The sequence below is a fragment of the Trichosurus vulpecula genome, chromosome 2, assembly GCF_011100635.1.
Source record: "Trichosurus vulpecula isolate mTriVul1 chromosome 2, mTriVul1.pri, whole genome shotgun sequence".
Classification (NCBI taxonomy): Eukaryota; Metazoa; Chordata; class Mammalia; order Diprotodontia; family Phalangeridae; genus Trichosurus; species Trichosurus vulpecula.
In genome coordinates this window covers 65419717-65483484 of record NC_050574.1, presented here as the reverse complement: position 1 = coordinate 65483484, position 63768 = coordinate 65419717, and the positions used below count along the sequence as shown (strand labels likewise).

The 63768-nt window shown below is 44.9% G+C and overlaps 1 protein-coding gene across 1 annotated transcript; it reads left to right on the top strand.

Annotated features, from left to right (window-relative positions):
- Positions 1-18159: 18159 nt before the first annotated feature.
- MATN1 (matrilin 1) lies at positions 18160-49814 on the top strand. Its single transcript, XM_036747243.1, has 8 exons — positions 18160-18253; positions 24295-24641; positions 38091-38313; positions 41858-41983; positions 43624-44040; positions 47079-47231; positions 48138-48218; positions 49765-49814. The coding sequence occupies exons 1-8, from the start codon at positions 18160-18162 to the stop codon at positions 49812-49814; spliced, it is 1491 nt and encodes a 496-aa protein (XP_036603138.1).
- Positions 49815-63768: the final 13954 nt, after the last annotated feature.

Here is a 63768-nt window from a genome sequence, read left to right as displayed (position 1 = left end):
TCTAGAAGAATGGCACACAAGCCCAGAGCCACACAGCTAGGAAGTGTCTGAGGCAAGATTCAAACTCAGGAAGATGAGTCTTGCTAACTTCAGGCCCGGCTCTCAGTGCACTATGGCGCCACCTAACTGCCCTCAGATAATATTAATACACAGTAACGTGGTAGGTGCATCCGAGAGACATAATACACACTCCTCACACCAGAGAAGGAAGCTTGTTTTCAACTGAGGTCATCAGAGAAGGTTTCAGAGTTGTACTTAGATCGTTTAACGTGCCCTCCCTCTCCCGTGCAGGAATCCCCTTTCCAGCACCTCTGGAGGGGGTCTTCCAGAACACTGCTGATTACTTAATTTTTGTAATTTCCCTTCTTAGACTGTAAGCTCCCTGAGGGCAGGAACTGTGTTGTTCTTTATCTTTGTAGACTCGGTGCTCAACACAAGGTCTTGAAGATAGAAGAAACATAATAAAAGTTCCCCCATCATCATCTCGGGCAGGAAATGCCACCCGGAGGTGGTGGGGAGTACTTTTGGTTAGGGTGGTTTATTGTAAGGAGTCACAGAATCCATAGACGGCTGCCTGAGCCACCAACAGAAGTACAGGCAGAGCCTGAAGCCTGGAGTACAGAGCTGGCTGAGAGATCGTCTGGCAGTCTGCTCAGTATCACGAAAGAAGGTAGTGCTCCACCCTTCTTGAGGGCTGAGGAAACAAGCAGGTGCTGAGGCAAAGCTATAGCCTGGACATTCTTTGACTTGGGTTGGAATTATCCTGCTGACTTATTTTCTCCCCTATCTCCACCTTCCACATCCTTAGTACTGTTCTGGTCCATCACTCCATTAGAGGTAACTGGGTGGCACAGTGAATGAAGTGATGTACTTGGAGTCAGGAAGATCTGAGTTCAAATCCAGCCTCAGACACTAACTGGCTGTGTGACCCTGGGTGAGTCACTTAACCTTTGTCTGCCTCAGTTTCCCCTTCTGGCAGATGAAATGAGGGGAATAATAAATAAAATGGAGTTAATAATAGCACTTCCCTTCCACACTTGTGAAGATCAGGGGAGGTGTTTGTTAATTGTTTTGTAAACCTTAAAACACTATAGAAATATAACACCATTATCATCATTTCATGGGAGGTGTATAGGAAAGTCACTCAGAGCAGCAATGGTGTCGGTATAGACCTTTCAGCTTTCTGAGATGCCAACAACCAACTCTCCAGAAAAAAATGCATCCATAAAACATTTTAAAAGTTTAATCTTCCTTATTAACATTTCCCCCATCACTTTCTTAAGTCTAGAAATCAACAAAACAATAAACCAAGTCTTTATTTGTAGTAGTCGCTCATTTCCAATGTATAAATGCTCACACTCAAAATTTTACAGTCGGCTCTCCTTAGCCAATAAGAGACAGCTTTGGCACACTCCTGTAATTGGCCTTTTCATACACTGCTGTCCACCCTGGTTGAGTTGTTGGTCAGTTGTGCCCACCTCTTCATGATTCTGTGGACCATACTTTCTATGGGGTTTTCTTGGCAAAGATGCTGGAGTGGTTTGCCATTTCCTTTTTCAGCGCATTAAGGCACACAGAGATTAAGTAACTTGCCCAAGGTCACACAGCTAGTTAAGTGTCTGAGGCTGGATTTGAACTCAGGTCTTCCTGACTCCAGGCCTATCTACTGAGCCATCTAGTTGCCCTGTGCTGCTGCATATCGACTGTAATTGGATTGGAAAGATCTCATCATTAGGACTTTTTTCTTTATATTGAGCCCAGCTCTTTCCTGGAACTTCTGGCAGGGGCTCCTTGTTCAGCCCCTGGGGCCAAGCAGAACAAAGTCCACAATGACCTTTCACAGGACGGCCCTTCAAATAATGGAAGATGACTGCACTGCCATGGGTTAAGACTGAATATAGAATTATGATCCATAGATTGAGAGCTCAAAGAAACATTGGGCATCATTTAGGTTAGGGGATCTTATTTTTAAGTGAACTTATTTTAAAAAAAAATTTTGGTAATTGTATTTCAGTGTATGTAATTGACTTCCTTTGCAATTCTATATATTTAATGTTATGTATTTAAAAACCTTATTTTTAAAAGGTGTTCACAGGGCTTCACAAGACTGCCCGAGGGGGTCATGATGCAGAAAAAGTTAAGAACTTCTCATTACCCCCTTTTATGGATAAGGACACTGAGGCATGGATAGGTTGTGACTAGTCTAAGTCACACAGGGAGTAAAGGGTGGATTCAGGATTTGAATTCAGTTCCCTCAGTTCTAAGCTCTAAGTGGTTGTCACTGGGCCAACGATACTTCTTTGATTTCTAGTCCTCTCATCATCCTGGTCATCCTCCTCTTTGGGCATTCCAGCTTATCAGTGTCCTTCTTAAAATGCCCACAAGAGCACACAATGCCCACATGGGGTCTGACCAGCACCCAGCTCAGGCAGACTGGCTGCAGCTATAGGAATCTTTTCCCTTCTCTCTGCTGAATCAATCAGTCAACAAACTTTTATCCAGCAGAGACTGTGTCAGATGCTGTGCTAGGCACTGGGAACTCAAAGATAAAAATGAAGAAATCCCTGCCCTCAAGGAGCTTATATTCTACTTAACCTCTCATGATTTAGACTGGTGATCTTAATGCGGTATAACCACAGTGGGAAGCACTGGCTAGTGAGCCCAGGGGCGACAGACCAGACGGGTGATTGATTAGGGATAGAGCACTGGAAGTGGGGCTAGGAAGACCTGAGTTCAAATTCTGCTTCAGATACTTACTAGCTGTGTGACCCTGGGTGTGTCACTTAACCCTTGTCTCCTTCAATTTCCTCAACTGTAAAATGTGGCCAGTAATAGCACCCACCTCTTAGGGTTGTTGTGAGGGTCCAATGAGGTAATATTTGTAAAGTGCTCTATAAATACTATATTATTTATATATAACTATGAATAACAAACTCTACTTGGGGCCATGGGTAGTTAGGTGGTACAGGGGAGAGAGTTTCAGGCCTGGAATCAGGAAGACTCCTCTTCTTGAGTTCAAATCTGGCCTCAGACATTTACTAGCTGTGTGACCCTGGGCAAGTCACTTAACCCTCTTTGCCTCAGTTTCCTCATGTGTGAAGTGAGCTGAAGAAGGGAATGGCAAACCACTCCAGTGTCTTTGCCAAGAAAATCCCAAAGGGGGTTATGAAGCATTGGATATGAAATGACTGAACAGTGAAACAACAGCTCGAGGACGGGGTATTGAACAAGCTAATCTCTGGAGATCCCTCCCAGAGCTTGTCCTAGAAACAAAACTTTTCATATTTTCCAGAAATTTGAGAGTTACAAAGGATTTTCCTCATGATGACCCCGGGAGGGAGGATTACTGCCCCCATTTTGCAGGTAAGCAAACCAAGGGAGATTAAGTGACTTCGTTATAATCACAGAGCTAGTGAGTGGCTGAAGTAGATCGAGAAGTCTGAGTACTGCCAGCCCACTGAGATACCACCAACAAGAATGTCTCCAGTCTTCAGGATATCAAGGCACATTAAACACTTCGACTGCCTTTATTTAGAATGAAATAGCACCAGGCCTTGGCCTGGCCTCTTTCCTCCTCAGTTTCTCTCCAGAGCTGAACTACTTTGGTGGCCAATTAGTCCCAGGCTGAGTTTCCTGTTGGGGTCCCTGGGAGACCATTTGGAATGTTAATTTTCCCAATCACAGCAGAGGGACCTGACTGTGGGTTTGGCTCTGTGGTTGCAGGGACACCGGGGTGGCTCTGCTGGCCTCTGGGAAGCCTGGACCATGGTCAGGCTGTGGGTTTGGCCATCCACACTCACAGTGGAGGCCTGCTGGGGTGGCCGGTGGTCTGATGTTGAAAAAGCTGTGAAATGTTGATTCAGAAGGTGCAGGGCTGTCACTTCTTAGGGCTCCATAAGGTCCTGTTGGGACCCAAGAAGATGGGGTCTGAGGAGGATCATGGTTGGGTAAGGTCCACAGGGGCTGACTGAAACTTCCCTGCTTAGATGGATAGGGAAAGCATTTATTATAAGCTTACTGTGTACCTGGAACTGTGCTTAAAAAGTAGGTATTAGAGATCCTAAGCACAGGTGGAAACCAGGAATGAGAGTCCCCAAGCCAATATCGGTAGCTGGGTATACAAATTGGTGAGTGAGAGAAAGAGGAAGGAAGCAGGATCAGAGAAATCAATCAATGGATAAATCAATAAATTAATCAATCAATAAACATTAAGTGCCTACTATGTGCTAGGCACTGTGCTCAGCACTAGGGGTACAAAAAGAGGCAAAGGTAAATTCCTGCCTTCAAGGACCTTATAATCTAATGGAATGAGCCCTGCTACATGGCCAGTCAAGGCCTTCTTTTTCTCCAAGAGATATCGGTATCAATGACCTTGGCCTCTAATGCTAATGCTGGGAGTTCTTTGCGTCCTGCCCCTGGTCAGGGCTGCTAACATTGATGCAGGTCAGTACTTTGTCTATGATTTTAAGAGGCCAAGCAACTTTCTTGGGGTCTCAGAGATAATATTTGTCAGAAGGTATTGAATCTAGGTCTTCTTGACACCAGAGCTGGCGGCAATATTTCTACCCACTACACTACATTGCCTCTTTGTCAACTATTAGAATCCTGCCTCCAAATAACTGGTGCACAGCAGTAGAAGGGACTCATTCTAAAGCATTAGTAACTATGTGCCAGGATACAGAGACAAGAACGAGATAAACCTGCCCTCAGGGAGCTTCCACTCTATCCTTAAAAATTGGCTGTCCTCCTCACTCAGTCAGCAGGGGTGGTTTGAATGCATTGTTCACATCCCAATTCAGAACAGTCTGGGAGTCTGCAGAAAGCATGGTATTGACCTTTCCCTTGTTTTCCCACACCATCCATGGAAGAGTGGTACAGTCTTATACAGTGCCACAGGTCCAGGTGAAAGTCACAGCTGTGTTCATATATGAAGTTATACAGATTAGATAAAAAAAGCCTTTTAAAAAAGTTTGCCAAAGGTCACTGCTTGTTTACTAACTCATCAAGGACCTATCTTGGAGCTCAGATGGATGGTCTCCTTCAAACCAAATGGGAAAAAAAATGGCAAAGAAAAGTGGCTTCCTGTCTTCAAAGGAAATCTGGGCCCTCTAGATCTTCTCAGGCCATTTGTAGCTTTCCCCACAGGAATCTAGGACCTGGGTTTGACTTACTCTCAGGTGAGAGGCTAGCTCTCCTGTGTGAAAATTCTTCCATAATTCCTGCAGCACAAAGGGTCATCCAGCTGGGGAATGGACAAAATGTCCCTTTCTCCACATGGCACACCAAAATTTCTACTGGGTTTCCTGGACCATAGGCAGATTTCCTCTGGGTTCTTATTCCATAGGGCACCCCAGACTTCCCCCAGCAGTTCCCTGCCACTGGAAGGGCAATGCAGTGAGAGGGCCAAACTTGCCTATGAATAGGACAAGTAAGTTTAGTTAGAGAAAACAGCAAACAAGAACAGCTAAGCACCAAAGAATGGTGAGTCTCCTTGGAGAAGAAGCTAAGCACTAAGGGTTGATTCCTTACGGTTTCATGTGTTGTTGTTCAGCATGTCTGACTCTTTGTGACCCCATTTGAGGTTTTCTTGGCAAAGACCCTGGAGTGGTTTGCCATGTCCTTCTCCAGCTCATTTTACAGATGCATAAACTGAGGCAAACAAGGTTAAGTGATTTGCCCAGGGTCATACAGCTAGTAAGTGTCTGAGGCTGGATTTGAACTCTTGAAGATGAATCTTCCTGATTCTAAGCCTAGCACTCTATCCATTGTGCCACTTTGATGCCTCCAAGGGTTTCCAGGCACACAGACGAACCTTCCCCTGTGGACTTGAAGGGCATAAGGGTCTTACAACACGAGGAGCCATCTAAGTCTATTTAAATACAACAAGAAAATATGAGCATTTCTCAGCTAAGCTGCCAGCATTTTAATCATGCAAAGTCCATAGTTCTCATGTTAGACTATATATCAATATGGATTCAGTAATATGGCAAGTATCATTATTGGAAATTTGAATAAATCGATAAATGCTCTAGCCTGCAAAATCATCTCAGATGGAACTGGCTCGTAAGGGAAAACAAACACTGGAGAAGCCAACTGGACAATTATAGTCCAAAGCAAAGAGAGGAAAACAATTGTCCATCAATAAAACAATTCGATCAAGCTATGATTAGTAGAATTTATGGTTTCTGAGGTGTCAATGCTCGTACTGAAAATTAAGCAATCAGCTCTGGAGAGCCAGTGAGGATGGTGGGAAGAGAAGAAACTCTAGGCAGAAAACAAGGACAGGATTTTTACTATCAGCTGGGTCTTTCCCCTGGAAGAGCCATAGGAATCACCCAACCCTGATAATTTGGCCTGGCTGCTAGCCTTTGCTTTGAGTGGGGGCTTATTCATGTTGGTTAGAATAAATCTTGTGCTTCCTTTGAAGTTATCACAGAAACATAACACAGAGATCTCTCAGCCTTCAGTGCCAGGATGCCACCTCCTTTGCCTCATTTATGAAGGGGGGGTGGTGTCCCCCCTCAAGCTGTTCTTTCAGGTCTGGGTCCAAGGAGCCATGCTGTGTTTGTGTGGTCCTGGGAGACACCACAGTAGTGTTGTGTTTATTTGCAGGGAGTAGGAGGGAACCACGGTGCTGGTCAAAGTATGAGAGGAAGTCAGAATGGATGAAACCTGGCTTTGGACTGGGTCTAGTTCACTTTTGTTGGAAAGAATCGATGGAGGGCACCTCCAATTTTTCTTTGCTACATTCCACATCCTTTCATAACCTGCCCCCATCCTTAAGGGAATTCATGGTTCCTAGGTCAGCCCCATGGTCTGTTTGATCCTTGGGGCAGCTTCTTGCCTACAGGTTCAGATTGGACATGGATCTCAGTGCATTACATCGTAAATGAGTTTGCTTTCAGTTAATGAACTCTTAATTTTCTGGAAATCCCAATTTTGTGAAAATGGGGAGGAGGAACAGCCAGGGGCCTGTCAAGGGGGTTTGAATCCCTTAATACACTACCTGTCTAGCATAGAAACAGGACTTGAAAAGAAACCCTAAGTTCATTTCCCCCTCTGTCAATACTGAACATGCTGTTCTAATTTCTGGAGTGCAAGGGGTGAAAGTTTTCATATTTTGAATTCACAGATGTTTATTTATTTTTTGCAACATATAGGCTTAATTTCTAAGTTGGTCTGTTCCTCCTCCATCCCCTTCCCCCTTCTTGGATTGCAGAATTCTGATGCTGTTTTTCTGCCTTCTAGGACCCACCTCTGTTCCTAAAAATTTACCTGCACCATATTTATCTTTCTATACTAATTAGAAGAAAAATGACACAGAGAAACATTATATTTTCCTTCTTGAGAACTGCTATAGAGCCTCCATTTATGGGCAGAGTTGAATGCTCCATTTCATAGGCGGCAATCCTGCCATGTCAGCCAATAGATCTTTGTCTGTGGACTGCCCACGGCAGAAAATAAATCTCCTTTAATACCTGTGTTGGAGGAGGGAAGGGGCAGAAATCACTCAGATTGGCTCACATTAATTCTGCTTGTCCTCTTTCAGGATTTCCTTGGGGAAAACACTAAAGGCCTTTGACCGATCTCGATTACTAACCCTAACTTGCACCTCACTGGTGCAGCCAAGGATTGTCCTGGGTCCCACTGTAGACCCCCAGCTTAGAGAATAATTGAAGAGTAGGAGGGGGTTGGGGACCCTGTCTCCTTCAGAAGCACTTTGTCAAAGTGAACACCATTTATCAGTGGGAGCAAGATAAAACAGTACTTATCTGGACTTAGATTGCTGAGCTGGAAGGTCCATTAAAGATTACCAAATTATCTTGCATTTACTTATCTGTTTGTAGTATTCCCTCTGGGCTCACTCTCCCAACCACCTTGGGCATTAGCAGGTTGGGTCCCCAGAAGGCAGTGACTAATGATCCCCTTGGGGTTTTAGAATTAACTCCTTAGTTGTTTTAGGTTTCCTGGGCCCTAATCTGGTATGCTTTCAAAGATCCCCAATATCAGTTGACTAGTCCAGGGGTTGGGGGCACAGGTTCCCCATCTCTGGACTCTGTTAGCTGAGGGCAGCTAGGTGGCATAGAATTCTGGGCCTGAAGTCAGGAAGATGTCTTCCTCAGTTCAAACTGACACTTATTAGTTGTGTGATCCTAGGCAAATCATTTAACCTTGTTTGCCTCAGTTTCCTCATCTATGAAACAAGCTGGAGAGGGAAATGGCAAACCACTCTAGTATCTTTGCTAAGAAAACCCCAAATGGGGTCATGAAGAGGACAAACACACTGAAATGACTAAACAGCAACATTAATTTCTGGAAAAAAAAGATATTTACCAAGAAGTCACAACGAGAACAATTGTTATAAACCAATCCTTCTAAACCAGAGGGTACGCTATCATCTTGTGCATGCATGTGTGCGAGTGTGTACACACACACACACACACACACACACACAAACATACACACACTGTCCTTTGTAGAGGAGTTTCAAACTTAACGTACATAGGTGGTCAAGCATGCAGGACAAAGGGATACCTCTAAACTCTTGGCCCACTTAATTCTCTTGGCTTTGTATAATGTCCTAATGAAGTGCCTACACTTGAGTGTGGTTCTCTGCTGGGATCTGGGTATCATTGCCTTCTTAAAGTTATATTCAGTTTCCATTTCCATCTGAAGTACTTCCCTTATTGTCCATAAATCAGTAAACATTTGTTAAGTGCCTACAAAGTGCCAAGCATTCAAACTCTACTTCAGAGAGGGCAATTCCAATGGGCTGGCCACGTTGTTCGAATGCAACATGTACACTTCCCATAAAGATCATTTTATGGAGAACTCACACAGGGAAGTGTTCACATGGTGGTCAGAAGGAGCGATACAAGGACACTCTCAAGGTCTCTCTCGAGAACTTTGAACTTGATTGTGTGACATGGGAGATACTGGCACAGGACTGCTCAGTGTGGTGTGCCCATATCAAAACAGCTCAAAGGGAACGCAGGATGAGCAAGTTAGGAGTATCCACCCCAAATGTTCACATGGACTATTTGTGCCCGATCTATGGTAGAGCATTCCAAGATCATACTGGCCTGATCAGCCACAGTCAGACACGTTGAATCTTGACTCAAACATAGTGTTGTCATTTTGGTCCTCTTCAAGAATGAAGGACAACAACCACCAACCAACAATGTGCCAGGCACTGTGCTAAATGCTGGGGATACAAAAAGACAAAAGGTAGTGCCTGTCCTCAAGGAGTTTATAATCTAAACAAGTGTATACAAACAAACTATATATAGGATAAATGAGAAATAATTAAAAGAGGGAAGGCACTAGAATTAAGGGAGGTTGGGAAAGCCTTTCTAGAGAAGATGGGGTTTTAGTTGAGACTAAAGGAAGGCAGAGAAATGTGTAGGTGAAGATGAGGAGGGAGAGCATTTCATGCTTGGGGGACAGTAGAGAAAATGCTTGGAGCTAAGAGATGGAGTGTGTTGTTTTAGGAACATCAAGGAAGTCAGTGTCACTGGATTGAACAGTATATGCTAGGAAGTAAGGGAGTCTTAGGAAGACTGGAAAGGCAGGAAGGAACTAGGTCATAAAGGGCTTTGTATTTGTTCCTGGAGTTGATAGGGAGCCACTGGAATATACTGAGTGTGTGTGTATGTGGGGTGGGAGGCTAACATGATCAAACCTTCGTTTTAGGAAAATTACTTTAGTGACTGAATGGAGGATGGATTGGAATAGAAAGAAATCTGAGGCAGGCAGACTCATCAGTAGGTCATTGTAGTAATCAAGAAGTGAGGTGATGAGGGCCTGTACCAGAGTGGTGGCAGTGCCAAAGGAGAGAAGCGGGTGTATTAGAGAGAGATTATAAAGGTGAAATTGACAGGCCTCATCAATAGAATAAATATGGAGGATGAAAGAGAGTTAGGGGTCCAGGATGACTCCTAGGTTGTGAGCCTAAGGGACTGGGAGGTTGGTGTTGCCCTCCACAGTACTAAGGAAGGTGGGGTAAGGGGGAAGGTTTGTAGAAAAGATAATGGGCTCTGTTTTGGACATATTGAATTTAAGATATCTATTGGACATCCAGTTTGAGATGTCTGAAAGGCAGTTGGAGATGTGTGATTGGAGGTCATTAGAGAGATTGGGGTAGGAAAGATAGATTTGAGAATCATTAGCATTGAGATGATAATTAAATCCATGTTTGTAAAGGAAAGAGGCAGAGATCGAAAATAAGTGACAAAGTTGGGATGACAGAGGGGCAATCTGTTGGAGGAGATGGGATGGAATGGGATCATGTGAACAGATAGAGAACTTGGCTTTTGTAAGGAGTAAGGCCACTTCATCATGTGATATGGAGGTGAAGGAGGATAGAGTGGCAGAAGGTATGTAAGTGATATGAGATTAAAAAGAGGGAGTTCACAGTGAATGGCCATAAGGAGAGAGTGGCCAGTATAGGGGAGATGGCCTGGGAGAGAATTTAGGGATTGGAGGTCAAGATGTGGATGAAGTATAGGGCTTTATAAGGTAAGGCAGAAGGAGCAATGAAGAGCCATTAGATTATGATCAGATAAAGGGATTTCAGAATTCTTGAATGCACAGTGGTATAAGATCAAGAGTATGACTATTTTTGTGTGTGGCTGAGGTGGGTTGGAGGAGTAGATCATGAGAAGTGAGCAGGTTGAGGAACTGAATGGTTAGGGTGTTTGAGGAAGAGTCAATAGGAGTGTGTTGAAGTCCCCTAGTATGAGTTGAGGAGGGAGAAAAATTGTGAGCCAGGTACCGAACTCATTGAGGAAGGAAGGAGAATGACCTCAAGGTCTATAGACCAAGCTACCAGTTTTTGATTGAGTGGTAGATATGAATAACATGAATCTCAAAGGAGGAGAGGCTACTAAATGATGTAAGTAGGAGGAAAATCTGGAAGTGACAAAGGGAGCAAGGAGTATTCTAACTCCCGTGCCTTGACCAGTGAGCCAAGGGGAATGCAGCCAGGACTGGAATGGGTGGCCAGGGAGGCTATGTCATCAGGGGGAGCAAGGTTCCAGTAATAGCTAATAGAAAGAGTGGGAATGGAAAAAATTTAGGATGAAAGGAAATTTGTTGCTTATGAAACAGGCATTCCATAGGGCACAGTGGAAGGGCTTTGTTGTGTTTGGTTGAAACATTTTGTCTTTAAAAATTAGTATGGTAGCACTCTCTGGGAGAGGGAGTGGGAGGGATACCCTGGATAACTATGATGTATAAAAAATAGAAGACATCTATGAAAACTTATTGAAAAATAAAAACAAACAAAAAACAAGCTCCTTGAGTGTGGAGACTTTTGTTTTTGTCTTTGAATCCTTAATGTTGTAGAATAGTAAATGCTTGTTGATTGATTTTTCATTCTGCCAGTCAATAAGCATTTATTAAGCACCTGCTATGTGCCAGGCACTGTGCTAAGGAAGGAAGGAAACAAACATTATATTAAGTCCTTGCTACATACAGGCCTGGTACTGGACTAAAAACTAGAGATATAAAGAAAGGCAAATAACAGTTCCTGCACTCTAGGAGCTCATAGTCTAGGAGAGGAGGAGGGTATTCTTTCTCCTCCCCTCCCCCATTTCTGGTCAGATATTTTTGAAAGTATCACAGTCATTTTCTGATATACTTCCTCTCTTCCCCAATATACACCCCTTTTCACTGAAGTCTCTTTTTGCAGCAAAGAAAAACAGCTAAGAAAGAAGGACTGACAGAGTAACCAAATCAGACAGTATATATAACTTCCTTCGCTTGTGCTCCCCCTCGTCTCTGCTGAAAGAAGGTACATATGTGTCATGCTCTGTCGTTTGTGACCAAGATTGCTCATTGCAGTAAATCTGGTTTTAGCTGACTTCTGGTGTTATTTTCACTTCTACTATTGTAGTTGCTGTGTACATTATTATCTGAGTCCGACTTTCTTTGCTTTGTAAGACTTCTGTAATTATAAAGGTGGCCTAAAATCCCATTTTGAGGGCTTCCTCCAAAAAATATCAAAACTCTAACTCTCTGCTTGGTTATGTTTCTACCTGGGGTTTACTCTAGGAAAATCTCCAAATAGAGCCTGTACCCACAGATGAAGGCAAAAGACTCCTGCTAGAGTCAATGGAAATACTCAGTGTAACAAGGCAAATATATCAGTTATGGGGATGGATGGGTTATTTTACCCCACAGAAAATGCAGAAAACACAAAGGACTCACAGGAGCTCAAAAATAAATGTAGAAAACAAATAAAAGACTTAGTCCTCTATAAATAATCAACATAATTTTCCCTGTCTGGGAATCCCTATTTTATACCAGGGTCTTAGAGTTCTCCAAACTCAACAAAATTCTGTGTTTTGAACCTCCCTCCCTGTCTTCAAAAGGGAAACAAACTAGGAGCTGCTAGATAGTTAACACTTCGATATTCTAGTGGGTTCCTCTTTTACCCGGCAAACATTCAGCCTTATGATACTCTTCTTAGGGCCTGGACCCCTCTGAAAAGGAAGTTGCTTCTGCTAGAAAGGCAGTTCCTCTTCCCACCAGACTCATACCATTTCAAGGCTCAGATTGACAATAGAGGTCAAGGTCCAAATCCCCTGCTTCTCTCTGTTGCGGTTTTAGTCTCTTATGATAGATAGCTCCTCCCAGCACCAGAGGCCCCAAGCATGACATTCTTCTGTCTCCAAAAGACTTGCCACATAGGCAATCCCCCTTCTCTTGAAAAAAAAAGTCAGATCCCCAAACTTTTGAATTTGGAGTTCCATGTAAGGTGTTCTTCAATACTGGCATTTTCATGACATTCTTCCTTTGGCCAGAAGGCTAAATTCTGGGGTTCTCAAATCTGGGGGCTGTTAGAGAGGAAACCCTGAACACCTTTTACTGCTTGGCCAAATGATTCCCCTCTTCATGGCTTCCATGTAGGATTAGGAGCTTCTAGCATTATCAAGGAACCCTTCTATTCACCGTACGGATGAGGGCACAGCTTTTTCTGCCATGTGCTTATGTTCTAAGATATCCATTGACATTTCCCGGTAGTAGCTCTCAGCTCCCACCCCACACCCTTTGACCTACTGTATTGTTAGGATCTCATTGGAAGAAATGTAGGAGAAAAAAGGGTCATTATTTAGATTTGTTTTACTTGACTATACTTATTTGTTTCTTTTAAAATTTTTAACATTTATTTTTAAAAACATTTTGAATTTCAAATTCCCTCCTTCCTTCCCATCCCTCCTCCTCCCACTGAGAAGAAAAGCTCTATGATATCAATTATACTTGTGAAGTCATGCAAAAATATTTTCATATTAGTCGTGTTTTAAAACAACAACAGAAATAATAAAAAGCAAGAAACATAAAGGAAGTGAAAAAAGTATGATTCAATCTGCACTTAGAGTTCATCTCATACTGAGTGCTTTGAAATTGTCTTTCATCATTGACTGTACTTTTTTGTTAAAAGGAAGGGGAGGAGTAGGTTCGATTGGTGTGGAGAGAGTTACTGGGAATTGTCAATGCTACAGAAAAAGAAAGTTGCATCAACAAAATCATCTTTAAAAATGTGAAATCACTCTTGACCTCAGTTTCCTTATCTGTAAAATGAGAAGGTTGGAATAGATGATTCCTGAGGGCTTTTTAAGTTCTAAAGCTGGAGAAAGCCATTGCATCTGACCAAAGCTATGCAGAAGAAGTCTGCCCTGGAGACAATACAATTTTAAAGTGCTCAGAGATTAATCTTTAAGAAATCTCAAAGAAGGGACAGTCTCCAAAGAATGCAAGGTATCATAGATAATATCATTGCAAATAAGAAAGGACAAAGAAGATGACATCAACTATTGGATCATAAACCTATGTTACCTATGCTTTGAAACCTTTATACTAATGGTCTAGGAATAGGTCAAGGGAGTCCTTGATGAAAGCATGAGAAGCAAATATAGGTAGTGATGGATAGTTATGGACAATAAGATACTCTACAAACTCTTATTTTTAAGTGACTTTGTACTGAGTTAGAACCTGTTTTCCTGTAACTTCCCTGCCCCCACCCATGACAATTATTCTACATTGTAGTAGAAAGATCACTGGGTTCAAATCCACTCAGTACCTGCAAAGAGGCTTTCATGGGTAATTTTTTTTATACTAGGCTCTATCTTCAAAGTCTCACAATTGCTTGAGAGGTATAGAAAATATAAGATTCTTTTGTTTATTATTTGCTTGTTGCAAAAAGACATGGTAGGGAAATGTGTAGAGCACCAGCTCTGAGAAAGTACATTCTGGGATAAGATACAGGCCAGAGGGCTAGTTCTTGCCCTTGGGTTGATAACTCGCCTCGGCATGCACATGCTGCTCAGGATGAAGGCTCTTCAAGTCTCCTCAGTACACACATGCTCTCTCCAAAACCTCCACGGCACACATGTGCTAAATATCACCTCTGGGCTTTTAACACAATATTGTTTATGGCAAAAGGGGAAGAAAGGCATGAGGAAGTCATGCATTATGCAAATGTCTCGCACATGGATTTGTTGATTCTTCTTGCCTAAAAGGTATATAAGCCCTGTCCCTCAGTTAAATAAACAGAGCTGTTCTTTACTCTTCCGCCTAGCTGGTGTTTTGTGTTTTTCTTTTCACTCTCCTGGCATTCGGCCATCTCCAGCCATTTCGGCACCATAGGCGCTGGCGGCAGAAATGATCCCTTGAATGATGAAATCATAAAGATAAACTGGTTTGAAAATCCTCTGATTATAAATGGCAATTGGACATAAAACAAGAAATTGCCTGTTCATCAAAAATAGTTGCTTATGACATGAAGGATGACCTAAATAAATAAGGGAGATTTCCTATGGATAGTAAATGCCTCTAGAAGCTCCAATTTGCAGATGACTTTGTGCTGATTGTGCTGAATTCTAGAACATTCAGTGAAATTTGAGATTACTCAAAAGAGAACAGCACCCATAAACCGCAAAGGAAAAACAAAGTGGGTGAAAATTGTCTATTGCCTGGATTATGACATGCTATTGGACAGGTAATCCATTGAGTTAGGCATTAATACATGGGGGGAGGGGAAGAAGCATTTATTAATTGCCTACTATGTGTCAGGGACAGTTCTAAGAGCTTTACAAATGTTATCTCATTTGATTTTCAAGGAAATTGAACCAGATAGAGGTTAGGTGACTTGCCTAGGGTCATGATAGTAGGTGTCTGAAACAAAATTTCACCTAAAGTCTTCCAGAATCCAGACTCAGTTCTCTTCCCACTATGTCTTTAGCTGCCTATATATATATATATATATGTATATGTATACATGTATAATATATATATATATGATATTTAATACATATTATATATAATTGGATAAGAGAAGGAGGAAAGTGGGCTGGAATTTACATGGGAAATGGGACAGAACAGTGACTACAAATTGCTTGCTGCTGAAAAAGTTTAACTTTTTAATGTTTATTTTCTCCCAGTGATGTTAAAGGGTTGTGAATCATGAAGCATTATGATCTCAAAAAAAATAAAATTGCAGGTGACTCAACAGACAGTGGAATACGGCAGTATACCAATATACTGGTGAGTATAAGTTGGCACCATGACTCGTGTGGTAAGTGGCATAGAAGATAGCACCAGTGGCACTTAGGACCAGAAAAGGAGGTGGGATGGTTATAGAGTGGGAATGAGGGATGGCATCTGGGTTGCTCAAGTTTTAGACCATCACTACCCAGATCTAGAAGTTGACCTCTACTACATGGGTAGGATCTGTACAGAGTAAAGAAAAAGGGCACATAACACAAAGGATGAGAGAGCATGGATCGGCTGTGATCTGTCCTGGTGGATGGAGTACCAACACCATTGAAATCATAGATTCATCCTTTGTGCACATTATGGCCCAAGCAGGACCTTCTACATGACATTCTACATCCCATCAGTCAAATGAGTCCTGGCTCTGGAGTCAGAGACCTGAGTTGAAATCCTTCCCATGATGCTTAACAATCTGGGTGACTTTGGGTGGTACTTAATCTCCTTGGGTCTCAGTTAAATGGGGATGTAGACAAGATGGTCTCTGTGGTCCTTTCTAGCTCTAGCTCTGTAACAGTAAGGCAATAATAACAACGTAGATGATAATTGTCAAAATGTCTATGTAGCTCTGTATCACAATGTGTGTGAGACTCTCCACATAGAAGGTAGAAGAAGTAAACCATTTATGCAGACACCGGAGAACCATATCCCATAACCAAATGTTCAGCTCCACAGCCAGTTGGTCCACTTCATCAAAACAGCAAGGAACCCAAAACATTCAATACACAATATCACAACATGGAGCCTCTCCATCCCAAAGCCTCTCTGACCCTCTGCTGGGATCTTCCCCAAAACAAAACAAACTCACAGTACACCTAAGTCAGCCTGTTCAGTTCTAACAATAACGAGGGTGGCCATTAGTAGCCATAACTGCTTTCTCTCTCTCTCTCTTTCTCTCTCTCTCTCTCTCTCTCTCTCTCTCTCTCTCTCTCTCTCTTTCTCTCTCTCTCAGCATTTCCTGTGACATAACTTCCTTTTTCTGTCAGGAAGCTCCTCCCATCACATGGAACTTAGGCTTCCTGTGATGTAAGCAGGTCACATGGCCTATTAATGGGTGGGAAAGATCTTCAAATCTAAATTGTTACTACAAGCTCCATGATCCTGTGATTTCTAAATCTTTGCCCAGGCTGTCTCTCCCTCATGCTTAAAGTGCACTCCCTCATCCCCTTCACTTCTAAGAATCCCTAGTTTTTAAATCCCACCTCCTGCATGAAGCCTTTCCTGATCCCCTCTGACTACTATGGCCTTCCCCTCCCCCAATTATATATTTTGCATATGTCTGTATATGTGTGTTTGTCTCTCCCCATGGAACATAAACTCTTTGAGAGCAGAGAAGGTTTAATTTTTGCCTCTGCATTCTCAGGGTCTAACAAAGTGCCTGGCATACAGTTAGCATTTAATAAATGCTTGCTGACTTGACTTTTATCAGGTTGTAGCAGAAAGAGCACTGAGAATCCTGCCACTTACTATCTGCAATTTTGATTGTGTGGCCTTGGGCAAGTCATTTAAACCTCCTTGTTCCTCAGTTTCCTCCTCTGTCAAATAAGGGATGGGACTGTGTAGCCTTCTGGCTCTAGATGTTTGCTCTATGATTTTTTTTTGGCTCTATTTCTATGGTGCCAGATGGCCCTTTGAATGTGATTGGATGTTCCCGAAATGCATCCCTTCCCCCCCCCCCCCCCCCCCGCCCCCCAGCCTCTTGGCCTCTGATCTTTTCATATTCTTTCTCACATGTGGTGCCCAGGACTGAATACAACGCCCTTTAGGTTGCCTGACCAGGGTCAAAGATAGCAGAACTGTCAGCTTCTTGCTTCTAGATGCTGAATTTTAGTTATGAAGCCTGCTTTTGAATTTGGTGTTTGAGCTTCTCCAGTGAATTTCCCCAACTTGGAACATGGGGATATTTCTTCCTGCTTAGATATCCCATGGGCTTGCAGTAAAGATCCAAAGATAGGATGTCTGTAAAGCCCTATAGAAATGCTAATATATTCCTATAGTAAGCAATCACTGAATACTAAGGTTTCAACACCAAGGCAAAAGAAATCCCTTACTGAAACATCCAGGAGAGATTGTCAAGGATGATGTGAGACCATAGTCAAAAGTGACTTTCACCCTGTGGAAGGCTACCCCACAGGCCTGGGCCCACGGGCTGTTCAGGAAACTTCAGATAGAGTACATCTAAGCTCCTCCCCCCACCCCAATCCCAACCAAGTCATCAGTCCGTTCCTTCCCTCCTCCCATCTTTTTGCTCCCTCTCCCTCCCTCCCTCTTCTCCCCCCACTGCTTACCTGGTCCCTGATGGGATTTGCTGAGATTCCCTGCATTCCAGTCGAATCACTGGCTGCCTTTGCAAGCAATGGGGCCCTTGTGGGCAGGCAGGGCAGGGCAAGACTGAGCAGCTTGGATGCCAACCTGTTTCCTCCTTCTCCCTCCCCGCCCCTGTCCCCCACCACACACATATCCATTCAGCGTCCTCGCCCCCCTCCTTGCCCCATGTCAGTCGGGGGCCTCATCCTGGCCTCTGGAAGGGGGGGGGCCCTCAAGTTATTACCTCCACTCCAGCTGCTCCAGAGACACTCTGGTGTCTGCCTCCAGCCTTGACGAAACATGATGGGGACCTTCTCCTCTGGCTTCCTGCTCTGCAGCCTGCTGGTTCTTCTCCAGAAGTCTGGGGCTCAGGGAGTACCCCCACAGGTCAGAGGTAAGGGATGGCTCAGCATCTGCCCCTCCAGTGGATCTGAAGGCTTAGGTGCCTAGGATGCACTGAAAAGAGCTACCTCCTTGGAGACAGAGAGTGGGCCACCTTCATGGCACAGGCTTGCAGACACCGGGGGAGCCCTGCTGGGGAGAAGAGGTACTTGGAGGCACAATACAGCAAGAGGGCACAGGGCAGAGATAGGGAGACAAGGGCAGGGTCCAGGGCATGGAACCAGGGAGATCCAAGGAGGAACAGGCACAGGATCAGGAGCAGAGAGGCAGAGATGGGGCAGGGACGGACTAAATAATGACATAATGGTTCAAATGGCTAACACTGATTTAGCACTTCAAGGTCTGTGAAGTACATTACACTTTGTCTATATCGGGGCTTCCACAACGCTTGTGAAGGAGGCACTGTTATTACCTTTTTTTGATGAAGAAACTGAGTCTAGGAAAGGGTAGGTGACTTGTCTAGGCTCATGCAGCTAGTTAGTGACTGAAGCAGGATTGGAACACAGGTCTTTCTGACATCTAAGGCCAGTGTTCTATCTACCCAGGGGGGAGGAGTGTACACGAGGATAGGGATTAGGTGGAGGTTGGGCAGGTTGAGGAGCAGGAATGAGTTAAGAGATGGGGCAGAGATAGAGTCAGAGCCTAACACATAGTAGGGGCTTAATAAATGCTTGTTGATTGGTTTTATTTATTATTTATTATTTTATCTGAGCCAGGGACAATGGCTGAGTTGGGGATAGAAACTAAGATGGGCTTGGGGTTAGGGTACCAGCAGAGGCAGAGAGAGGGAAAGGAGCAGGGGCATACAGAGAGAGGGGGCAGAGCTCAAAAGTAGAAATGGGGGAAATGGGATCATAACATCATCGATTTAAAGCTGGAAGGGATTTCTGAGTTCGTTTAATCCAATTCCCTCATTTTACAGATGAAGAAACTGAGGCCTGGATAGATTGAATGAGTTGCTGAAGGTCATACAGGTAGCAGAGACATAGGGGTGGGGTGGGTAGGGAAGAGACAAGAGCAGAAATAGGGGCATGGGTAGTGACCGAGGCAAGGAAGGAGCAGGGACAAAGAGAGGGTCAGGGCAAAAGAGATATACAAGATTAGTGACAGAGACAGGGATAGGAGGAGGGAGATGGGAACAGGTACGATGATGGGGGCAGAGAAATGGACAGGGGGCAGTGGGAGAAACAGGAATGGGAAGAGGGAGATGGGAGTGGGTACAATGATGGGGGCAGAGAAACGGACAGGGGGCAGTGGGAGAGACAGGGTGGCCACAAAAACAGAGGAGCAGTTGCTGGGAATTCGCACTTTTTCCTTTGCCTTGACTCATTGATATACTCTCAGGAAAAGCTTCATTGACTTCCCCTCAATAACGTGCTTTGATTCTTGGAAGGAAGTCTCCAGGGAGCATTTGCTTGATGCCCCAGATCGGTGTCCGACTGTGCTTTCCTTTTGTCCACCCAGCCCTGGTTTAATTCTCTATTTCACATAGGGACAGCTCCTCCACCCTGCTGCTCAGGCCACTGGGGTTTGTGGGTAACTGAAAAGGTGTGGCCGTCGAGCCCAGCTAAGGAGCAGATTCAGTAAGGGGGTCCTGGTGGCTGAATTGAGTATTTGGGGGGCTGCCATGTGGAAGAGAGATTAGCTTTGCTCTGTGTGGTCCCCCATGACTGCACAAGGAGCCGGCTGGACAAGGTGAGGTGAGACAGACCTTGCATCCCAATTTGAGATGCCCCAAAGTACAGCAGTATGGCCTGCAGAAGCAGAGGGTCCCCCTTGCAGGAGGGCTTCAAAGAAGTCTGGAAGACCACTGTGAGTTCCTTTTCTCCTTTGTCTTTATAGCCCCAGCACCAAGCACACTGCCTGGAACACAGTAGGTGCTTAATCAGTGCTTAGTGTTGATTCATTATCGATTAACATGCCCACGAGGTAGATGGAGCCAGTAGCAGTACAATATACTAATTATACAAGGTTTAATATAAGCAATATCACAATTTGCCAATAGAGGAGATTGAGACCCAGAGAGATAGTGTCTTGCCTTCTCCCTCCACCCCCTACAGCCCCTTTTCTCATTGGTGAATTCCTCTCAGAATCACCATTTTGGGGAGAGGCTCAGACCAGCCAGCCTTCATTTCCCCAACTTCAATGACATATCCCTACTTAGGGACCTTTCTTCTCTGTCCCCTTTTTAGTTTTCTTTAGTTACTGTTTTCCCCCATTAATCTCTTTGAGGTTAGGGACTGTCTTTCCAGGCTGGGAGTCAGGAAGACCTGAGTTCAAATCCAGCCTCAAGTACTGTCTAGCTGTGTGACCATGGATAAATTACTTAATCCTATTTACCTGTTTCCTCATCTGTAAAATGGGGATAATACCAGCACCTACCTCCTAGGGCTATTGTGAGGATCAAATGAGCTGATAATTGGAAAGAGCTTAGCCCAGCGCCTGGCACATAGTAGGCACTATGTAATTGTCAGCTCTTGGAATTGTTGTTGTGGTGGTGGTTATTGTTATTTTATGGTAGTAGTTATTGTTATTTTGTTTGTATCCCAAGTACTTGGCACAGGGCCTGGCACGTAGGTAGGGTTTAATAAATGTTTGTTGACTTGACTTGACTTCCCCACAAATCACAGATTTTGGGCAAGTCTTCTGATTTCCAGGTCGGTGTCCACTCCATTGTAACGTGTTAGGTGCTTACCAGTTAAGTATACTACGATTTCAGGGTAATCGGGAGCAAGGGAGAGGGCTAGGGATATTCAGGTCTCTAGCACCGCCATTCCCTTGATGTCCCATGTTCAAAACCATGTTCAAAAAAGTCATTTTGCACCTTTCTCTCCTTTATTTCTCATAGAGAGTTACTGTGACCTGTCCATTCCACCTCTGCATCCTCTCGAAATCTACAGCACCCCCCATCTGAGTCTGCATGAGGCTCCCCCCCATGGAGGCATACACACACACACACACACACACACACACACACAAATGTCCTCATTAAGGCTATTGGGAACAGGCTTGCCAAGTCACCTCCCTGCCCTTCTTCCCTGGTCAATGGAAACAGCATTAACTCCTCTGACTTGAATCCTGTGTATGCATGTGGCTCCTAGGGACCAATTGACCCCAAGTAATGTTGTCTCACATTGTATCATGCTTTCACAGAACCAGTTTTTAATGTTAAGTGGGATTCATTCTGCTTGGTTACAGATGGCAGAATCGATTAAGGTGTGGAAGGAGGTTTAAAGAGGTAGATTTGGGGTTTATTATAAGGAAAACTGCCTGACATGATGATCAGAGCTGTCCAACAGTGGGAGGGCTTGCCTTACAAAGTAGTGAGTTCTTTGTCTCTAACAACCAGGACCTAGAGACTGCCTGCCAGGGATAGTGCAGGGGGGAGAAACCCCTGCATCAGTCAAGATTGGATTACATGCTGTCTGAGGTTCTTCCATCTTTGGCATTCCATTATTTAGCATGGCAGAGTGGAGGGGGGGGAAGTACTAGGGGTGAAGTAAGAGGACCTGAGTTTGAATTTTACCTCAGATGCTTACTACTTGTGTGACCTTAGGCAAGTCACTTATCCCCCTTGGGATTCAGTTTCCCTAGCTGTAAAATGAAGGGGTGAGACTAGATAGCTTTCCAGGTACTTCACAGCTCTTGATTTGTGATCCTAATACTCATGTGACTTTGACCAAGCCACTTAATTTCCTTGGGCCTCAGTTTCCTTATCTGTAAAATGAGGGATTGGTCTAGGCAACTCTAAGATGACTACCAGCTCTATGGTTCTTTGTCTGACATTTAAGGCCCTCCATAATTTCATGCCACCTCACCTTCTTTTCCTCATGTGCTCCATTCTTTCTCTACCTCTTTGGTCCTAGAATGTCTCCCTCCTTCTCTTCAATTGCTGAATTCCTGTTCAGTTGTTTTTTGGTTGTGTCTGACTCTTTGTGACCCCTTTTAGGGTTTTCTTGGCAAAGAACTGGAGCAGTTTGCCATTTCCTTCTCCAGCTCATTTGACAGATGAGGAAACTGAGGCTAACAGAGTAAAGTGACTTGCCAAGGGTCATATAGCTAGAATAAGTTTGAGGCAAGATTTGAACTAAGGTCCTCTTGACTCCAGGCTTCATGCTCCTTCTATTGTGCCACCTAGCTGTCCCAATTCCTAGCTATTGAATTCCTACCTTACCTTTAAAGTCTAATTCAAATATCCCCTTCTCTAGGAGGTAGTCCCTGACACCCTGTTGTTAGTGGGATTTCCCCCTAGAACTCACGAATTGAAGATTTTTGGGTAGCTCTCCCATGCCTTTATGAACTGTTGTGTGTTCTAATTCTTTATGCTTATATCTTAGTCTTTGTATCTCAGTGTCTACCATAGTGCTCTGTACACAGTAGGCACTTACTGCATGTTTACTGAATGAATCAATGAATGAGTACATATTCTCTTGGAATATTGGATCAAAGAGTGAGCAGGTGATGCTGGGGAGTGCAGTGATCCGGTGAATAATGCCAGGGCATTAGGACTTGGAGTCTGGAAGATCTAAGTTTAAATCCTCACACTAGTTGTGTGATCCCAAGTCACTTAATTCTCTGTGCCTCAGTTTCCTTATCTGAGGAAGTTGGACTGAAAGGCTTCTTTGGCTCCTCCCAACTATAATTCTATGATTCTATAAGTAATTCCCACCCCCACCCCACTCCAGTATCCTGGTATTATCTAGGTATCAACTCACATCTTGGAGGGACCAGATCTGTAGGAGAATTAGTCTTTGGATGGTAGTGGTGTGTGTGTGTGTGTGGCACTGAGGGGTGGAAGACTCCATCTTCTCCTGGATGAGTGAAGTTCAGAAGCACCAGTGAGTTGGCTCCTGGTACTGGCAAACTGTATTTCAGAGGATTTCCCTCTGTGTTACAGTTTCTAGGATGAGACAAATATATGTTACTCAACTCAGAATATGACAGTCAACAAGCAAGGATTTGTTGAGTGCCCCTATGTGTCAGGCCTAGTGCTATGAGTGGGGACACAGAGACTGAGAAAGTATCTGCCCTCTAGTAGTTTACATTCTACTGTTTATTACATGTTTACAGATAAGTAAACACAAGATATATACAAAGTAATGGGTGTGTGTATGTGTGAGGGGGTGGAGTGGGGTTGACATCTGAGGGAATCAGGAAAAGACTGCTGTAGGATGTGAGCATAATGTCAGAGCTCAGAGAGCCCTCAGAACCCAGAATGTCAGAGCTGGGAGGGGCCTTAGAACACAGAATGTCAGAGCAAGGAGGGCCCCTGGAACACAAAATGTCAGGACTGGAAAGGGCTGAAAAAGACTTTCTAACAGAAAGTCAGAAAGGACTTGAGAATGTAAAATGTTAGGACCCTGAAGGAATCTTAGAAATAAAGAAGGCTTTATTTTACAGATGAAATAACAGGATCAGAGAGGGGAAGTGACTTCATTAAGGTTGCACAGCAAATTAATAGGGGAGTCAGGACTCTAAGCCGAAGCCTCCTTACTCCTAGCCCTTTTTTTTTAAATTATACCTTACTTTATCCTCCAACTCTATCCTCCAAGATTTTTGAATCAGGTTACTTTGCGGGGATTCTAACTGACTATCAAGTCCTCTCCTCCCTTCCCTCCAACCCCCTATGAATTGGATAACTACATTTTGAGTAGCAGTAGTGGTGAGAGAAGGGGAAACCACTCCTTTGAATGTCTTTAGGGGACAAGGTCAATCAGCAAGTTCCTTAGGAAACCCTATTCCAGTCCTCCAACATTCTTCAAACTGTAGGGATCATCCAGTCTCTCCTTCTAGGATCAATATGTGGTTAAACATAGACAAACAACCTGTTTAATTCAAGGGATGGGTAACTGACTCTGAATACTTTGGACAAGTCATCCACAAATGTTTGGGTAATTATGGCTTCTGTTTGACCTGATTGTGAGTTGTTCTTGTGAATTTCTTAATGTCTTGCTGTTTTCCCAGGCCTGGCCTTGGAAAATGACCCTTGGTTCCTTTTCTCCTACACTTCTCCATCTCCCCTCCAACAAACAGGGCACCTGTGCAGGACAAGGCCCACAGACCTGGTGTTCATCATCGACAGCTCCCGAAGCGTGCGGCCCCGGGAATTTGAAAAAGTCAAGGTCTTCTTGTCCCAAGTCATCGAGTCCTTAGATGTGGGGCCCAACACGACTCGGGTAGGAGTGGTCAACTATGCCAGTGCCGTCAAGCATGAGTTCCCCCTCAAGGCTTATGGGACCAAGGCCAGTCTCCTGCAAGCTGTGCAAAAGATTGAGCCTCTATCCACGGGCACTATGACAGGCCTGGCCATCCAGTTTGCCATCAACAAAGCCTTCAGTGAGGTTGAAGGAGCCCGGCTCAAGTTCCCAGAGATCAACAAGGTAGGTGTCAGTTTGTATTTTCTTAGGAGTCTAGGCCTTTGGTGTCTCGGTACTAGGTTCCTTGGTCTCTCTCAGCACTAGATCTCAAGCTTCAGCAGGGCAGGAAATGCTTGTCTTTAACCCTTCCATGATGTCAAGAATTCTCCAGGGGTTGATCGTTTCTCTGGTGATGGTGATGGAGATAGTGGCGATGGCAGGCAATATTGAATGTGGTTTTGATGGTGGCAATGGGAAAGGAGGATGACACGGATAATGGGGATGGCAATTATTCTGATAAAATGCGCACACACCCTTAGTATATGGACTCTCTGAGGTTCTATTCAAGATTCCATTCATTTCCCCACTCACCAAACATCAATGGTTTCCTAGTATTCCTAGGATCAAATACAAACTTGTGTTTGGTTTTTAAAGCTTTACTCAACCTAGTTCCAACCAAAAAAAGAGGATTATTATGGGGAAAAGGGGATTAGATGGGTTTTGTTTGGGCCCAGAGGGTAGAATTAGATGGAATCTGGAGAGAGGAAGGTTTGACAAAGGAAAAGCTCCTTAACAATGACAAAGAGATGTTCCCCAAGTGGAATGGCCCTCTTTGGGAGGGGATTTATTTCTGTTCACTGGAGAGATCCAAGATGAGCCTTCACACCCACTTGTTAGAGATTTTGTAGTCCATTCCAGACAAGTCAACAGGTATTTCCTTATAGTGCCTACTTTGTGCCAGGCACTGTGCTAAGCACTGGAGATACAAAGAAAGGCAAAAACCAGTCCCTGTTCTCAAGGGCTTCACACTCTAATGCATTTAAGCAACTATATACAAACAAGATTTATATGGGACAAATTGGAAATGATCAACGGAGGGAAAATGCTAGTTTTAAGAGGGACTTGAAAAGATTTTTTTTTACAGAATGTAGGATTTTCTCTGAGACATGAAGGAAGCCAGGGAAGCTAGGAGGGGGTATGAAGAAGGAGAGAATTCCAGGCATGGGGGACAGCCAGTGAAAATGAAGTCAGTAGAGGAGCATTGAATGCAAAGATTAGCAAGTAAACCAGAGATACTGGATCCTAGAGTATGTGTAAGATGTAAGAAAGTTGGAAAGGCAGGAAGGCATCAGGTTATAAAGGTCTTTAAAAGCCAAACAGGGCAATTACCTAAGACAATTTCAAAAGACACATGATACAAAATGCTATTCATGTCCAGAGTAAGAATTATGGAATTTGAATGCAGATCTATTTTCTCTTTCTTTTATTGTTTGTTTTTCTTTCTCACGGTTTTCCCCTTTTGTTCTGTTACTTCTTTCATAACACGACTAATGTGGAAGCTTGTGTATTATGATATATGTATAACTTGTGTCAGATTGTGTGCTGTTTTGTTGAGAGGGGGAGGGAAGGTAGAGAGGAAAAATTTAGAACTCAAAGTCTTACAAAAGCAAATGCTGAATAATAATAATAATAATAAAAATATGACAGTGACAACAACAATAATAACAACACAGACAAACGGGATTTGAAGCTGGAGGTGATGATGAGTTAAGATTCTTGTTCAGATTGCACTGGATGGCATCTGAGGCTCCTTTCAACTCTGAGATTCTGTGGTTGGAATGCAGGCCCTGCTCTCAAGGACCTTACAAACTAATTGGTGAAAGACTGTGTATAATGATTAGGAGTAAAAGAAAGAGGGTGATAAGTACAAGAGAAAGAGGGGTTCGGGCAAAGTTCTGGGAGAACTTCAGGGATGGGAAGCTTGCTCAGGGATGGACAGGTCTTTGTGGAGGAGAGGCTCCTGACCTGGGCCTTGAAGGAGGGGAAGGATTTGATAGACAAAGATGGGAGAAGTCCATTCTAGGGATGATAGATGGTGTATTGAAGGCAAAGAGGCATGGGATAAAACAAAACGGAGAGTTCAATAAGACAAAGCTGGAAAGGTAGGCAGGATCTGGACTGGGGAGCCTTGAATGCTAAGATATTATAATAGGAGTTGTTAACTACATCATGCTTTAGAATTACAAAGTATTTTACAAATATTATTTCATGTGGCCTTAACAGCCCCTTGTATGAAGTAGATACCACAAACGTCCTGGTCTCATGGATAAAGGACCATGAGGCTCTAAGAAATTAAGTGACTTGTCTATGGACAGAGAGTAGCAGAGCTGGGAGTCAAACCCAAATCCCTCTTGATCCCAAGAACACCAGGCTGCCTCTCAGGAGTGGCAGCCACACTTTATTGTATAGGAAAGGTCAAGCCAGAGAAGGCTGTTGAGTAGATGAGGGATGTCATCAGAATCTTCAAATAGGGTCATTAATAAGACATGATATGATGGATGGATTGGAGATGGTATAGAACTGAGACAGAAAGATCCCCTAATCGGCACTTACAATGGCCTGGGTGAGCATGAAGGAGAATGTTTACAGAGAGAGGAACTAAAATGGGTACTAGGAGAATGGGAAAGATGGGGCAGACAGGAGAGAGCTTGAAAAAGATGGGTTAGATTTTTGAAGGTCCTTCCCAGCTCTGACATCCTGTGTTCTAAGGGTCTCCCAGCTCTTGCTCAGCTCTAACAGGTTATAATCCATCATCTTTTTAAAGTAGGAAACTTGTTGAATCTACTGGGTGAGGCCTACTCATTTTCTGGCTCCTACTGTGCAGATGTGGGACTGATGACGGGCTGGGGCCTTGGTTTGGATCTGCTGGGCAGTACCCACATGCATTTCTTTGCCCCATTGCTTTCTTCCCCAGGCCTGGAAGGGAGCTGGTTTCACCAAATAGAAGCCTACCATCCCTATTCCTGGGACTTGGGTGCCATCTTGTGGCCAAAGGTGGTTAAGGCTATTTGGAGAGAAGACTAGACAGGGGGTGGGTCAAAGGATTCTGCGTCTTGACTTCAATGAAGCTCCCTTGGATAACAGGGGACTAGAATGCACCCGTCTGTTCCAAAGACCCTTCCTCCAGAAAATTGTTGCTTTAATCTATTTCCTGTCAAAATGCCCACGTCCAAATCTCTGTAGTCATGGAAAACGATTTCCCATCGGACACAGTTCTTGGAGATATTCCCACCAGGGATGACCCTGCCCAAGAATAGAAGAGGATTTGCTAACGCAGAGGTTTTACATCCTTTCTGGGGAGGCCAAAGACAGAAAGACCCATCTTTTACTGCCCCCTTTGGAGCTGAAGAAGAGTTAGATTAGAGCATCTCCTGGAGACACCTGCTGGCAGCGAGAAGGAACTGCAGAATTGGGGACCATGGAAAGTTATTGAGCAGTAAAGTCAGAGGTTCCCAAACTTATTTGGCCAACCACCCCCTTTTTAAAAAAATTACTCAGCGCCCCCCAGAAAATCTACTTTCTTCAACCCTTTAACATTTTTTGAAATTTGAAACATTTCAAAAATATAAATGATATATTTTCAAATGACATATTTTAACTTTAATAATTTATTGTAAATTTGTGGGTTTTTTTCCTGCATTGAAATTTTGATGGGGCAATATCGCATTGTGTAACTCTACAGCATCGCATTGTAAACAAGTCATTACACGCACATATTCCTGCCAATGCATGCTGGACTTCCTGACGACGTGCAACATACTCACCTGACAACACTTTCTTGTTACGACCTATTGGAGGACTTGACCATCGATCGATTATAACTGGCATTTTGTATGTTTATTTGGAAAATAATGTAATCTTTATGACTTTAACTCTGTTACGTAACAGATGAAACCTGTATGAATGGTTTTTCAAAATTTTCTTATCTTTTTTTCTCTCCTTATGCTTCCACCTTCCCCTTATTTTTATTCAATGCCCCACCCCCATTGCACCTGAGGTGACTACCACTCCCTTGGATCATTCCAGCACCCCCGGGGGTGATATTGTCCACTTTGGGAACCTATGCAAAATCAGTTATTCTTTTGGACTGGATTCAAGGCCTACTTCTGTTACTTATAGAATGGTAGACTGAGAGTCAAGAAAATCTGGGTTTAAATCCCTCCTCTGGCACTCCCTAGCAGTGAGTGACCCTGGGCAAAGGCACTTAACCTTTCTACGTCTCAATTTCCTCACTTGTAATATGGGGATTAAAGGTGCGGCTAGTCACTACCTCATGGATTTGTTGTGAGGCTCAAATGTTGGGTTGGACAGGGTTGAGGCATCCCAGCCCATTTTAACTTGGATACCTTAACTAGGCGAAATAGCACCTAGACCAATGAAAAGACTTTAGACTAAGCGTGAAAAGTCTTTGAAAGCCATTGGATGAAATTAACTAACAGGAGCCCCGTTTTAATGTCCTGGGAAACTAGATCATGCCTCTGGATATTATCTACAAATTATGAAGCTGAGAAGGAGAAGGAATTCAGGGTGTTACTTATATAAACCACTTTGCAAAATTTTAAGTGCTCCAATGTCAGTGGTTTTTATTATGCTTGGCCATGTGACCTTGGCAAGTCATTGACCCTTTCTGGGATTTAATTTCTTCCTCTGAAAATTGAGGCAGTTGGACTAGATGGCCCCTAAAGTCTCTTCGAACTCTTACATCTATGACATGCTATAATCTATTTCCCATGAACAATAAATCAATAATTAGTATTGAAATATGCTAAATGGTCACTCATCAGACCTGTCTATAGAAGGCAGCATCCTGACCACACTTAAGGCTGATGGGTGACGAAGAATCTCCTGGTGTGTCTACTACCATAGGCATCCTCCTCTCTCCAAAGAAATCAGCCTTTGCAAAAGATGCTAAGATCTAGTTTTTTGGCCTTAGGCCTCACCATGCTATGGGCTACTCTCCATAGTATCAGCTCCTTCTCTTGACCTTACTTTTGGCCCCAGGATTTTTTCCACCTGCTATATGGGTGAGACAATATGGTAGAGTGAAGAGAGATCTGGACTTGAACCCTGAAAGACCTGTGATCACATCCTATCTTTGACACATACCAACTCAGCGACCTCTCAGTGATCTAGACATTTTGATTCTGGACTATAAGTTACAGAGAACATGTCAACTTGCATTGGTAAAGGGAATTCCCTGTAGTAATGATGTCACAGGTCTAATCCCAATGTATTGAAGTACCATGTACTAAAACTTCCCTGACCCAGAACTCCCAGGATCTCCTAAACCTCCTGGATCTGCCTGGTCATGAAGCTTATTTGGCTCTCTGACTTCTAAGCTCAGCTGTACCTAACTCCTGAATCTTCTTCACCAAAGAGCATTAGTGACTTCCTCATTGCTAAATGAGGCACCCTTTGTTTTTGTCTTCATTCTCTGGGATCTTTCAAAGAGGCTGCTGCTGACCTCTCTGCTTCTGGACTCCCTCTGTGCCCTTGGCTTCTGAAAAGCCGCACTTCCCTGCTCCTCCTTAAACCTCTGAAGTTACTCTTCCAACTCGTTCACTTTGCTCTCATCTTTTGTCAGACCTCTCCTCCCTCCTCCCACCCTACTCCTGATATGGGTATTTCTCAAGGGTCTGTTCTTGGACATTCTCATTCATCTCTGAGCTTCTAAAGCCATAACTCCCTGTTATCTCTTTCTGTCTTTCCTCTCCTCTCCTCTCCTCTCCTCTCCTCTCTTCTCTTCTCCTTTCCTTTCCATCTCCTCTCTCTGTCTCTCTACTCTGTGTCTGTCTGTCTCTCTCTCTGTCTCTCCCTTCCCAACTCTGTCTCCATGTCTCTGTTTCTTTATCTCACATACAAACACATGGACACACAGACAGAGACATATACACCCTTTGAGTCCTCTCTTCTTTTCTGAACTCCAGAACTATATTTCTAGCTCTCCACAAGAAATTTCCACCTGGGTATCCCTGTGGGCCCTCCAACTCAGTGTGGCCAGAACCAAGCTTATTATTTCCCCCTTAAATTATTTTGTCTTCTGACTCTGTATTTTTATGTATGGCACCAGTATTCCCCTGTCTCCTCTGACCTCAACCTTGAGGTTGGACGTGACTCTTCCTTTTCTTTCATACCTTGTATCCCATCAATTACCAAGTACTCTTGAAGCAACCTCCAGGGTGCCTCTTGCTTCCCTCCCCCTCCTCTCTCTTTCCACGGCTTCCACTCTTTCCCGAGCCTTCATTGTCACCTTCCTGGACTGTTGCTGGAGCCTTCTGAAAGGTCTTCAAGACAGCATTCTTCCCTGACTCCAATCTACCCTTAACACTTCTGCCAGAACGATCTTTCTTTTGCACAGATCTGGTTATGGCCTTTTTTGCTCAAACATCTTTGGTGGTTCCCTATAGCTTAGTAAGTAAATGAATGAGTGAAGGAAAAAATTTATTAAGTGCTAACTATGTGCTAAACATTGTGCTAAGGATATAAACAGAAAAGTCAGACAGCTCCCTTTCATGAAGCTCACATTTGGATGGAGAGAGATGATAAACATCGGAGATTTCAGCTCTAAGACAGAGGGATGCAAAGGCCCCTGTGGTCCGTAGGTTACAGCTTACTGTGATAAAGTAGTTGACAATGCATATTTTAAAATGTTATTTCCGCTGATAAAACTCCAACTATTTCTGATGTTGAGCCACCTGAATACACAGAGGACTGTTGTGGTGAGAACTTTCATTTCTGGGTTTTCGGTTGCTGTGGCTGCTGAAGAAGAGGGGGCTGAGTGATGGAGACCACCAGATCACATTGTTTCCTGGGATGGTAGCTGCAGGGGCTTAGCTGGAGGCTCAGAGGTCTGGGGGGTCCTGTAATTGCTGGGGTTCTCGGGTTCAGCTTCCTGGACTGTTTCTGTTGGATTTCCAGGGGAGGTATTATTCGAAGGGGTGGGAGTAGTTTAACTCACCTGACACATGCCCCCCAAGGCACTGAGGGTGCCTTGCTGCTTCAGGCAGGCTGGTTTACTTGCACTGTGGGTGGCAACTGGTTGGTAGTTGGTGGGCATCCAGCTTGGAAATAAAGCTCAAACTCTTCTGCTTGCTACCCAAGGCCCTTTGCCGTCTGATGTCAGCCTATCTTTGCAGTCTTGTTATGGGTTACTTCCCCCTTTGAACCTTACACTCCGGCCAGACTGCATCATGATCGACTTCTAGACATATACTCTCCCACCTCCATACGTTTGCTCATACTTCTTCCTATGCTTAGAATGCCCTCTTTCCTCATTTTCCTTGGTGGAATTTCTACCTATCCTTCAAAGCCTCACTCAAATGCCATTTCCTTCAGGAATCCTTTCCTGATTCCATAATGACCTTCCCCTCAGACCTTACAAAACATTTTTACACCTCTCTAATATACCAATCATGTAATATTGTATATCATAGTAATCTGTCTTGTCTTAGTCCCCCAGAGAACTGCTAGGTCTACAAGGGAGGGACCTATGTATTATTTTACCCTTAGCATCTAAAAATAGATACTCAATATATTTCTGCTGAATGAATGAGCAGGACGTTTATAGTAGAAAGAACAGTCTCTGGAGTCAGAGGACCTGGTTTTAAATTCCATCTATAACTCTTAATACCTGTGTAACATTGTTGCACAGATCAATTAGCTTTCTTGGGCCTCAGTTTCCTCATCTGTAAAAATGAAAGGGTTAGATTAGATGCCCTTTTAGGTCCCTTCCAAATTTAGATCTTTAATCCTAGGAATGAATGGATAGATGGATTGCTAAAAAGAGTTGTTGTCAGAATGATAGCCCTTCAGAATTTTGAAAACAGCTATTATGTCCGTCCCAAGCCTTCTCTTTTTCAGACTGAACATTCTAAGTTCCTTCAACAAATTCTCATACGATGTCATCTTCAAGTCCTCCACCATCATGGTTCTCCCTCCTTTGGACACTCCAGTTTTTCAATGTCCTTCCTAAACTGGTGTTCAGAATGGAAGACAATATTCTAGACAGGACATAGCACGATATTTTATTTACCATTTGAAGCTCTTCACAACCTGGTCCCTGCCTATCCTTCCAGACTTCTTATACTTTCCTCCCCTCCACACACTCTACAATTCAACCCACTTTTCCTTATACACGACACTTTGTCTCTTGTGTCAGAGATTTTGCCTGGAATTTTCTCCTTCCTCCTCTCCACTTTTTAGAATCCTAAGCTTCTTCCAAGACTCAGATTAAATGCCATCTTCTGCAGAAGGCCATTTTATGGTCTCCTCCTCCCCCAGAAGCTGGAGAGTCTGGCGACCCTCTAAGGTTACCTTCCATTTACTCATTATGCATCTTGTCTGTACCTAATTATTTACATATTGTCCCCCCTTCTAGACTGTAAGCCCCTTGAGGTCAGGGGCTGTCTTTTGCCATTCTTTGTTTCCCCAGTGCTTACTTGGCAAGCAGTTGCTTAATAAATGTTTGGCAATCGATTGATTATCACCTATTCCACCTGTTGTCCAGTTGTGTCTGACTCTTTGTGACCTTATGCACCATTGAATACTGTTCATGAGGTTTTCTTGGTAGATACTGGAGTGGTTCACCATTTCTTTCTCCAGTGGATCACCTTTTGTCAGAACTGTCCACTTGACCTGCCTGTCTTGGGTAACTCTGCATGGCATAGCTTATAGTTTCATTGAGCTACACAAGCTCCTCTGCCATGACAAGGCAGTGATCCAGGGGAGATCCTCTTCTACACTGTACCAAATCAGACTGACTCTGGTTTAGCCAGCCAAGATTCTGTCCTCCCTACCTCCAGGTGGGTTGTGCCCCTTCTTTGCCTAGGTACTCACACATTATCAGTCAGATGAGGTAGGGCCTGGCTCCATGAGCTCACAATGGAAAAGACTATGGAGCTGGGGCAAGTTACCCCATAATTTGGAGGACCAACAGCACAGAAGGAAGCATTCTCTTGGCATAGGTATGGCTTAGAGTCAGTGGTCCTACCTGACACTACCTGGAATCCTCTAGACTCTTGCTGGGTGAGTGGCAACTACCCAAAGGTTCCTGGCTCAGTACAAGATATTCATAGATTTCCACCCTTGGTGATCCCCCTTATATCATGGTGGCCTTTATCATGTCCCTCATCATGGGGCAGGCTGTCAGAAGGATCACCATCCTCATCTTATTGAAAATAACCCTTGACTGGAAACTTTGGAAGGGCTTCTCCAGGAGTTGAAGAATATATTCCCTTCCCATCAGCCACCTTAGAGCCCAAATTAGTAACTCTCAGATGATCTGGTTGCAGAAAGGATAAAGCCAATTGTGAGAGAATATGCCAGATCTTTATGGAATGTTCCTATTGAACCAGCTTTTGGTAGACTGGACTGGGTTCATTTGTGATGAACTAATAATGATGACAATGATGCTGATGCTGATGCTGATGACAGCTAGCATTTAAGAAGGTTTGCCAGGCATTTTATAAAAATCATCTCATTTGATCCTTATAATAACCCTGCAAAGTTGATACTATTATTATATAATTTTACAGATGAAGAAACTGAGGCACATGAAGGTTAAGTGAATTGCTCAGGGTCACATGACTGATTCTGAAGCAGGATTTAGATTCAAACCTTACTGACTCCTTAGTTTCATCATCTGTATGATAAGGGGGTTGAACCTAATCTCCAAGGTCCCTTCTAGTTCACAATCCTATGAATTCTGGGAAGCTGGATGCCTCATCCAGCAGCCTTCCTCCCCTGCCCACCCAGATCTTGCCCCAGATCTCCTGGTCTGTGGTCAGGATGTCTGCAGGGTAGTTGAGGCAGAGGAGGTCCTGCCCCACAATCTAATCAATCTCTCTTCCACACTCAAATCCTGTGTTCTCTCCTTCTGTTACTCATTTGAGACAGGAATTGTGTGCCAGGGAGGAAGGAGCAACTCACAGCCAAAGCCTCATTTGGGACATGGAGCCACCACTCTGGTGGCTGCAGCACTCCATCATTTCCCACTCTAGCCAGAAGAATATTGAGCATTGTTAGGCTGCCTTAAAGCTCCATCAATCCTAGACCTGCTATCATCGTGTTGCATTGTACCACAATCAGTGAGCAGAGGTGCTGTCCTCAAATCCCAGATTTGGGCCACTAGCAGAGCAATTGTCCGCTAAGGTCTTTCTATAGACATCAGGCTGTGAAATGTGGAAGAAAGGAGAGCAAACCTGGGTTCAAATCCTGCCTGACTGTGTGACCCTCGGAAGTCACTTAACCTCTTTGTACCCAGGTCTCTAAGACCATATAAGTTGCGGAGAAGAGACTAACCTACATTGGTAGAGAGAATTTTCCTACCTGGAAGTTCACTATACCAGTGAAATCTTTGGTCTGGTCCCTCTCTATATTTCCTGGGCCTTAGTCAGATCTATTAGAATTGATTTGCCAGAAGCAGGTGCAGATCGTCTGTGTTCAGATTCATTTGTCTGCCTGGCATGGCAGGCATGACATTCCCCCTCTAGGGAGGCTGAGTCTCAGGTTGAATTCTGCATCTCCACCTGTGTCTGGATAGCCCTTCTCCTAAGCTCTCTATCTCTGCCATGTCAGCCCAGGAGCAGGCCGCAGGCGCCTAATTCCAAGACCTGTGCATACTGGCCTTCTTTTAGAGAACATGACTGTGACACGTTGTTGGCCAGTATGTCCAGTCATGGGAAATATGTACTCAGGACAGGGACCTAGTGGGATGGCCAGAAGGCTTGCTGAGACTCTGGCTAAATCCTCTTCATTTCTAAAAAATCCCAACAAATGCAGCGGAAACAAACCCTTCTAGCCCAGACCTTGGAGAATCTTTTGTTGCCTTTCCAAGCCTAGAGAAAAGGGCCTCTTAACCTAATTCATACCATGAATTCCTTTGCAATTTGATGAAGCCTGTGGGCCCCTTCTCAGAAAAATGGTTTTAAATAATTAAAGGAAATGCTGCATTTCAGTTAGGGGTCAATGGAAATTATTATGTAAATTTTTTTCTTATCTAAGTTAACAAAGTCCCTGAAATAGACTCCTGGTTTCCTTGGGGGTGTGTGTGTCTATGATCCACAGATTAAGAACTCCTATTCTAGCTAAGATCTAAGATCATTAGGTTCTATCAATTATTAGGCTAGACTGCCAAAAAGCTGGCCTTAATTTGAGGATGCTTAGAGGTCCTACAAGAAAGAACAGAAGGTCCTGGAAGCAAGTGGAGTCAACTTTCCACCTACCATCAGCAAAACCAGGCTACCACGTTGTTTGACCAAAAGGGATATAGACTTCCAGGTCTCCTGGTACACATCAAATTGCTAATGGCCCTTTGTCCCTGGGGACTCCTTTCACCTTGGGCCAAGGTAGCTCTTGTGTCATCCCATTGATTGGGACAGACTTCCTTCTGAACCACCCGCTATGTCACTGGGAAGAGGCTCTGACTTATTCACCTTCTGCATAGGCTGCCTCAGGCAAGAGACCATGGTGGAACACACACCTGAAGGGTCCCTCCAGGAATCTCAGTTAGGATCTAGTTGAGAATACACCTGTCTTGGGAAAGCCTTTTTCAGCAATTTCTCCCGGGCTATTCAAAAAGGACTAGCCAAGATGGAGGAAACCACCGATGTGCCTCCAGATTGTGTGGTTAGAGTTGTCCCTTGCTGAGCTTGGAGTCACAGGGCCAGGAGTTTGACCCTTGGCTCTGTCTTTTGCTGCCTGTGTGACCTTAGGTGAGTCACCTGTCTCTGATGGACCTCAGAGAGGAGGTTGGACTAGATGACCTCTAAAGTCCCTCCCATCTCAAAATCTATGATCCTAAATCTTTTGGTTGGGTCATCCCAGGCTTTTAGTCTTCTCCCTGACCACTTGCCTGTAACACAGAATTCATAAGGGAGAGCCAACACAGCTTGAGTGGCATGGCTTGGGTTTGCTCTGCCACATGGGGCCTTGATTACAACCCACGGATAGGGTCAAACCTGCGGACAGATTCTCCATTACTCACTTGGTGACTCCTTCGAGGAACTGGCCCAGTTGTCCCTACATTGAGCTGATGTAATTCCCACAGCCAAAGCAGGACCAGTCTCCAATGGATGCCTGAAACTCTACTCACAAATGTCATTCTTCTCTCTAAAGACCCAATGAATCATGCTCTGCTTCTGCCTTGACAGGTCCAGGGATAGGACACACTTTGTTTTTCTTGTCGTAAAGTCATTTTTCCAGTCATGTCTGACTCTTCTTGACTCCATCTAGGTTTGGTTTTTTTGGCAAAGAGCTGGAGTTGTTTCCATTTCCTTCTCTAGTTTATTTTACAGATGAGCAAAGTGAGGCAAACAGAGTTAAGTGACTTGCTCAGGGTCACAGAGCTGGTAAATATCTGAGGCCAGATTTGAACTCAAGGAGATGAGTCTTCCTGACTCCAGACCTGGCACTCTATCCACTGTACAATCTAGCTTCCCTCTAACAAGACACATGGACCTATTCAAAACCTGGTCTTAGCCAGGCTGGAGACTCCTGGACTGTGTCTCTAGTCCTGATCTCTTCTCTGAGCTCCAGACCCACACCTTGAGCTGCCTACAGGAAACCAATATTGTATGCTTCACCAGCTCATCAAACCCAACATATCCAAAGCCAAGGTCATTATTTTTTCCACCTGAACCTGCCTTTCCTTCTGCTCTCTCTCTCTCTCTCTCTCTCTCTCTCTCTCTCTCTCTCTCTCTCTCTCTCTCCCCCCCCTTTGTCCTGTCTTCCTTATCAACAGGCTATTATTACCCTTGACTATTTCTTCTTTGTTACCTCTTATGTTCAATAGCTAAGTCCCATCAATCCCATATCTAGAATATCCTTCACAGCAGTTGTCTCTTTTCTATTTCGACCATTCATCCTAATTCAGATCCTCATTGCCATCCACCTCAGTTATTGCTGTAGCCTCAATAGTTCTTCCTTATTCTACTTTTTCTTCTTTCTAATCCATTGTTCACAGTACAGACAGAATAATTTTTCTTGCCCACAGATTTTGTCACATCACTCCCTTCTTTGAAAATCTTTAGTGGCTCCCTATTGTCTAGAGAAATTCAAACTCTATGACATGGTATTCAAGGTCTTTCATATTCTGGAACCAGTCTACCATTCCAGTTTTATCTCATACAACTCTCCATGTATCCTAAGCTCCAGTCAAACTGGACAATTCTTTGCCTCCTTAATTCAATTCCTCCTTCAGGAGGTCTTTCCTGGTCTCTCAGTGGATAATGACCACCTCCTTTAGACCATACTCAGTTCTTAGTTTTGTAACTCTCCAGTGAACTTATACTAACACTTTAATATTCTAATCAATCTGTGGGCTCATCAACACGAACATTCTTTCCGGTGATGAAGGTTGTAACCCATACTCATCTGTCTAATTGCGTTATAGTAAACAATAAGTATTTATTAGGTGTCTCTTCCTCCTCCTCCTTCTTTTCTTCTTCTTGTTCTTCTTGTTCTTGTACTTGTTCTCCTTCTCCTCCTCCTCCTCTTCCTCTTCCTTCTTCTTCTTCTCTTCACAGGATTGGGCCCCAGTAAGCTTTGGTTCCCCAGAGAATACAGGTAGGTATATTGGTAGAAGCTCCTAATGTCAGATCTCATTGCTCTTCCTCATTTCCCCTTTCTTCAAAGGTGGCCATCGTGGTGACAGACGGTCGGCCTCAGGATGGTGTGAAGGATGTCTCAGCCAGAGCGAAGGAGAGTGGCATTGAGCTCTTTGCCATTGGGGTGGGTCGAGTGGACAAGCACACCCTGAGGCAGATTGCCAGTGAGCCATTGGAGGAGCATGTGGACTACGTAGAGAGTTACAGTGTCATTGAGAAGTTATCCAAGAAGTTCCAGGAGGCCTTCTGTGGTGAGGAGGAGACATCTGGGCAAAGGGAGCAGATGAGAGAGGAGAGGGTTGGAGAATAAAGTGGAAGGAGAAGCAGGGTGCAGATAAGAGGAATGGTGGGAAGAGCAGGGAATGGGGGAGAGTGGAGGGAGGTACAGAGAATGGAGTGGAGGGAGGAGTTGGGAATGGACAGGAGGAATCATGTGGGAAGCATGGGGCAGAGGAGAGTGTGAAGGCAAGAAGAAGCAGATGAAAGGAATGGTTGGGGAGCAGGGGAAAGGGTGAAAATGGGTGGGGATTAAGGAACAGAAGAGAGGAAAGGAGTAGAAGCAGCAGCAGAGTACAGATAATGAGAATGGTGGGAAGGGGAGGAGCAGCCGGGAGGAATAAGGGATAAAGGGGGCTATGGAGGAGCAAGAAACAAATGAAAGGAACGGTTGGGGAAATAGGGAAGAAGGAAAGAGAAGCATGAGTAAGGAACAAAGAGGAGTTGGGGGAAGGGCAGGGAAGAGAGAAGGAATGATATACAGGAAAGGAAAGAGAGGGGAGTGGAGGGGGGAACAGAGAACAGAGGGGAGAAGCAGGGAGCAGAGGGGAGGAGCAGAGAACAAGAGGGGAGGAGCAGGGAACAAGAGGGGAGGAGCAGGGAGCAGAGGAGAGGAGCAGAGAACAAGAGGGGAGGAGCAGAGAACAAGTGGGGAGGAGCAGAGAACAGATGGGAGGAGCAGGTGTAACAACAATTTGGTTGGCAGCTGTTGTGGGGTTTAAGACCCAACAAGACCAGCAACAAAAGCTGCTGCCAGCACAGGTTCTTTTGATCTACTTTACTAAGGAAAGTTACGTTAGGGAATTAACAATCTTACTTTAGTCCAACATACAAATATCATTCACTCAGTTCAGGAGGAAAAGGCAGCACCCTGAACTTCAGAGCAAATAAAAACAAATTATAAACATACATTAGAAACAGACCAGATCACAATTCATATTTACCAGGAAAGCATCAACATCTGGGTTTACAAGCCCAAGACTCTTAACAATGGCTGCCCAGAGTCTCCATATCAACACTCCTCCACGAATAAGAACCTCAGACAAAATGCTAATCTTTGAGTTTTTATAATCTGTTCAGGGCCCAAAGGATTCACACTTAATCAGCAAAAAGGGGTGGGCCTGGGGTTTAGTACCTAGTTAGCAAAAGGGTGTGGGCCTGGGGCTTTGCACCTAGCAAGGCTTAAGCTAAGGCATTTGATTACTTTAGCATTTCTAAAAGACAAAACAGTAAAAAAGTCTCACCTTAATTACCAACACAGCAGGTAATGGAGGGGAGGAACAAGGAACAGAGGGGAGGAACAGAGAACAAGAGGGGAGGAGCAGAAGCCAGAGGGGAGGAGCAGAGAACAAGTGGGGAGGAGCAGGGAACAGAGAGGAGGAGCAGAGAGTGCTCCAGGAAGACTTCTATAAAGGCTCTGACCCCTGGGATTGCAGGGCTCTAGCATCATTCCCCTCTTTTCTTTTGGTGGGGGATGTCAGGGAATGATGTTGGATCCTGCATTGCTAGGAAGTATCTTTGAATATTTTCTCTACCTCCAAACTAACAAGGTCCTCGGGAGATCTGGATTCCAGGCATGGCTCCTGCTGTGTGAATTTAAGCAAATTGTTTGCCATCTGTGAGTCTCAGCTTCCTCTTCTGTGAAGCAGCGATGCCAATTCCTGCCCTCCCCAACCTCACAGAGACAGCAAAGCAATTTTTAAAAGTATAAAACACCTCATAAGTGTAAGGAAAGAGAAATCTCTGTAGAAAGTCAAGCCCGTGTCCTTTACTGCTCCCTTGGGCTTTCTTTGAAGCTCCAGTGGGGCTGGAAGGCTCAGGAGAATTTCATTCCATTCCATGAATGTTTACAAAAGGTCTGCTGTGCTCAGAAATTTGTCCAGAGCTGGGAGAGATGCAGAGTTTAGATAAAATCAGGTCCTTGCTCTTATGGAGTCCAGGAGGGGGATGAGTTGCAAATACAGAGAACCCTAAGGCATAACAGACCATGATAAGTACATTAGAGGAGTGCCAAGAAAAATATGGTGTAAGATTTGAGGGGGAAGGACTTACTGGCAGAAGGCACCAAAGAAGGCTCTTTGGAGGAGGTAGCATTTAAGTAGGGCTTAATTCAAGCCTTTGGGTTTGAATTCAAGAGAAGAAGAGGAGGAGGAAGAGCATTGTAGGCATATGAAACAGCATGAACAAAGATCTGGAGATGGGGAAGTGCTGGGCATGGGTGTGTGAGGCAAGACATAGCTCAGCTTAGCTGGAATATAGTGTACAGAATATGGGGGGGTGTCTTATGAGGTAAGACTCAAAAATAGCTTGGTGCTCTAGGCATTAATAAATGTATTGGGGGGGCACTTAACATAGTTTGATGCCAGAGCATGAAAGGCTTGAATTCCAGGTGTTAGGAGTTTGAATTTGACTCAGTGGAGCCACCAAGGATTTTTGAACAGAGGAGTGAGCTGGCTGCTGTTTGCCTAAGGAAGATTAACCTGGTAGAGGCAGGAAGGATAGGAGAGAGTGGAGGTAGAGGGCTTTGTTAGAAAGCCATTATAATCATCCTGGGGACACCTCCCTAGGGGGTGGCAATGGGAGCAGAAAGGGGGAGAAGAGATGGATGGACGTTACAAAGGAGAACTCAATGGAACGTAGTAAATGAGTGGATCTGAGAGGCAGGGAAAAGGGAAGAATCAAAGGTAGTCCTTGGGCTACAGACAGGGGAGAATGGCTGAGTGGTGTTGCCATTGATAGATAAAGAAAAGTCATAAAGGGATGAGGGAAGATAATACGGTCCATATTTTTGCATGTTGAATTTGAGGTGTTGGTGGGACATGCTTTCAGCAGGAAATGTAGGGCTGGAGCTCAGAAGAAAAGCCAGGAATGGAGACATAGACCTGGGAGCTGTGTGAATGGAGGTGGTTATTGGCAAAGGAGGAAATACAAAGGGAAAAGGGGAGAAGGTTGAGGTCAGATCTTTAGATAACACACACCTTGAGGAGTAGGGAATAGGAGGAGTTGGCTAGGAGGAGGTTAGAAGTTGGAGGGCAGGTGCCAATCTGCACTGGCAGTGGAACTTCCTCACTGGATGTTCTCAGGCCTGGGAAAGAAAGAAAAAAGAAAACAAGAAAAACAGAAAGGAAGGGAGAAAGCGAGGGAAGGAGGGGAGAAGGAAGGAGGGAAGAAAGGAAGGAGGGGAAAAATAAAAAAGAAAAGGAAGGAGGGTGGGAGGGAAGAAATAAAGAAATGGAAGAAGGAAGAAAAAAAGGAAAAGAAAGAAGGAAAGGAGGGAGTAAAGAAAAGGAGGAAAGGAAGAAAGAAAAAGAAAGATGAAAAGGAAGGAATGGAGGAGAGAAGGAAGAAAGGAATGAAGAAAACAAATAAGGAAAAAGTGATTGTCTTGGATTACACAATGGATGCCTTCTCCTCGAGAGAAAAGGGGGGGGGTAGATAGTTAAGCTCAGAGTCCATCACCCCTGCCGTCACTGTGACCAAGAACCCACAATAAGTGTCTGTTGTCTCCTTCACTTATAGTGGTGTCTGATCTGTGCGCCACTGGAGATCACGATTGTCAGCAAATCTGCAACAGCTCCCCAGGATCCTACACCTGTTCCTGCCAGGATGGCTTCATCTTGAACAGTGATGGGAAAACTTGCAGTGGTCAGTTCTCCTCAACATCCCCATCCCCTGGTACCTGGAGCAGAAGGAGAGTGAGGGGGGTGTCACACATTGGGACACCAAGTGGGGAGAGAGACAGAGGGGCCTGGGTGGAGGCCAGGGCTGATGTGTCTAGGAGAAGGGGTGTCTACACTGTACCCACATTATAGCAGTCTACGGAAAGAGTATGGTGGTCATCTTGAGAAGGACACTCCTGACTATCTTCTAGTTGGCCTCAGGATGCAATGCAGACAGAAGTTTTGGGGCTAAGGCTGAGGGTGTGTTCCCTGCAAAGTGGGTTCCTCATCTGCGGTCTTCTATGGTCTAGTTAATTACCAGCATCTTTCTGTCCCCAGCTGCTCATCACACAGGGCTAAGTGCCAAGTAGAGGGATGTCACAGGGTGTTGTTAGGAGAGCTGGACTTCTTTCTGCCTCTTCAGGCCCTACACAGGAGGAAAGGTGCTGATAACTAGGCAGACGACACCAGATCTTAAGCCCATGGTTGGGATATGGTTTCTCACAGCTGGGTAGGACAGAGGATGGAGTGTTGCCCTTGGAATCAGGAAGACCTCATTTCAAATCATGCCTCCGACCCTGACTAGCTGTGTTGACCCCAGCCAAATCCCTTAACTCTTTTTCAGTTTCAGTTTTTTTCATCTGTAAAATGAGGATAGTAACGGCTCCTCCCTCATAGGGTTGTTGTGAGAAGCCAATGAGTTAACGCATGGAAGTGCTTGGTAAATCTGTTGCTGCTGCTGTTGTTAGGCTCAATGAAAGTGCCCATGGGGCTTTATGTTGAGAGCTGGGAGAGGGGATGGTTCAGAGCTGGCCAGGGCTGGGCTGGGAATAAGGAGAAGCGAGGAGAAGCCTTGGGGAGTGTCAGGCTTATTCAGATTTTCTAAATGGACACACATTCTGGAAACTAATTGCCAGGTTGGACTCATTGACTCATTGAGCTAGAAGGGCCCTTTGGGACTAATTCAAACACCCCACTGTTATAGATGAAACCGATTTGACCCCAAACCACGTGTCTTAACACAGCAGAGGGCTCTGTTAAGAAGGCATTGGGCATTAAAAACTGAAGTCAAACAGTCATTCTTTAGTGAGAGGAAGAAAGAGCCCCTACTGACTCAGCCCATCAATCATGGTCCCAGAAATCCATCCAGGAGGGATCAGGCCAGGCTGGCAGCAAAAGAGTGACTTCAGGAAAGTGGGTGTTCTGGGTCATGCTCTCTCCACCCTCCTTCTGTTTTCAGCCATTCTTCCCTGACCAGCTCCCTTGTATTCTCCCTGACTCCTCCTTTCTCATTCACTCAGGGAAAGGAGGTGGTGATGGACTAAATCAATGCTCCCCCAGGGATTGGTAATTGGAAAGATGATTAAAGGGGGCCATGCTTAACCCAATAGGGTGAATCTTTAATAATGGTAGAATTTCAGGCAGTGTGACATTTATAAAGGAAAAAGATTTGGGGAGCAGGGACACCTTCCTAGTACTTTTCACGTTACCATATAGACAACTACCCTGCAGAAAGCTGGCTGTAGGACTAGTTTGGGCCCAGCTGTCCCCCAAGTGGTCAATCAATAAAGGTCTCACATAAACTCTCTGATATCCTCTCTCTTATTTTCCCCCTCCTTCCTCCAGCCTGCAGTGGAGGTGGTGGGGGCTCTGCCACTGACCTTGTCTTCCTGATCGATGGGTCCAAGAGTGTCCGCCCTGAGAACTTTGAGCTGGTGAAGAGGTTCATTAACCAGATTGTGGACTCGCTGGATGTGTCTGACAAACTGGCACAAGTGGGCTTGGTACAGTACTCTAGCTCAGTTCGACAGGAATTCCCCCTGGGCAGGTATAAAACCAAGAAGGACATCAAGGCAGCAGTCAAGAAGATGTCCTACATGGAGAAGGGCACCATGACTGGGGCAGCTCTCAAGTACCTCATTGACAACACCTTCACCATCTCCAGTGGAGCACGGCCTGGTGCCCAGAAGGTGGGCATCGTCTTCACTGATGGCCGGTCCCAGGATTACATCAATGATGCAGCCAAGAAAGCCAAGGAGCTTGGTAGGACCCTATTGCCCTTCTTGGGGGCTGCTTATCTTTGTCTGTCTTAGAAGTTGTTTCATAGGATCATAGATTTAGGGCAGGGAGAGATTTTAGATCCTCCTAGATTTTAGATTACAGATCCCTAAAATCTACCTCACCTCCCTCACTTCAGCGCTGAGGGAGCTGGAGCCCAGAGTGTTCAGACATTTGCCCAAGGTCACACAGGGAGTAAGTAGCAAAATTAAGATTTAAACCCAGGTCTTCTGACTCTAAAGTCATTACTCTTTCTACTAAAATCTACTGCTTCCTTTCCCTACCCTTCTGTCTCTCTCCCTTCTCCCTCTCTCCCTCCCTCCCAATCCCCAGGAATTGGACATCCATAGTCCCAGCACCCTAAAGGCCATCACCCTTATCTAATCCATACACTCAACCCACTTGAGTTGACTCCATTCTGGCTTACTGAAGTTTTGAGGGATGTGTACGTCTGAAGTCAAAGATGAGAGGGAGAGAGGTTGTGGTGGTGGGGGTAGGGCTGCCAGTACTGGTTTCATTCCAGGTATGGTATGGGAGCTTTGTCAGTCATTCAGTCAGAACCACATATGAGAAAAACATCTGATGACCAGAACCCAAATAAGCTGAACCTCAGTTATTCCAATATCCCCTCCCTGCACTCAACTTTCAGGAAAAAAAATCAAATGATAAGAAAGCCACCTGAGATTATAGGTTTTGACAAGAACAAAAACCCCAAAACATTTCCAGGGTATGCTGTAGGACAAAGAATGGCAGTAGAGCTGGAAGAGACTTTAGAGATGACCCAGTCCAATGCTCTCATCCTATGCCTTACAGACTAGTGTGGATGGTGCCTCATCTCCTGTGCCTTTTCCATCTCCAGCTCGGGACCAAGTGACATCTGATGTTCATGGTGCTAACCTGGAGGTCCCTTTCTTGACCCCGACTCATCAGAGAAGGGTTCAGTGATGGAAACAAAACTCTTAGGTCACAAGATTTTGAGCTGAAAGAACCTCAGATGTCATTTATTAACAAAAATAATATTTCACATTCAATTAGTGCTTTAGTCAATTATCTCATTTAAGCCTTGCAATAACTTTGTGCCTTGAAGATAGTTCATGTATTATTGTCTCCTTACTGCAGGAGAGTAAATGGAGGCTGAGACAGTTGGAGTGTCCAAGGTCATATGGCTAACATGTAATAATAATGATGACGATGGTGGTGGTGGTGGTGGTGGTGACAGTGGTAACGATAATAATGATATGGACTGGCACTCATTTTGTGCTTTGATGTAGTATCTTTTTTAAGTCTCACATCACATCATCATCTACCTTTTCAGATAGGCTTTACATGTGTTAGGAAGCTTATTTTATAGATAGGGAAACAGAAGTGAAGAGAGGTTAAGTAATTTGCTCATGGTCACACAGCCAGTAATTGTCCAAGACAGGATTTGAACCTAGGTCTTCCTGAATCCAAGATTAGCCTTCCTACCCATCACCTAACACTGCTTTGACTAAAAGAAGAGGAGAGTGATCATAGACTTAGATTCAGGAAGGGGAGTTTAGTTTCCAGAAGAGAGGAAGCACCAGGTGGAAGGTCCTTAGAAGTTCTATCAATCTCACATAGGAAGGTGGAGAATGAGTGAAGGAAAGGAAAGATAAGGTACCTGATTTCAAACCCACAAATCAGTGAGCATTTATGTCTGTCCAGTCCAGTGCTAGGTACTGAGGGGGACATGAAGAAGGAACTTGGGTCTTATTGAAAAGCCAAGGCATGCATGGTTAACAGCCGGCACTGGTGATCACTGACATCTACATAGCTCCATCTAGTGGATGCACAAGTACCCCATCAATATTGTATGTATCAAGTACAAAATGTGCCACTCCAGGGTCTAAGTGCTAGGGGTTGAAGCTAGGAATCAGTGAAGGAGGAGATTGTTGGTAAATGATCAAGTGAAATAATGTAAATAAAATGCTCTGTAGATGTTAAAACTGTCTATAAATGTCACTTATCCCTGCTATTGTCTTCCTGTAAGTGGAATGGGATTTAGACTGGAGTAATCTGGGATGGCTTACTGGAGGAGGTTGGGCATGTTTTGTCTTCCTGTGAAATGACTGCGCACAGATCAGGTAACTCTCTTGGACAGTTTCAAAGGGAAAATGCTCCCTTCTATGAAGCATATGCTGAGATCACCTAGAAGCAGACCCCAGAAGGGCCAGGAGATCAGAGCCAACACCATCTTTTTCTGTGTGATGGAACCTGGGCAACTGACTCTTGCTCTTTTGTGTTCTCCCTCTTCCCAGTCACCCCATTGAGACAAGGGGATTATGGAAATGCAGCAGCCTTTCCAACAGCCATTTGCTTGGAATGGCCCAAATCATCTGCCCTTGGATCCAGGTCATTGGAGGGAAGGAGTGCTACAGACAGCTGAACAGGGAGGGAATCACTGGAAAGGAGGGCTGCTGCTGTGGAGACTCTTATGTGATTGCATAGTGATGATGGGAGGAAGAAAAAGAAAGAAGGAAAAAGATGGGAAAGGGAAAGGATAGAGAAAGGGGAAGGAAAGGGAAAGAAAGGAAAGTGAAGGGAAGGGGAGGGAAGGAAAGGGAAGAGAAGACAAGACAAGGGAAGGGAAGGTCCTTAGGCTTTACCTCTTTAGTTCATACTCTTCATCTTCTCCCAATCTTTTTCAAGGCTAAGCAGGTGTCTGTGTCCCCGTTTGCATGCCTCTACTGTTCTTTTGGGTTTCTTGGTCCTTACGTCTTAAGCCCGCTATGGATGGACCAGACCCTTCACCTTTAAGGAGGGCTCTGAGTCCCAGACTTCATGACAATGATTCAGCTGCCTTCTCCCCACCCCTCCCCATGGCACCCTGTCTGCCGTCCCATTGGCTTAGCTCTGTGAGTCAGGTGGCTTTTTTCCTCCCAGTACCTGGGACCATGGGAACCTTCAATGAAGGGGCAATTCTTTTGCTCCATGGCAACAGGGTCAGGCAAGCAGAGCTTTGTCCCTGCCCTCAGTAGGCATGACCCCTTTGCTTCTCTCAGGGTTTAAGATGTTTGCTGTGGGTGTTGGCAACGCAGTGGAGGACGAACTGAGGGAGATTGCTTCAGATCCCGTGGCAGAACATTATTTTTACACTGCTGACTTCAAGACCATCAACCAGATTGGCAAGAAACTTCAGGAGAAGATTTGTGTGGGTGAGTTGGAGGGCTGGGAGAGGTGGCCTGGACATTGGAGAGGGCCGGAGGGGCTCCTCAGTCTGAGTCATGTCAGATCTGAGGGTTATGTCATGTCATCAGAGTGGAAACAGAACTGGAAGTGGGCAGGGACAAGGCCAAGAGTTTATAGAAAGGTTGGCAGGTACCATCATGGGGTGGGTCATGGGCAGGTAATGTCCAAAGCCCAGGAAGTCAGGCAACAGGCCTTAGAACCCAAGGCTGGGAGAGTGGGGAACAAAAGGCCTTGGCAGAGAGTTGGGCAGCCAGGGGTTGAGGCTTGAGAGTCTGGGAAAGAAGAGATTAGGATCATAGGGTCCACCTGGCATGGTCTAGCCTTGTACAGGTGTGGATGGGTGAAAAGCATTGGTTAGTAGGCGGGGTTCTGGTCTACCTCCATTCTGCCATGTTGCTTTAACCTCGATTTTTCTGGAGGAATTATTGGCAGCCCCCAGTTGTCTGCATCACCTATTTAACTTGACCAGAGAATCAGGAAAGGGCTCTATCAAGGTCAACGACATATTTCTTGAACTTTCTTTCACTCAGAGGGATGCCCAACATCCTCCTCTGCTCTTCTCTAACACTCAGGTCTTCAAGCGTCTCCCTCTGCTCTGTCTCATAACTACTGGTGACTCCCAGTGTCTTCCCCATCTCTGCCAAAGATTTCCAACACCTTTCCACTACTCTAACCCAGCAGTCACTGGAACACTCTCAGCATCCTCCCAGCTCTTAGAGAAACTCCTGGGATCTCTGCCCTAGCTCTCACAGAGACTCCTAGGGTCTGCCATGGCTGCTTTGCTGGTTAGATGTCGGGCCTGAAGAAGCGAGGGGTGGTGGAAACCAGCTGGCTCGTAGTTTCATCTCCCTTTTGTTTTGGATTTGATGCAGAGGAGGACCCGTGTGCCTGTGAGTCCATCGTGAAGTTCCAGACAAAGGTGGAGGAGCTCCTCCAGGCCTTGACACAGAAACATATCCTTTCCTGGTGGGAGCGGGTTGGGCCTGTGAGAAAGGGTCAGGGTGGGCCCAGAGATGAAGGAACCTGGCAGCTCAGGAAGAAGGAGCAAGGGCTTGGGGCTGGGTCCTCTCATTAGACTCTCTTGGCTGCCTCTGAGGGCACCAGGCTTCAAATTAATTCAATCCAATTTAATTCAATAAGCATTTATCAAGAACCTACTTCTTCGGGAAGCTTTTCCTGATCCCCTAATTTATAGTGTCCCCTAATTACTTTATATTAAATTACCTTATATTTATTCTGTATGTCTCTTTCTTTTCTTTCTATCTCTCTCCTCTCTGATTCTCTCTCTCTCTGTCTCTGCTTCTTTCTCTCTATCTCTGTCTCTTTTTCTTTGTCTCTGTCTCTCTTTTCTTTCTATCTCTCTCCTCTCTGTCTTTCTCTATGTTTCTCTCTCTGTCTCTCTCTCTGTCACTGTCTCTGTCTCTGTTCCTCTCTCTCTCTCTCTCTCTCTCTCTCTCTCTCTCTCTCTCTCTCTCTTTCTCTGTCTTTATCTCTGTCTCTGTTTCTCTCTCTGTCTCTATCTCTCTCTTTATGTGTCTCTCTATCTCTATCTCTCTCTCTGTTTCTCTTTCTCTGTCTCCCTCTCTCTGTCACTGTCTTTCCCTGTTTCTCTCTGTCTCTCTCTCTCTCTGTCTCTGTCTGTTTGTCTGTCTCTGTCTCTCTCTCTCTGTGAGAGAGTGAGGAGTGAGGAAAGTGAGGAAAACCTGAGCTCAAATTCTCCCTGGGACATATACTGGTCAGGTGACCTGTGCTTTAAGAAATGCCCTAAGACTGCAGATGGCCGCTAAAGTGCCAACGTGCATTGGTAGAGGGAGCTTTCTCCTGAGGGAGCAAGCTATGCTGTTGAGGTAATAGATCCAGCCCCTGTCTCTGACCCAGTGTGTCTGTTTTATTACTCCCATAGATAATAGGCCCATTGTGAGCATGGCCAATTTCATTTTTTATTTCTGTATCCCAAGGACCTAGCACAGACCCCACAGTAGATGCTTAATAAATGCTTATTGATTAATTGATTGAAGGAGCTATGCTAGGTGTGTTAGGTATACAAAAAGGAAACAATCCCTGCCTCAATTGGATTCCATGCAAGAGGCATTTGGATGATAGTGTGGGAGAGGTGGGCTTCCTCCTTGGTGTCCCTAGGAAAGCATGCTTATGTGTGCTAGTGTGGGAGCGGGCTCCAAGCTGGTGAAACCATCGGAGCACTGCAGTTGCAGAGGAATATTGGCTTTAGGTTGGGCATTTCTGTGTGCCCATAACCTCCTTGGGCCTCATTTTCCAAATCTGTAAAATGGAGGAGTTCTGCAGTACTAGGGAAGAGACAAGATTTTGACACCAATGACATCGAGGGTTGTGTGGGTGGCCTGGGGAAGCATCAAGGCACTGGAGATGAGAGTGGGCAAGCCAATGGAGAGAGCATAGAGAAGGGGGGAGGGGAGGATCTCACTTCCATTACCAGAGCTCTGTGGCTGGACCCAGTTGTCCTTCCTTAATCACACTCACTGGAAGCTGTGACCAAGAGGCTTGCTGCCCTGGAGAACAATGTGATCTAGGATCCTATGAAGAAGGCCTGATCTCTCCTTTGTGTTCCTCCTGGTTTTCCTCCTTCACATACAGTTCCATGCTGGGGAGTCTCCACCTGTCCCTGAGAGCAGCTCAGCCACCTCCTCCATCCATCTTTCTGCAGCTGAGAGTCTAGCCTCACTAGCAACCTCCTCTTGGGGGAGATGATGGAGGCCGGGAGACTGGGATGCTTGGGGCAGGGCTCTTGGGGGGTGTACGCCAGCCTAGGCAGCCGTTTCATCTAGAAAACCCTGGAAAGAGGTGTGAGTGAATGAGTGTGTGTGTGTGTGTGTGTGTGTGTGTATGCGCGCAAGCACACACGTGTGTACATATGTGGATGGATCTGTGTATGTCCAAAGGAGGTTTGAGATTCATTTTTATTATCCAGAGCTTAATATATTTCCATATTTTGGGTCAACCTGGACTTGACTATGAGTTCTGTGGACCCCTCTGGTGACCTCCCATTTTCTGTTTATTGAGCAATTCTATATAACTTAATTTAAGTGTTAAATGTACATGGTGGGGGACTGAGTTTCTGGCTGAGAAGAAGATGGGACTCATTGGAATACCTGTAAGGAGGGATTCCTTTGACACTGCTCTGGATTCTTGCAAAGATGAAGAGGACATGCCCAGAGTGGACCCATAGTGGATATGTCCAGGGAATTCAATTCAATTCAATTCAGTTCAGTTTAGTTCCATTTAACAAGCATTTATTAAATACCTACTATGTGCCAGGCACTGTGCTGGGCATTTGTCATGCAAAGACAAAAATGAAACAGCCCATCCTCTCCAAGAGCTGACATCCCACCGGAAGGTCCCTAGTTTCTTCCTACCACTTGAGGACCATTGGCCCCATAAGATGTGTTCTCAGTTTTCATTCTCAATAGGATTGGCATCTTGGTGCTCAGGCATTATAAAGCTGCTCTGGTGATCCTTGCTGCCACATCCATCCCTGCTCCATTCACAAGATGCAGCTCTTGCCTTCCCCAACTTCTCCCATGCCCACCCCAGCTACCACAGGAGGGACAGGGAGGGACACCTCCAATCTCAACTACCCTTATCCTACATGCTGTGTAGTCAAGACAACAAGCACTTATTAAGCACCTACTATGTGCCAGGCACTGTGCTTGGTACTTTGCAGATACTCCCCTTCCACTGCTCTCGGTGTGGAGATGGAGGCTCTGGCCCCTGGCCTCCAACCCCTGCCTCCAGGGGTCCCTTTCCCACATTTCTCCACGTGCTCCTCAGGGCACAATGGATTCCCCTCTTTTGGTCCCCCTTAGTCTCATGTTTCAGGCATCAGAATATTTATACTTGAGCGTATGTAAAAGGTTTTTCAGAATATCTCTAACTGTGCAGAAACATCCTGTTCGGGGCCGATATAGGGCGGCAGAAATCATTAAAGATTCTCAAGCCCTAGCTCGTCTCGGTGTCCTTGCTCTTACAACCTGCTCCTCTTCCTCGGGATTTTAAATGCCCTCTTTCCTGGACTCCTTGCCATCATAGAGGTGATGCTGTGTTCTCAAGGGCAGTGTCAGGGGATTCCAAGATCTAGGCAGTTCTACTAAATCCCTCACCCACGTCCTGCCCTCTCTTCCGTCCCTCTTACCTGTGCGCCATCAAAAGTCTCCTGCAAGGTTCTACTAGTCACCAAGGGCTACTAGGTGGTGCCATAGTGCATAGTGTTGGGACTGGATCAGGAAGACTCTTCTTCATGAGTTCAAATCCCATCTCGGAGACTTAGAGCTGTGTGACCCTGGGCAAGTCACTTAATCCTAGTTGCCTCAGTTTTCTCATTTGTCAAATGAGCTGGAGAAGGAAATGGCACAACATTCCAATATGTTTGCCAAGAAAATCCTAAATGGGGTCATTAAGAGTCAGATGCTACTAAACAGCAGCATACACTAAGCACTGGAGATATAAAGCACAAAAATTAAAAAAAACCTCTTGCCTCAGAGAGTTTACATTCTACTGAGGGAAACAGCCTATCCTCGTATAAGCACTTAGTGAACACTTACCATATGTGCTGGGCACGGTGCTAAGTGCCGGAAAAACAAAGAAAGGCAAAAAACCCCAAACGGTCTCTGGCCTCATGGAGCTCCCAGTTTCACGGGGAGACAGCATGCAAACAGTTGGGTACAAACAAGAGGTAGGCAGGTTACTTGGGGAGATGGTTGTACCTGCTGGATCTGTGTCAGCGATCAAATTGCTGATTTTTATGAAGAATTTAAAGAAGGGAATTCTTTACAATACTGGGAAGAGGAGAGGAGGGTCCATCTTGTAGACCAGGAATTCCTGTCCAATTCTGGCTTGTATTTGCCAGTCCCTCCTCTCCAAGAGAATCCCTAGGGTCCAGGGGTGGGGTTCCTGCAGCCTCGAGGCCATATGCGGCCCCCTAGGCCCTCAAGTGCAGCCCTTTGAGTGGATCCAAACTTCCCAGAACAAGCCACAGGTTCCCCACCATGCCTAGGCTTTTTCATACTGTTCCTTTCAACAATCCAACATTTGCTGAGCACTGACCAGGGGCAAGGTCTGTGTCTGGCGCTTGGGAGTAGGGATGGAGAATCAAAGCCATGGGACGTTTCCTCCTCCACTATTGGGGTCTCTGCTTTTGAGCGTTTGGGGGTAAGGAGGTGATTCACAGTCTAAATTTAACCAGATACTTCCCTCCTCAGAGAGCCTCATCTGCCCATGACGAGGCAGATATACTTCACCTAGAAGGATGTTTTCTCCCAATGTGAATGAATTCAAAGCAATTCTGCTGCCAGGAAATAGAATTAAGTACAACAATTTCTTACCATAATTCTGGACCTCCATACTGGGCTCCATGCTCTGTAACCTCCTTCCTCAGTTAGGACATTTGCCTTGTCCACTGCCTGTATCCTAACTGGTTCATTTTGGAGCTGGGTTGCTGAAACTCCTGTCCCTGCCAGCCCCCTACCCTAAAGTGAGGAGAACCTAATAACCTACTCTCCCCCACCAGCCCTCCACCCTAAAGTGAGGAGAACCTGATAACCTACTCTCCCCCACCAGCCCTCCACCCTAAAGTGAGGAGAACCTGATAACCTACTCCCTCCACCTGTTTTATTTTTTTACCTTCTGTAGAGCCTGGGGAAACAAATTAGCTAATGTGCTTTGAGCTCTCTTGAGAAAAACATAAGGGTGTGTAATCACACTCCCTAATCACCGGTTTGCTCCTCTGTGGCCCTGGGACATGATGGATGGGTGTGGGCCTGGTGGGGGTAGAACCAGCTGGAGGGTGGGCCTTCTCTTCCCTGGCTAGAACAGGATGCCAGGTGGCCCTGGACTCTCAAGGGATGGAAGGAAAACAGATGGCAGAGGCAGCAGAATCCCGGGATGTAAATATTGAGGGCAGAACAGGAACAATGCTGGTGTGTGGGGGGAGGATGTTGGCGGGGAGCTGAATTCTGCTCAAGGCAAGGAAGAAGTATCTGACAGTGGGAGCTGAACACATAGGGAATGGGCTGCTCTGGGAGGTAGTGAGATCTCTGTCTCTGGAGGTCTGTAAGGCGGGAGGTGTCCCCTTCCCCTGGGAAGCTGTAGAGATCTCAGCTCAGGCAATAGTTGGGCTATTGAGGGCCTGCCCTGCACTGAGGGTCTGCGGATCTGTGCTGGTCGGGAGCAGACCTACTCTGAGCAAGGGACTGGAAGAGCATCCAGGGCCTACTTTAGGAACTGTAGCCTACAAAGAGAGTCTTGGGTTGGATGCTCTGAGAGTCACAGGCCTTTCAGCATGGAGATTCTGTGATTGTTTGATGCCTTCTCAATCAATCAATAAATATGTATTAGGTGCCTACTGTGTTTCAGGCACTGTGTCAAGAGATGGGGATACAAAGAGACAAAAGGCAGTCCCTGACCTGAGGGAGCTTATGTTCTAATGGGAGAGACAACATGCAAACCAATATATATAAAGCGAGCTATATACAGGGTGAATCCGAAATACTCAACAGGGAAGGCACCAGAATTAAGAGGGTCTGGGGAAGGCTTCCTGTGGGAGGTGGGATTTTAGTTGGACTTGAAGGAAACAAGGGAGATAGAATGGAAGAGGAAAGTGTTCGAGGCATGGGGGAGAGCCAGAGAAAATATCCAGAATTGAGAGATGGGGTGTCTTGTTTGTGGAATAGCCAAGAGGTCAGTGTCACTGGATCAAAGACTATATGTATTGGGGAGCAAGGTATAAGAAGACTGAAAAGGTAGTAGGGGACGAGGTTATGAAGGGCTCTGAATGCCAACCAGAACATTTGGCATTTGGTTCTGGAGGAAATAGGAGGTCCCTGGAGTTTATCGAGCAGAAGGGTGGCATGATCAGACATTGCTTTAGGAAAATCATTTTGGTGTCTGAATGGAGGTTGGATTGGAGTGGGTAGAGACCTGAGGCAGCCGGACCCACCAGTGGCTGTTAGGCTAATCATGGTGGGAGGTAATGAGGGCCAGCACTGGAAAGGTGACAGCATCAGAGGACAGAAAGGGGAGTATTGGAGAGCTGGTGCAAAGGTGAAATCGACAGGCTTGGCAATATTTGATATGAGGAGTGGGGTTAGAGAGAGTGAAAAGTCCAGGATGACTCCCAGGTTGTGAACTGAGGGACTGGGAGGATGACATTGCCCTCTATAGTAATAAGGAAGGTGGTGGTGGGGTAAGATTTAGGGGGAAACGTAACGGATTTTAGACATGTTGGGTTTGAGATGTCTCCTGGACATCCAGTTTGAAATGTCAGAAAGGCATTTGGAGATGCAAGATTAGAGCTCAGAAGAGATTTGAGAATCATCAGCATAGAGACAGTGATTCAATCCATGGGAGCTGATGAGATCACCAAGTGTAGTATTGATGGAGAAGAGAAGAGGGCCTAGGACAGAACCTCAAGGGGCACATATAATTAGAAGACATGATCTGGATGAGAATCCTTCAAAGGAGACAGAGACAGAGCAGTCAGAGATGTAGGAGAAAAACTAGCAGAGAATGGCATCCTGAAAACCTAGAGAGAAGAGAGTATCAAGGAGGAGAAAGTGAACAACAGTGTCAAAGGCTGGAGAGACATCATGGAAAATGAGGATTGAGAAAAGGCCATTGCATCTGGCAGCTAAGAGATCACTAGTAATTCTAGACAGCAGTTTCAATGGAATGATAGGATTGGAAGCTGGATTGTAAAGGGTTAAGAATAGAGTGAAAAAGTGGAGGCATCTGTTATAGATGGGCTTTTTGAGGAGTTTAACTACAAAGGGCAGAAGAGATAGAGGACCATGTTTAGCAGGGACGGACGGAAACCAGGGAGATAGAATGGAAGAGGGTTTTTTTCAGGATAGAGAGACGTGGGCAGATTTGTAGTCAATAGGAAATGGGCCAGTAGAGAGGGAGAGATTGAAAATAAGTGGAAGACTGGGGATGACAGAGGGGCAACTGAGGAGATAGGATGGAATACGATCGCTTGAGCAGATAGAGAGATTGACCTTGGTAAGGAGTAAGGTCATTTCATCATATGAAATGGGTGAAGGAGCAGAGAGTGACAGAAGGCAGCTGAGTGATAGATGAAGAAGAGGGAGCAGGGGGAGTTCCTGGTAAATGGTAAAAGATGAGGCAAAATTCTCAGCTTGAAAGTGTGGGGGCAGGGGGACCATGGGAGGTTTGAGAAGGGATTACAAATATTGAAAGAGCCACTGTGGAGAGAGAAGGGATAAGGGAGATAGAGTATGTTTGCTCAGCAGCAGTGAAGGCCCCCGTGAGGTGTGCAACATAAAGTTGTAGTGGACCCCGTTAGAACTCTTGTGCGGTTTTCTCCAACTTAATTCAGTAGAATTATATGGAAAAAATATTCTCTCTGTCTCTCTCTCTTTCTCTCTCTTTGTCTCTCTGTCTCTGTCCCTTCTTCCCTCCCCCCTTTCCTTCCTCCCTCTCTTTGCCTCTGCCTCTGTCTCTGTCCCTCCCTCCCTCCCTCTGTTTCTTTGTCTCTGTCTCTGTCCCTCCCTCCCCCCCCTTTCCCTCCCTCTCTCTTCTCTGTTTCTCTCTGTCTCTGTTCCTCTGTCCCTCACTCCTTCCCTACCTCTCTCTCTCTGACTCTCTGTTCACCGACCCCAGGTCAGAATCCCTGCTATATAAGAAGGATAGTTCAGAGGCCATGTGGTGTAACAGATAAAGATTAGGCTACAGAACTATGTGGGTCGAGCCCTGGCTGTGATAATACTGGCTCTGTGAGCCTGGGCAAGGGACCTTAACACCTTGGTGCCCCAGGGGACTCTCTAAGGCTGTATGTTATGCAATGATTACATTGATACCGGGAAGTGTGAGATAACAATGAAATCACAGATGCGGTAGAAAAAAAAAGGATGCTTAGGGAGGCCTGTTTATCCTAGATCTTTTGGTCCTCCCCACTCTCACCCAAAATCCTTATTTCTGTTTAGAGGGGCCCTTAAAGGCTGTCTAGCCCAATGCCCTCATTTTACAGGTGAGGAAATTGAGGCCTATGAAAGTGACTTTACCAAGGTCACGCAGAGAGTAAGCATTGGATGTGGGATTTCAACCCAGGTTCTTGCCTTCAGAACCGGTGTTTTTTGTGTGTTCCATATTGCCCCCTCCAATCCATCGAATGAAGCTGTCAGATCAGTCATCTTCATTGCCCCCGTTTTCCTGCCAGGCACATCACTGTCTTTTAGGGCAGGTCGGTGGCATAGTGGATAGAGTTCTGGGCTTGGGATCAGGAAGACCTGAGTTCAGATATGGCCCGAGATACTTTACTTAGTTGTGTGACTCTGGGCAAGTCACTTAACATCTGTTTGCCTCAGTTTCCTCATCTGTAAAATGGGGGTCATAATAACACCTACCTCCCAGGATTGTTGTAAGGATCAAAGGAAATAATATTTAGAAAGTGCTTTAGTGCAGTGTGTGGCACACAGTAGGTACTTCATAAATGCACATTGGGATGATGATGAAGTTAACACCAGAGAGAACCTCAGCCACCAGCTTTAGAGCAAAGCTAGGGAGCAAGCTCTAGGACCGCCTCATACCCCAGAATTCCAGGCTCTGGTTTTTCCCTTCCACCTCCAAGCAGAAGAGACAGACAGAGAGACAGACAGACACTCTCCACAAATGCCCAGAATGTGCTTCCCGGACACCAAGCCCCACAGAAAGAAATTCCAGAGAATTACAAACGTTCACTTGCAAGAGTGCAGGAGAAAGAAACTCCATGACCTGAGCACCCCGGGATTTGTTGCGTTTTTGTTATTGAGTCATTTCAGTCATATCTGATTCTCCATGACCCCATTTGGGGTTTTCTTGGAAAAGACATTGGAGCGGTTTGCCATTTCCTTCTCCAGCCTATTTTACAGATGAGGCAACCGAGGCAAACAGGGTGGAGTGACTTGCCCAGGGTCACACAGCTAGTAAGTGTCTGAGGTCAGATTTGAACTCGGGAAGACAAGTCTTCCTGATTACAGCCCAGCACTTTATACCACCTACCTACCCTAGGATTTGAGACCGGTCAACTCCATTCAATTCAATTTGGTTCAACTGAACTCAACAAACATCTATTCTGTGCTTACTCTATCCAAGGCACTCTGCTGAGTGTTAAGGACACAAAGACAGAAAAACAAAAAACAAGAATAAACAAACAAGGAAATAAAATAAAAACAACAATAAAACCAGCAGCAACTCAGAAACAGTCCCAGCTCTCAAGGAATGTACATTCCACTGGGGTTTATAAAACACACAAATAAATTAACAATAGGTAGTTTGAGGAGAGGGAGGGGACAAAGAACTGGTGATCAGTGAAGCTTCCCTAAAAAGACAGTCTCTGAGCCAAACCGTGAATGAAGCGAAAGACTCAGAGAGGCAGAAGAGGAAGGATCCTCCCCTGCCACAGGGGACGGGCCACGTGAGTGTAGAGAGACACAGGAATAGGCAATGGAATCCTGAGTCCTGAAATCTACCACTGTGGCACAAGCGATTCATTCTGACTTTGTCAGAACAAAATAGGTTAGTCTGATGATCACTAGCATTGGGCCTGGGCCTGGCCCAACCTGAAATGGACCTGTTCTTCATGGGAAATTCCCATGGGGAAGTAGTTAGGAAGAGAGACCATCTCCCCCACTGCTACCCATGTGTTCAGGTTGGTCTGCCATCTATTTCATCCTTCCATAGGACTGTATCAACCTGTCTGGTACACTAGCCTATGAAGGAGGTATTGCCCTGTTTATTTCTTGCTATCCTCTTGTGGAAAATGCCCGTATCTTGTGTCATTCTACTAAAGACCTCCTTCAAGGCTGACATAGTGAGCTATTACTACGACATGCTATGACTAGGTCATACTGTTTCTGGCCATTCAACAATGCCTGAATATACCCAGCTGTACTATTCTACACATGGACATATGCATATGTATTATACATCTCTCCATTTTGACAATAATAATTATTGTTATACTAGGCAGTGTTTACATAGTACCTTGAGGTTTGCAAAGTGTTTTAGAAATATTATCTCATTTTATAGTATGAGAATAATGAGAGGTCTATTGTCTTCCTGGAGGTGAAGTGGGGGAGGGGCATGCCTCTAGGCCAGGATGGGGAACCTCCCGAGATCCGGCCTGACTGTTACCCACTTCTAGGGATTCATGTGGTACAAATGATTCTGCTAGAAAAATCTAGAATGAATTGGTGAGGACTATGGGGTTGGTTGTTCAGTCATTTTAGTAATTTTTGGCTCTTCATGATCCTATTTGAGGTTTTCTTGGCAAAGATACTGCAATGGTTTGCCAGAAGAGACAGACACCCTACACAAATACCCAGAACAAGCTTCCTGGACACCAAGCCCCGCAGGAAGAAATTTCAGAGAATTGCGAACATTCACACATAGGAATGAAGGAGAAAGAAATTCCATGACCTGAGTTCCATAAGATTTATCATGTTTTTTGTTGTTGAGTCCTTTCAATCACATCCAACTCTCCATGACCCCATTCGGGGTCTTCTTGGCAAAGATACTAGAACGATTTGCTGTTTCCTTTTCCAGCTCATTTTATAGACGAGGAAGCTGAGACAAATGGGATTAAGTGACTTGACCAGGGTCACACAGCTAGTAAGTTTCTGATGCAAAATTTGAACTCAGGGAGATGAGTCCTCCTGATTCTAGGCCCAGGCACTCTATCCACTGTGCCATCTACCTGCCCTGAGGATTATGGAATCTTGGAAAAGAAAAAGAGTACCTTGAGGCACAGGTGGTGTTTTCATCACTGCTGTTGATCAAAGGCAGTGGCTTTAGAATCGAAAGGCAGACTTGGGAAGTGAACAGCTGGTTAAGAAGATGATTGAGCTACTGGCAGATGGGCTAGGAGAATATTGCATGGACCCCAATCACTTTAGCTATAGCTAAAGGACTCAATGCAGCACATTTCCAAGTAAGTGCAGATAATTCTTCATGGATAGAAATGGTTAGAGTTTTCAAAATCAGACCCAGCAGAACAGAGGTATTATTTAACTTAAGATCTAGAAAAGTCAAACATATTGTATCCTTTGCCTCTGTCTGAATCAGTGAATCTTGTGGTTGGCAGTTTTAGATCAAATAAGGCTGCCAAAAACTTCCTAGTGTTCTTGGAGAGTCATGGAATCTCATAGTTGGAAGAAGCCTCATAGGTCATCTAGTCCAAATTCTGCCTGAGCAAACATCCTCTCTCTAGCTCCTCCAGTGAGTTTTCCTCTAGACTCTGCTTGAAGACTTCTTATAGGCCCCCTTGGCCTCATGGCAGTCCATCCTACTTTTGCATGGCTCTAATTATTCATATATTGTTTCTTCTTCTGGTGTGGGCACCCACTTCCCATCATCTCCCTCCAATAGAACATTTTTGGTAACTTTTCTTGGTGATCACATGGAAGATTGGGAATAGGGCTGTTTCCAGTCACATATGTCTCATTGCTTAGAGTCTTGCAGTAGGAAATGATGAAGAGTCCCCTAATTGCTTGAGTCAGAAGAGCTGATGACTCATCGAATGTGCAGACGACTCATTGAATGTGCAGACGTGAGCTATTACTGTTTTCTCCTCTCTATTCCTTGTAAAGTATGTCAGTCAGTCAACAAACATTTCTTAAGCACCAACTATGTGCCAGGTTTTATAGTAGGTGCTAGAAATACAAGCATGAAAAAGGAAAGCAATCTCTGCCTTCAAGGAATTTACAATCTAATGAGTGAAGACAGCACACAAAAGGAAGCTGAAAAGGCAGGGATATGATGAAGAAGAGGGAAGGATATGATGGAGAATCCCAGAGAAACACTGCTGGATGGGAAATGAAGACATAGTGGACTTGGGTACCCTCTTTAAATCAAGTTTCTGGGAGGAGCCCTCCACCTTCCAAAAGTATGTGGACTGTTTCAAACTTTATCCCAAGAGTCAAGTGAGAGAAGGGGTGATTGCCTAGTCTTCTATTCAGCCTCCATACAATCCTGAGTACATGGTCTCCTCTGCCTCTTTTGGGCTTTTTCTTCCATGATTTCACATCCCATGGTGGATGTGTACAGGATTGGTGTCATCTTTCTGAGTTTGAAAGGACCGAAGATCTTGGGAGGCCTGTGGGCATGACAGATGTGGTATTCTTGGAATGGCAATGACTTCTGGTGGGAAAGCTTCCGCATTAGAAAGGATGGCCATCAACAAGAGAATTGGCCCAAGCTTACCAATAGACAATTTCTGGTGGGACCCAAGAGTAGTTGGACAGTGAAATGACAAGGTGAAATATATGACTGCTTAGTAGTATTGAAAAACTGCTTTATGTTCTGATAGACTTAAATATTAGTCTTCTAGCCTATTGCAACTGGAATTTTAAGATGCTTCTTAATCCTCATAATCCTGTGAAGTTTGTTAATGTATACTGATTCTTTCATGTTCAGCTTTTTCTGTATAGAAATAAACTACCTGTTTCTATTGTTCAGTTGTTTTTCAGTTGTGTCCAACTCCTCATGACCCCATTTGGGGTTTTCTTGGCATAGATACTGGAGTGGTTTGCCAGCTCATTTTACAGAAGAGGAAACTGAGGCAAACAGGGTGAAGTGACTTGCCCAGGGTCATACAGACAGTGTCTGAGGCCAGATTTAAACTCAGGAAGGTAAGTCTTCCTGACTCCAGGGCTGACACTATCCACCATGCATCAAGCTGCAAACTACCTGCACCGTGCCCTATGCATGTTTGTACCTCTTTTATTCTATCCTTTAGAGAGCCATAATTCAAGACATGGGAAATTTTCCACAAAACTCTGGGGTGGAGGTTTGTTAATAAGCAATGAACTAGAGAAAAGGGAAGCTCATCTCACTAAAGACAGGCTTGAATCTGTGTATAGGACAGAGGACAAGCAAGTGTCCCGAGCACTGTAGGTTGAGCATCTCTCTTTACATTAAATTTATATTGAGCCAAAATTTTCTTCTTTGCAATTTTTGTGTTTCCCATCCTAGGTTTGCCCTCTGGGAGCAGTTAGAACAAGGAAGATTGCTCTTTTATGTGACAGTCCTTTAAATATTGTCACCTCAATTCAATAAGCGCGTATTAAGCATCTACTGTGTACTAGGCATTGCTAGGGATGTAAAGTTAGGAACAAAACAGTGCAGCAGTTTACATTCTGCTAAGACAAACAACATGTGCATGAATAAATAAAGACAAGGTACTTATCAGGTAAATAGAAAGTAATTTGGGGGATGGAAGAGAGGACTAATAATTGGAAAGATAAGAAAAGGTCTCAGGTAGTAGATGGCACTGGAGGTGAAACTTGAACGTGCCAAGAAGTAGAGGTGAGCAAGGAGATCATTCGGGGCACGGGCAAAGCCTGTGACAATGCACTGACGTAGGAGATGGAACGTTGTGTCTGGGGAACCATCAGCAGGTTTGTCGAACTGGAAGCTGGAGTGCGTGGGGAGGGGAAGACTCAATCTGAAAAAGAAGCATAGGTTGTCACTAGGTTGTGAAGGGCTTTAAATGACAGTCAGGAGAGTTTGTATTTTATCCTAGAGGCAAGAGAGAATTGCTGGAGCTTCTTGATTAGGGAAATGACATGGCCAATCAATCGATAAACAAGCGTTTATTAAGTACCTACTATGTGCCAGGCACACTGGGAATATACATGCAGTAAATGAAATGATCTTTACTCCTAAGGAGTTTGCATTCTAATGGGGATGGATGGAGCGGGGATGACAAATATATGTAAGTGTATAGAGAAACAGACAATTCTTACTTTATGTAAATTCTCATTGTGCAAATTTGACTACCTAGCCCATGCCAGAGGTCCTCCTCTTCAGCCACTGAAACTTCTCTGGCTTCAGGGCTGCAGAGTCTGGAATGGGGTAGAGTCATGGGGACCCCCACTAGGGTAAGGGGTGGCTTGTGAAAGGTCTACATGTGTTAAAGCAAGAACTAGCTGTAATATAGTCAGATCTACATTGCAGAAAAATTACTTCAGCAGCTGTGTGGAGGATGGTTTGTAGATGGGAGAGACTTGAGTCAGGATGACTATTTAACAGATTATTGCAATAGAAGAAGTGAGAGGTGATGAGGGCCTGAACTAGGGTGGTCAATGTGTGGGAGGGAAAGGGTTGGATGCAAGAGATGTTGTGGAAGGAGAAATGCTAAGATTTGGCAAATGTTTGGATGAGAGAAATGAAGGAAAGTGAAGAGCTGGGAATGATATTTAGTTTGGAAACTTGGGTGATGGAAAGACTGGCATGAACCTCAGCAGACATAGGAGAGTTTAGATGAGGTGCTGGTTTTGGGAGGAATGATAATGAGATGCCTGTAGGATATTTGGGTTATGTCCAGTAGAAAGGCGGTGATATGGGACTGGTGCTCAGAAAACAGATAAGGCCTAAATGTATACATTTGGGAGTCATCTACATGGCTTTGTTAATTGAATGCATGGGAGCTGGTGAGGTCACCAAGAGAGGGAGTATAGTGAGAGAAAAGAAGAGGGACCATGACAAAACCCTGGAGTATACTCATGAATAGGGACCAAGACTTGGCAAGTCATTGTATAAAGGAGGTGAGGGAGAGTGGGGAGCTGAGGATGACATCAAGGTTGGAAAGTTGGGTTATTGGAAGGGTGAGAGTACCCATGATCCCCTCTGCCATAGGAGGAGAACCAAGAGAACTCAATGTCAAGAACTCTCAAGGAAGAGAAGAAAAAGAGCTTGAGAAGAAGTGGTTAGAGTGGTAAGATTAGACACAGGAATAGGAGGGAAAGAAACCTAGAGAGAAAGGAATATATAGGAGGTGGGGTTGTGGAAGACAGCATTGACAAAAACTGTAGAGAAGTCAAGAAGGATGCGGACTGAGAAAAGACCATTGGATTTAGCAATTAAGAAAACACCAATAAGCTATTGAGTGCTATTGAGTTTGGGGTCTATGAACCTCCCTCCCAATCTTTGCTCTCTTCCAACCCACTCCCAGATTTTTTCACTTGATTGTACCTTCTCTGTCCTGTATTTGAGTGCCTGATTTTTCTACAGCAACGGCAGGATCTATAAAAATTCTGGGGAGGGGTAGGAGAGCTGAGGTGTATTGAATATGGCAGTTTGACTAGACTAGAGGAAGGGGAGATGCCATGCATTTTATTCAAAGGGTCAAGTTAAGCTCCGAGAGAGGACTCCTCTTTCTTTTAGAGTCCTTGGGGCAAGTTGTAGCCCAGCCTCCTGATACTGGTTCTTTCCCATTCTCAGCACGTCTATTTTGGGCTCTAATGAAGCACTCTTCTATGGATAATTTCCAAGCACGGCTCTACTCTGGGTTTGATTAACAGAATGTTATAAATAAGCCTAAGAAAGAATGGAAAACTGACACCCTTGGTGGAAGATCCTGAATACATTGGCAGGCACCAAATTACTTTGCAACTAATATTTTTGTTTTTTGATTTTATAGATAAACAGAACTAAACTAATTAAGCCTCTTCCTCCTCCGGTCTGGCACTACAA

Excerpts from the sequence above, each read along its gene's own strand:
- MATN1 (XM_036747243.1), top strand. The coding sequence starts at position 18,160 with ATGATGGGGACCTTCTCCTCTGGCTTCCTGCTCTGCAGCCTGCTGGTT. Across the intron at positions 18,254-24,294 it reads AGTACCCCCACAGGTCAGAG|GGCACCTGTGCAGGACAAGG; the intron begins GTAAGGGATGGC and ends TCCAACAAACAG. Across the intron at positions 41,984-43,623 it reads TGATGGGAAAACTTGCAGTG|CCTGCAGTGGAGGTGGTGGG; the intron begins GTCAGTTCTCCT and ends TCCTTCCTCCAG.